Genomic DNA, 72,089 nt, shown 5'->3' with positions numbered 1-72,089 from the left:
GCCCCAAATGCAAATATACCAATATACATTTTCTTTTACTTAGGTTATACATGCAGCCGGACTGTGCTTTTCAGAGTCATCTGACATTGAGTGAGAAGGCGATCTGTCACCTTCTCATCGCCTGTTTTAAAGTGGTTGTAAACCCTGTGAAAAAAAAAACTGTAAGACAAAGGGCATAATAAGCTAGTATGGATCACATACTAGCTCATTATGAAATACATACCTTAGAACCAACCCCCTGCAGCAGCGCCTGGTCACCATGAGGGGGCTGGCATGTTCCCCCGGCATTACTTCCGAGTTTGTGCACTCTGGCGCTGTGAGTGGCCAGAGCCACGATGATACGCAGGATACGCCGGACCTTCAGTGCGCATGCCCGGCTGACGTTAGCGGCTGGATACAGGGTAAATATCTCCTAAACAGTGCAGGTTTAGGAGATATTCATTTTACCTACAGGTAAGCTTTATTATAGGCATACATAAACATAAAGCATGACAGGTCCTCTTTATTGCGAGAACTGAGGTCAAAAACATAAAGACATAAACATAGCAGTCTTTAAATAAACAGTGAAAACACATTTAGTACATAGAAGTGGGATTCCACGTGACATCAATGTTGGGGTGAGCCAAAGACAATAGAACCACCACTAGATAGTGAGGAGGCTTACCGGAGTGAGAGGACTCAAATGGGCATATGATCAGAGAGTCAACAAGGCTTATGGTGCAACCACCAAAATATGGGACCTTCAGGTCTGAGCTCCAGATCAAGTTGTAAGGTAATCCAATTGGTCAAGAGATGTCACCAAGAAGCGGTCTTCAGAAGCAGCCAACTTTGTCAGACCAAATCCTCTCAAGTATTCAAAATAGCTTGACTAAAAAGAAAAAACTTCACCTAGTGTGAATCCGTATAAACGTAAAATTTATTAAAAGAAAATATGAAACACTCACATTTAGAAAGTGGATCAAGCGCTTAAAATTTAAGTTTGTAGGTAATGTAACAACATATATATATTGTAGACATGTCACTGGAGAAGTGATCGAGGGGGTGTACATCTCACCTAGGTTGCTACACAGTGTGAGATGGTAAATCCAGGATGGTTCAATTTCTCAGCAGCGATATGCTGCTGAATTGTTATTTAATTTTGCCGGGCCTGGGTTTATATGGAATGGCAGGTAGGTTTGGTAGAGGGACCTGTCATTCCACATCCCCCGATCCAGTTCTGGGTTTGGGATCAGGTGAGCTTTGATCCTAATTAGCCTGGGAAGCTAAAGGCTCTGCAGAGTCTGCAGGTGTTCGCTCTCAGCCAGGGAATGAACAATCTGTGTGTTGAAGGAAGCTGCAAGCACAGCCACTGCTGGAGCTAAAACTCACCCTGCGATATCCAGGCGAAAGACGCTGTGTTTGTAAGTGTCAGATAGGTGAGCAGAACCTGTTAGTAAGCGCCCAGCCGGGCTAGGACTTTTATTTTTGTTGTACTTAGAAAGCACGGTGTTGCTGTATATTTTGTTTGCTGGACTGTTTGTACCACGAATAAACGCCAAGATCTGCTTTATAAATTCCAAGTCTGCTGTGAACTGTGTCCAAACACACCCTACCCCGGGAAGATCCCTTACAATTGGTGTTCGAATGCGGGCAAAGTCGGTTGCTAGGGGCAACGGTGTGGACAGACTTGGCTACAGCTGCTTATGTCTTGGGTGAAAGCTGCAATGACACTCCAGGAACAGTCCAGCAACATGGAGGAGATGCTGAAGCAGTTTATGCAAGTGAGTTTGCAACAACAGCAACGACATGAACAGTCCATGGCGGCACAACAGCAGATGCATAAGGAAGAGTTGCAAGCTTTGCGCCAAAGCCAACAACAACTTATCGAGCACCTGATAGTAAATCGTGAGGCGCCTGTGGTTACTAATCCACCCATAGTGATGGGAGCCGCTCCAGAGATTTTTTTTGGGAGAAGGACTGTGCAGAAAGCGCTGCAAAAGATGACTGCTGAGGACGATGTTGAGGCCTTTCTAACAGTATTTGAGCGCGTGGCTGAGCGAGAGAAGTTACCAGCCGCTGAGTGGGCAGAGGTAATTGCGCCCTATTTAACAGGTGAACCCCAAAAGGCCTACTATGACCTCAGTGAGCAAGAGGTTAAGGACTATACTCGGCTAAAAGAGGAGATACTTGCCCGACTAAGAGTTACTACTGCAGTCCGTGCCCGGAGGGTACGCAACTGTAGCTACAGTCTGGACAAATCAGCGAGGTCCCAGATGTATGACCTAATCCATTTGGCAAGAAAGTGGTTGGAGCCAGACACTTCTACTCCTGCACAAATCCTAGAGAAGGTCGTGATGGATCGCTACCTCCGAGCGCTTCCTACTGACCTGCAACGCTGGGTGGGACAAGGTGATCCTAAGAACGCAAACGAACTTGTCAACCTTGTGGAGAGGTTCCAGGCGACTGAGGACTACCTCCGTGATGTTCCTGCAGCATCTTCACCTCCCCGGAGCGCCAGATCTGTGCCGTCAGCTGGTAAGAGACTTCCATCTATTGGGGGAGTGTGGAGGGGTGCTGATGGGGGGAAAAGGGCTCAAGTGGTGTCTCAGGGACAAAAGACTGGTGATGGTCCCGGGTGGCTAAGGGGCTCTGAAAAGGACTCCTTGCCAAAGAGACCAGGCCCTATCCAGTGTTGGAGATGCCATGAGGCGGGACACGTGTCGGCCCATTGCCCTCTTACCTCTGAACCCATGGAATGTGACGCTAGCCGGCGTCAGTCGCTATTTGCGGAACCATCTTGTGCTGCAGTTCCTGGACTAGAGACTGAACCGCAAATCTGCGATATTACAATCAATGACTTTCCTGTTAAAGCGTTAATGGACTCAGGAAGCCTTGTAACCTTGGTGCATGCTAGCCTGGTGACTGGGGACTTAGAGTCTAAAAAGCATATGAGCGTTGTGTGTATACATGGTGATACAAAAGTGTACCCTATAGTGCTGGCTAAAGTTGGGACTGAACAAGGCACAGTACAATATGAAGTGGGTGTGGTTAAAAACCTCATGCATAATGTAATATTGGGGCGCGATTTTCCTTTATTCTGGGCTCTCTGGGAAAAAAGAAAAATCCCCAAAAGGAGTGAGGATATCTCTAAGGTGGTTGCTTTGTCCACTGTGAATGATAAAAGTGTACAGGATGAAAATGATTGTTTTCCTTTGCAGGTCCTGGCTGGGGAGGAGGAGGCTCCTCCCACTGAGCAAAATATACTAGACTTAGAGGTGTCTAGCGATAATTTTGGGGCTGCACAATTACAGGACCCCACTCTCAAAAATGCGAGAGAGCAGGTTGCTGTTATGAACGGGGTACCTCAGGAACCAGATGCTGAAAAAAGATTTCCACATTTTTCGGTGACTAATGATCTTTTCTATAGAGTCAATAAGGTTAAGGATGAGATTGTGGAACAGCTTCTGGTACCTAAGCCGTACCGGCGTCAGGTGCTTGACATGGCACATAACCATGTTCTTGGGGGTCACTTGGGGACTGACAAAACGCGAGAGAGGGTTCTCCAGAGGTTTTTTTGGCCGGCCATATATGATGACATTAAAAAATACTGTGAGTCGTGCCCCACATGTCAGGTTAGTGCCCCAGTGTCACATTTTCGCAGTCCTTTGGTTTCGCTCCCTATTATAGAGGTGCCTTTTGAGCGTATTGCCATGGATTTAGTGGGTCCCATTGTAAAGTCAGCTAGAGGACACCAGTATATTTTGGTAGTCCTAGATTATGCGACCCGCTATCCTGAGGCTGTACCCTTAAGAAACACTGCATCTAAAACAATTGCACGTGAGTTGTTTTATATGTTCTCTAGGACTGGGATCCCCAAAGAAATCCTAACTGACCAAGGTACGCCATTTATGTCAAAAGTAATGAAGGAGTTATGCAAACTATTTAAAATCTCACACATCCGTACCTCTGTATACCACCCCCAGACGGACGGATTGGTGGAGAGATTTAATAAAACTTTGAAACATATGTTGAAGAAAGTGGTGGCAAAAGATGGTCGTGACTGGGATTATTTATTACCCTACCTCATGTTTGCTATTAGGGAGGTGCCCCAAGCGTCCACAGGGTTCTCACCATTCGAGTTGGTCTATGGTCGTCACCCTAGGGGTCTACTGGACATTGCAAAAGAGACATGGGAGAATGAGTCCACCCCATACAAAAGTGTTATTGAGCATGTAGCACAAATGCAGGACCGTATAGCCACTGTAATGCCCCTGGTAAGGGAACACCTCCAGAGGGCTCAAGAGGCCCAAAGTAGAATTTACAACCGGTCCGCAAGAATCAGGACATTCAACCCAGGCGATAGGGTCCTTATACTAGTCCCCACTGTTGAGAGTAAATTCTTGGCGAAGTGGCAAGGTCCCTATGAAATTGTTGAAAAGATCAGTGAGGTGAACTACAAGGTGCACCAACCAGGTAGAAGGAAGCCTTTCCAAGTTTATCACATAAACTTGATCAAGCCCTGGAAAGACAGGGAATCCTTGGTGGCGACAAATACTGTTAATAATTTGTCACCACCAATCCCTCCAGTCAAGGTAGGTGATACTCTATCAGTGTCACAGAAACAGGAGGCTCAGGAATTTTTACAGAAAAACAAAAACAAGTTCTCTGACCTCCCAGGGCGTACACACCTCATCCATCATCACATTGAAACTGAGCCTAGAAGCAGAGTAAACCTTAAGCCCTATAGGATACCCGAGGCACGTAGGGAAGCCGTATCTGCCGAGGTAAAACGTATGCTTGCTCTGGGGGTAATTGAGGTGTCACAGAGTGAATGGTCCAGCCCAATTGTGCTAATCCCAAAGCCCAATGGAACTTGGAGGTTCTGTAACGATTTCAGAAAGTTGAATGAGATCTCCAAGTTCGATGCGTATCCTATGCCCAGGGTAGATGAGTTGATTGAGAAGTTGGGTAACGCCAGGTACATAACCACCCTCGATCTCACAAAGGGCTACTGGCAGATTCCACTTTCTGGTGAGGCTAAAGAGAAAACTGCATTCTCCACCCCTGATGGGCTATTCCAGTATGTAGTGATGCCATTCGGGTTACATGGAGCGCCTGCAACTTTCCAGAGGTTGATGGACTTGATTCTGCGACCACATCGTGATTACTCAGCTGCCTACCTCGATGATGTGGTCATTTTTAGCCCTGATTGGGAAAGTCACCTCTATAAGGTACAGGCCGTGTTGGATGCCATAAGTGATGCGGGGTTGACCATAAATGCCGAGAAGTGTGCTCTAGCCCTAGAAGAGGCCAAATATCTAGGCTACATTATTGGGAGAGGGTTGATTAAGCCACAGCTAAATAAAATTGAGGCAATACAGAATTGGCCTAGACCCCTGACAAGGAAACAGGTTAGAGCTTTCCTGGGTATTACGGGGTATTACCGTAGATTTGTGCCGAACTTTGCCTCAGTTGCTGCTCCACTAACTGACTTGACAAAGGGCGGAAAGACAGCAATGGTCACGTGGACCCCAGAGGCCGAGAAGGCTTTCCAAAGCCTTAAGTCTGCCTTGTGCCAACCACCTGTCTTAGTTACCCCCGATTTCAGGCGAGAATTTCTGGTCCAGACAGATGCCTCTAACACAGGCTTAGGTGCAGTACTCTCACAAGTAGTGAATGGTGAGGAGCATCCAGTGACGTACTTGAGTAGAAAACTAACCCCGGCCGAGAAAAATTATGCCATTGTGGAGCGAGAATGTTTGGCAGTAAAGTGGGCCCTAGAATCGTTAAAGTATTACTTGCTAGGCAGGAAATTCAAGTTGGTGACAGACCATGCCCCCCTAACATGGATGAAGTTAAACAAGGAGAGAAATGCAAGAGTGACTAGATGGTTTCTCTCCCTACAAAACTTTAATTTCACTGTGGAACACAGGCCAGGGAAATTACAGGCAAATGCTGACGCATTGTCAAGGGTAAGTTGTCTGTGGGGACAAAAGGCTCAGCCCTCCGGTCTGAAAAAGAGGGGGGGGATATGTAGACATGTCACTGGAGAAGTGATCGAGGGGGTGTACATCTCACCTAGGTTGCTACACAGTGTGAGATGGTAAATCCAGGATGGTTCAATTTCTCAGCAGCGATATGCTGCTGAATTGTTATTTAATTTTGCCGGGCCTGGGTTTATATGGAATGGCAGGTAGGTTTGGTAGAGGGACCTGTCATTCCACATCCCCCGATCCAGTTCTGGGTTTGGGATCAGGTGAGCTTTGATCCTAATTAGCCTGGGAAGCTAAAGGCTCTGCAGAGTCTGCAGGTGTTCGCTCTCAGCCAGGGAATGAACAATCTGTGTGTTGAAGGAAGCTGCAAGCACAGCCACTGCTGGAGCTAAAACTCACCCTGCGATATCCAGGCGAAAGACGCTGTGTTTGTAAGTGTCAGATAGGTGAGCAGAACCTGTTAGTAAGCGCCCAGCCGGGCTAGGACTTTTATTTTTGTTGTACTTAGAAAGCACGGTGTTGCTGTATATTTTGTTTGCTGGACTGTTTGTACCACGAATAAACGCCAAGATCTGCTTTATAAATTCCAAGTCTGCTGTGAACTGTGTCCAAACTCACCCTACCCCGGGAAGATCCCTTACAATATACACAGTGAGCAGTCCAGAAGTGGTGGACCTAGGGTTGCCACCTGTCCGAGACTCACCCAGACGGTCCAGAATTTGAATCATATGTCCGGGTTTAAGTCCACCTACAAGCCAAATTCATTATTCAGACAGGAATGTGGCTCAGAACAGGGTCTGAGAGGTGGGTGAGGGGGCACTATGTGTGTTGCATTACTATTCTCTTTGGAGAGCCCAAAAGTGTCCCAGGACTGTTGCAATCCTATAGGGCAGGGATCTCCAAACTACGGCCCTTCAGCTGTTGTGAAATTTCACATCCCATGAGGCATTGTAAAACGCTGACATTCACAGACTTGACTAGGCATCATGGGAATTGTAGTTGCTGAACAACTGGAGAGCCATAGTTTGGAGACCCTTGCCGGTATAGTGTACTGTGTGCCATGTTTGACTTTGGTTTGAAGAAAAAGTGGCAACCCTAGGGGGACCTGTCATCAGTACTATGTTTTCATGATAGGTGCAGCATGCTGAGTAATGTGTCAGTGTAACATATATAACATATTTATTACCTCCCACAGATCACAGTACTCTCCCTGACAATACCTTCATCTCATTGTTTCTCCAAAATGACAACAGCATCTTTAACGACTTCCCACCCAACAACGTCACATGATGTCGTCAACTTTGGGTGGGGATATCTTTCAGATATCATCATCTTTTAGAGCATGCGATTCCCTGCACTGTAAGAACAATCATAGCAGCTTGATCGATCTTATACCGCATACAGACGATCGGACTTTCCGGCGGACTTGGTCCGGTGGACCAGAGTCCGTCGGACAATACGATCGTGTGTGGGCTGCGGACTTTTTCTTCCCAAAAGTCTGGCGGACCTAGAAATAAGACTGGCTTCAAATTTGTCCGCCGGACTCGGCTTTTAACGGACAATCCGTTCGTCTGTGTGCTAGTCCGTCGGACTAAAACTGACGCTAGGGCAGCTATTGGCTACTGGCCATGAACTTCCTTATTCTACGTCATCACGTTCAAATCCATCAGACTTTTGGAGTGATCGTGTGTGGCCAAGTCCGTTTGTTTGAAAGTCCAGCGGGCCTCAGCTGCAAAGTCGGTCGGATTGTCCGCCAGACCAAGTCGGGCGAAAAGTCTGGTCGTGTGTACACGGTATTACAGGCAGCGGGAGGGGGCGTTGTTCGCCCTCCCGCCACCCTACAGTGCTTCTCCCAGCTCGCCCATACGATCGGTGAGAGGGAGAAGGAATCGGTCCATGCCAGAAGTTGACCATAGAGAATCAGGCAGGCCAGATGGCCCCCCAGACATCCCCAGAGAATCTCTTTCGGTGGCCGGGCGCGATATCATGACGTCACATCCGGCTTCTGCATCTGAAAAAATGCAGCCGCCTTGGCAAGGAAAAGCCAGGATCGTTTTTTTTTTGGGGGGGGGGGGTTTAGGCTTCCCAGCCTGGAGGAGAGATGTGGGGACTTATAGAACCCATATCTCACTGTAAAGAGGACCTGTCACGCGCTATTCCTATTACATTCCTTGTAATAGGAATAAAAGTGATAAAAAAGAAAAAAAAAGTGTCAAAATAGAAAAATAACAAACAAACAATAAAAGAAAAAATGAAAGTGCCCCCAGTTCCCGCACGCAGAAGCGAACGCATACATAGGTTGAGCCCACATATGTAAATGACGTTAAAACCACACATGTGAGCGAACTTTAAAGGGAGAGCAATAATTCTGATGCTAACCCTCCTCTGTAATTCTAAACAGGTAATCTGTAAAAAAAATGAAAGTGTCGCCTATGAGGATACCAAAGTTTGGTGCCATTCCTTGAGTGTGCGCAATTTCAGAAACTTTGAACAATTAATGCGCAAATACCATGCAAGATAAAAAGTTGCTGCCAAACAAACTTATAATATTTGGGGGTTCTGAGTAATTTTCTAGCAAAAAAATGATGATTTTTACATGTAGGAGCGAAGTCTCAGTTTTGGCCTGGGTAGCAAGGGGTTAATCAGACATCATCAAGGGTCACCGTCTGCTTCCTGGACTGAGGTTAGGGTTGCCACCTCAACCCAAACCTAAACACCTACTAATTACGGTGTCTAATTTAGGGGCGCAACAGTGGTCTAGTGGGTACTTTCGCCTAGCAGTAATAAAGGTCGCTGGTTCAAATCCCAACCACGACACTACCTGCCTGGAGTTTGCATGTTCTTCCTGTGCCTGCGTGGGTTTCCTCTGGGTACTCCAGTTTCCTCCCACACTCCAAAGACATGCTGGTAGGTTAATTGAATCCTGTCTAAATTGTCCCTAGTATGTATGAATGTGAGTTAGGGACTTTAGATTGTAAGCTCCTTGAGGGCAGGGACTGATGTGAATGTACAATGTATATGTAATGCGCTGCATAAATTGATGGCGCTATATAAGTAACTGAAATAAAATAATAATAATTGAATGCAGATAAGGCACTAAGTGAGTTTTAGCCCAAGTTCACCCTGAGGGCCGGTTTGAAATTATGGTTTTGGGGAACCAGTGATATTATTACAGTAATCAGTGCTAAAAATATGCATTGTTATTGTACTAATGTCACTGGCAGGGAAAGGGTTAAAATCATGGGCGATCAAAGGGTTAAATGTGTTCCTTGTTTGTGCTTTCTAACTGTATGGGGGACGGTGTGACTGGCGAAACACACAGATTTGTTTGCACAGGCAGACCCCCCGTTCTGTCACCGCGGGGAACAATCGCGGGTGCCCGGCAGACATCGACCCTGCCGGACCCGCTGATTGGTGCCCCCGCTGGCCAACGGGAGTGCGCGCATATCTCCAGCAGCCACAAAATTGAGTTCACGAGCCGACGTACACCTTTTTTTTCGGGAGCGAGCCAACCTGCCGCAGTAGAATGATGGCGGCTGGTCTGCAAGCGGTTAATATGTGTTTGGGTTTTAAAGGGATGAGGTGGCAACCCCAAGAGATGTTGGCTCTGGAATAACACAATCATGTAAATCTGGTGCCTGTCCAGTTTGTGTGTTCACAAATATTTCAAACAGATCAGCCCATGCTGCAGCCTCTTACCTTGTCACTTGCTACAAAGTTACAATGTACAGTCTGATCACTGGGGGAGAGGAAATGCTTTCATCATCGGAGCCTAGGCAAAGTCATGGATTGGAGCTGGAGAATGGCTTTCCGAGGATAAAAAGCTTTTCAGAAAAGTGATAATGTTACTAAATTTTGTTCATTCACACTGACAGGTCCACTTTAAATGTCTCAGTATTACAGGGATTTGATGAGGTCTGGTCCCGGCCTTATGATCTGCTTTGGGGGTTCATTCTTCATATGTGATATAATACTGTACAGGGATCTGAGCATGCAGCATAACGGTGAAGAAATATTCACATTTCTCTGTATTTATACTTTCCTGCCTCAGAGACTTTATCTTCTCCTCCTTGTCCTGGTCTGTACATTCTCCTTCCTCTCTTTAGACCTCATCTCCCCGATGACCCATTACTGTCTTCAGTCTCTCCAGGGTCATTTAATAAGGTGCATGTGTTATTATAGATGTGTTCACTTATCATCAAAACATTTCCAGATTATACAGTCAGTGTGAATTTTTAATCTTTCCTTGACTATGGTAAAACAGATGCAAGCTGGCCTGATACCTTTGCACATACCCTACTATTATGTTTACCATCTTAACTAACCAGACGACACCCTTTTGGAGTAAACTTGGACATTTTATTAACAATAAACCATAAACATATTATTTACAAACAGTACTTTTTCAGATCAATCGTAACCATGTTGTAGATCTTCGAAGGCACTGAAAAGACCCCAAATTTATATTGTATCAGTGTGACACACCAGGTCCCCAGTCACAGCACGCCGACTCGGGGACAATACCAACTCTTCAACTTCCAACTCTGATACCCATATCCAAATGCCCAGTTAAACCTCGGTTAACTGGCATCTTCCCGAGGATCCCATACCAAGACCATAGTGGTCTTAATTTAGAAGGCCTCCAAAGATATCAACTGCCACAGCCCGCAGGTGTGAAACTTACACCTGTGGACGCCCCAAAAAACACAAGGCTCTTTGGATGCCATCCTGCAAACCCAAGCACCAAAAATCAATAACCACTGCGTTAAGGTGTACGCCGTCCCCTCTCAAGTACTGACTGGTCTCAACCTTCAACTCCCGATGCCTAACCACGAATCCACCGTTCCACCTGTCCACCTCCTTATTAACTTTTATGTGAGCCTTGTTAACCTTGTCCACTGACCTAGCCCAGTGCCAAGCAGTGTGGCCTACCATTTCTGACCACATAATGAGGGTATGGGGAATATCTGCGCGAATGCGAAGGACATCAAACTTTATGTCCCATAACATAGCAACTGTAAACCTTTGTGGCTTACACCAAATGGGAGCGTATATAAAGCTTGAACCGGAGTCAGATTCCCACCGCCCAATACGCTTTATCATTGAAGTCTCCAATCCACACTGGGCAGCCTCAGTGGCAGCCCCAATACGGAAGGAATGTGAAGAATATGATCGGGGGTCATGACCCACCTCCCCCAAACATCTGCGAAACACAGAGACAAACTGGAACACAGATAAAGACAATCCATCCTGGTGCACTAAAAAAGATTCCCTAACCATTGGTCGGATGCCCAAATTCTCATGAACCGCAGCTACCAGGCAAATGGCAGACCCAGGGAACATGTGAACATAAACATACTTAACCCTCCCCAACCGGTCCGTCTTGGACCGCAGAAGAAACAGCGCCAACAAAGTACTTCCACAGTGAACATCACCTACCAAAAGTCCCCCTTGAGAGGGGCTAACCAATTCGCCTACCCTAAAAGCCCCATAGAATGCCAGTGTGAACGCCACCTTAAACAAACATGCTTTGTAGCTAGAATCAGATACCAAACTTACCTGAATAATCAACTGCTGTAACATAGAGAAAGAGACAGGGCGCTGACTGTCCTTTTCCTTGTTACCCCTTCTATACCCCTTCAAGGCCTGCCTAACCATAACGGCTTTCGTAAAATTATAACCCCCTCCGTTAGTTTGAACCAAAAAGCTAAACCTGCTATCTTGCGGTCCCATTGCTGAAACAGACTCTCCTTTTGCATAATTCAAGCCGACAAAATACAGCAAGACTGTAACCAACCCTTAGCCCGTAATTTTGCGTACCCGCTCCAGTAGCCCGAACCACTCCTGCCAAACCTTAGCATAGGCCACCCGCTTACAGTTGCACACCAGAATTCGGGATCAACCCTGTGACGACTCCAATGCAATTTGCCACAGCTCCTGGGGACATGGATACCCATGTTGCTCCACTCCAGGTGCCAACTCCCGGAATCTGTCCCACTGAAAGCGAGACAAAGCAGCAGCAGCTACTGTGTTAACCATTCCTGGAATATGCACTACATACATAAAAACATTTAATTATATTTAAAAACATTTATAAACATTAACACCAGGTGCCACAACAGGAGTATCACAGGAGCCGAGGAAGCCACCGCTTGATTAATGACCTGAACCACACCCAGATTGTCACAATGCAGGTGGATCTTCCAGTCTCTAAATAACTCACCCAAGATCTCCACTGCGACAATCACTGGAAATAGTCCCAGCAGGACCAGGTTTTTGAGAAACGCCGCACCCGGCCAATCCTCCGACCAGCTCTCTGCACTCCATCATGCCCCGAAAAAAAAAGGCCTCCTGTCTCAATGACCCAGCTGCATTGGTGTAAAATTCCAGATCTAAATTACTCACTGGCCCATACATCCACAGTGACCAGCCATTAAAGAAATCTAGGAAAACATGCCACACACGCAAGTCCTGTGATCCCTAGTCAGCATAATGAAATGTGTCGGGGAAGAGACATCAGCTGTCGCAACTGATAATCAGCGGCAAAACTCTCCCCATGGGCATGATCCTACACACAAAGTTCAACCTTCCTAACAGGGACTGTAGCTGTCCCAGTTAAATGTTGCGCTTACCCACCACCATGCGGATCTCAGCCTGGAGGGCAAGCAACTTGTCATCCGGCAACTGACATTCCATCGCCTGTGAATCTATAACTATATCTAGAAAGCTAAGCTCGACCACTGGGTCGACAGTCTCGTCAGGTGCCAGTGGTATACCAAAGTGTTCTGAAATATGCTGTAGAGTGGCAAGCAAGATACCACACAACCTAGAGGAAGGAGGGCCCACACATAAAAAATTGTCGAGATAATGGATTATGGAATTGATAGCCAACACGTCCCGCATCACCCATTCCACATTCTATGAACTGAAGGTCTCAAACAGGGAGCATGAGACCGAACAGCCCAAAGGCAGACATCAGTCCGCATAAAAGAAAGACATATTGCCACTGACACCCCAGGAGGTAGAAACTCTGTAGACCGGCAACATCCGAAAAGCCGATTCCACATCAGTTTTTTGCCATGAGCTCACCCTGTCCATAATGTCGAACCCAGAACACCATGGCATCAAAGGATGTATACCTTACAGAACAAGCACCCAGGTCAATCGCGCCATTAACCGTCCCCCCTTTCGGGAAGGACAGGTGATGAATGAAAAGGTCACAAGCAGACAGGAATAGTCGAGAACGTGCCAAGGTCGGTAACAGAGACAAACGTAGAGCACAAGCCAAGCAGGAAACAGGAAGCCAAACACACAGTGAATACACAATGGTTGATCAGCACCGCTGGCTTGCAGTGCACAGGTTAATATAGGGTTCCCTGATAGGGGGGAGGTTATAAAAACCACCAGGTGGAAGTGGCTGGCCTCTTAATCTGAGCACATGAGGAGAGGTAAGCAGACAGAGGAAGATTACTGCATGCCCATGACAGTACCCCCCCCCCCCCCCCCACCTGGGTCCAGGCTTAAAGGGAAATTCCAGATGGAGCCTCCTCAATGGACAAGGAGCAAAGACCTCAGATGCAGTGATCAAAAACCTCTCCTCAGGGCCAAACCCTTTCCAATGTACGAGGTACTGAAGAATACCTTTACAGAGTCGGGAATCCAAAACTTGACTAACATGGTATTTTAGATTATCCTCAGAGACCAGAACCAAGGTAGGGAGAGGACGAGAGGACTTATTGAGGACTAAAGGCTTTTTAGGAATGGGTAAGACCATCAGGAGTCTGAGCAGGGTCCCTCAGACCCTTAAAGATGAGCTAGACATCCAGCACAGGACCATCAGACTGGGCAGAGGTCAGTGGATCCCTGAGGTCAGGTTGGTTAGAAGGTGATGTGTCACAACAGTCAAGCTGGATAGCTGAAGCACAAATAGAATGCAGAGAGCCCTGAGAAAAAGATTAAAAACCCCACCTAGCCGAATGAGGCAGTCTATCCAAAGGATGGGTTTGAACGGACGTAGTAGCAGTAGGGTGAGGCCAGGTTACAGAAGGTCCTGAACAAGAAGCAGGAAGCTCACTGGGCATGGGCTGGCATAACTGGTGCAGAGGCTGACTGAATAGTATCGCCAGGTGTATCGACTATCTCAATCACATCACAGGTCTTATCGACTATGCGTCCAAGGGAGTTTAGGGACAGGCAAAGGTAAATGGTTATGCAAACTGGAGTGAATGATCAGTTCGGTTCAAAGGTGGGCCCCTCATCCCAAGTGCCACATGATCTAGAGAGTGCATCAGTCTGACTATTGCAAGACACATCCCAGAAATCGCTATATACAATAGGAAGAACAGAAGATACTGGGATGGTGGCAACAGGAAGTTTCTCTTTTGGGGTAACCTTGAGTAGACAGGAAGAGAAACAGGAAGAACCCCAAGCCAGGATCTGTCCAGTAGTCCAGTGAACGTGTGGAGAATGGAGCCGTAACCAAGGAAGACCTAATATGAAGCCTTAGGTAAGACAGGGAAGGATATCCACTCTTGGTTTAGTGTCCCTACCGACATCTTCTCCCAGGGGGCCCTATCCATCTGGAAGCGGATAGGGCCCCCTGGGAGAACAGTGCGATCAATCGCCAAGATCACCAATGGCGTTGTAAGGGGCAAAAGGGTAAGTCTCATGGAAAATGCAGTTTCCCAATCCATGAAATTGCCAGCGGGTACGCAATCCCGATGTTCCAAGACCAAAACGAGAGGAAGTGCCAACATAAAGGAACACAGAAAGGAGAAGACGAGAAGGTGAAGGTGATATCTCAGGGTCTAATACTCCACCTTCCAGATGTATTAGCCCCAAGCGGTTTTCTGGACAAAGAGAACAAGTGTCACGAAAAATGACCTTTGACCCCACAGTAGAGGCATAGGCCCAGAGTTCTGCATGTTCTTCGGGAGATAATTTGGTCCGGCCCAGCTGCATAGGTTCCTCAGCAGGCAGGGGGTGCTCCTCGGATCGAAGAGAAGGGACAGGGAGCTCAAGCTGCCTAAAGAACGGCGAATGCTGGCGTCTTTTTTCCAGGGCCCTCTCCTGAAAGCGAACATCGATCTGGTTACACAAGGTGATGACACTGTCCAGATCAGCAGGAAGGGATCTTCCTGCTAATTCATCCTTCACTCTATCAGAGAGGCCATGTAAAAAAGATTCCAACTAGGGCCTCATTATTCCAGCTCAAGTCAGCTGTGAGGATACGGAACTGAAGAGCATACTGTTCCACAGAAGAGGACTCTTGACGGAGCCGTAAAAGAGCGCTGGCCGCTGAGGAGACACGACCCGGTTCCTCGAAGATATTCTGAAAAAGTTTCAAGAAATCAGACAGGCTAGAAACCACTGGATCATTCAATTCCCACAGAAGAGCAGCCCAGGCTAAAGACTCACCGGACAGGAGGGATATAATATAGGCTACCTTTGCCCAATCGGACAGGAAGTTTTGGGGCTGGAGTTCAAAATGAATTGTGCACTGGCTAAGGAACCCCCTGCAGGCTTGGAGTCCCCAGAGAAGAGGCCCAAAACTGGCAATTGTAATGAATGTGTCGATGCGACTGGTGCGACTAATGCGAAAGGTGCAGCAGCAGATAGCTGCGTTGAGTTGAGGTTTTTGAACAGGGGATCCTAATGAGGCCTGAACCTGTTCAAAACGGGAGGCCAAATCCTGAAGGAATCGCATCACCTGGGTCTGATGATATTCCTGGGTCTCAAGTCTGCGAACTAGGCCCTGCAACAGAACATCTGCGGGTAGCGGAACATCAGCCGGGTCCATGGCTGATCAAACTGTCAGGTCACCTGAGACCAGGTGACAGATGCACTCCATAGGAATCGGAAGTGCACCGCTAGGATAGTGGACCCTAGGACTGACAGCTGCGGATTGTACCCAGGGAGGTTCAGGAAGCAGGTCTATTGGATCATTAATAAGGATGAGCCGAACACCCCCCTGTTCGGTTCGCACCAGAACCTGTGAACAGACCTAAACTTCGCGTGAACTTTAGAACCCTATTAAAGTCTATGGGACTCTATCCTCTAGGGACAGATGCACCCAGCTTAGATTTATTCACCGAGCTTACTACTCCCCGGATTGTCTGGCCAGGATTTACCCTAACAGAAATGGTATATGCCCTAAATGTGGTTTGACCTCTGGCACTTTTTTCCATATTGTATGGTCCTGTGTGTACCTACAGGCCTTCTGGGGGGGGTGGAATCGGTGATCAGCTCTATAGGCCGAATTGATGTCCCCTGTGAGCCACTACCCCTTTTATTGGGAATTGTGGACACGCTCCCAACATCGCAGGCTAAAAAACTATTTGTATTCTATTCAGCCTTCTATGCTAGGAAAGCTATCCTACTTAAATGGCAGGACCCTAGTCCCCCAACCGTTTCTCAGTGGAAAGCCCTGATTGATGCGGCCTTGCCGCTCTATAAATTGGCGTACCTAGGAAGGAACTGTCCCAAAAAATGTGATAAGGTATGGGGCCCCTGGACCAAAAAGAGACCACTTCCTTAGCCCATAAGCTTTAGATGGTACAAGCACCTCTAGATAGGAAGGTGGTGGTGGTAGGGAGGGCCGGGGAACTTGTTCTGACATGTACTGTACAAATTTAATAAAAGTTTATGTTAAAAAAAAAAAAAAGTCTATGCTTGGACTTTTGCAACGGTGTGTGTGTCTTTTTTAACATTCTTTTACACTTTCTTTGTGAAATGGTAGGGGTACTTTTGTACCCCCTTACCATTTCAAATGGGGGGGTGGGATCTGGGGGTCCCCTTGTTAAAGGGGTTTAGACATTAGTGGCTGTGTTTTGAGTTATTTTGAGGGGACGGCAAATTTACACTGTTATACAAGCTGTACACTCACTACTTTACATTGTAGACAAGTGTCATTTCTTCAGTGTTGTCACATGAAAAGATAGAAGAAAATATTTACAAAAATGTGATGGGGTACACACTTTTGTGAGATGCTGTATATATACACTATATATATAATATTATATATAATAAATGATCACATATTTTATATTATATGTATATATGTATGAATGTATGTTATACATTCTATTTTCTAATATACTCTGCCACTCTTGAAAAGCCATCTTGACAGCAATTAGTACACACAAGGGACCTGGCAGCTGTATCAGCATTTAACCTTACAGTAGATGAGTTTGTTTCACCAATTTTGACTGCTAGCACAATATTATCATCTCATTAAGGCAATTATAGCCACACTAATCATCTGCTAATTATTCCTGTAAACAGATCAACAACTCCTTTTGTCTTCTGTGCAGGGAGCGCCAAGCTGCAACAAAGGTCACATAGAGATGTCATGTAACTTTCATCACTCACCGAACACTAACAAACCCATGGCATGTCAAATATTGCTGTTTCTTACATGGTGACATGTGTGTGCAATGAACTGTATGCTATAAGTTTATACTAAAAAAAGAAACAGGGCTCTATTTATAATAAAAAAAAATAATAATTGCTGGAAGATTATCACAAGCATTTGCCCAGCCATAACAAATTTTGGCTGTATTTTGATGACTATGTGTGTTTGCTATGATCGGCAACGCCATCTACTGGCCATAATGTGGTATTTTCCCGATTCAGGAAGATATTGCATTACGACCACTAGATGGCGTTAATAATCATAAGAATAATCATATTTGATAAAAAAATAATATGCAGTGCTAAATAAAGTAATCATAAATTCATGTAAAAGTCCATTTAAAAAAGATGTCAAAAGATGCAAATCCCTGCACCAGCTTTAATGGGAAGGACAGATACACACGGCAATACTGTGATGAGGCAATACTCCTTACCAGAGGTTATGGATCCTCAAACTATAGAGTGATCCTAGTGAACATATTATTGTTGCTATATGACGAACCCCTGTCTATGGAAATGTCTCCAACATCAACTGGATGGCTCAGAATACATAGTAGGAAGCAGTACTTTCAATAGGTAACCATACACATTTGCAGTACCTCCGAGTAATTTAACCACTTGCCACCCGCCAGTCGTCATATGACGGTCAGGCGGCACGGCTCTCTTTCTGGGCGGGCGTCATATGACGTCTGTCCTGTACCTTTGGTGGCGGCGTGTCACGGAGACACTGCTCGCCACCAAAAGGGGGCAAACAGCCATTGGGCATGGCTGTTTACCACGTGATCGGCCGTGATGAAGTCACGGCGGATCACAGGTGGCAACGCCCCACTTTGCATGGCGCATGCGCTCAATCACGAGCGCACTGCACATGCACGACGGTGGCGGCATGTTCCTGGGAACACTGCTTGTCACTGACGCTGGTAAACAGCCATTGGCCAGCAGCTGTTTATCCACGTGATCGGCTGTGGTCCTTTCACAACTGATCACTAAATGTCAACAAACCGTGGTAACGAGATGTTATCAGGTTCTCCTCCTCACACACCGATCGTGTGTGAGAAGGTGATTGCGGTAACATCTCGTTACCACTTACAGTGTACACCAATCACACTGATCCCCCAATAAAGAGGACCTGTCACCACCCATCAAAGTACCTGCCACAGTTCATCTGAGTACCCGTCAGTCCATATGAGTACCTGTCACAGTCCATCTGAGTACCCGAGTACCTGTTACAGTCCATCTGATTACCCGAGTACCTGTCACAGTCCATCTGAGTACCTGAATACCTGTTACAGTCCATCTGTGTACCCGAGTACCTGTCACAGTCCATCTGAGTATCCGAGTACCCGAGTACCTGTCACAGTCCATCTGAGTACCCGAGTACCTGTCACAGTCCACCTGAGTATCCGAGTACCCTAGTACCTGTCACAGTCCATCTGAGTACCCGAGTACCTGTCACAGTCCATCTGAGTACCCGAGTACCTGTCACAGTCCATCTGAGTATCCGAGTACCCGAGTACCTGTCACAGTCCATCTGAGTACCCGAGTACCTGTCACAGTCCATCTGAGTACCCGAGTACCTGTCACAGTCCACCTGAGTACCCGAGTACCTGTCACAGTCCATCTGAGTATCCGAGTACCCGAGTACCTGTCACAGTCCATCTGAGTACCCGAGTACCTGTCACAGTCCACCTGAGTACCCGAGTACCTGTCACAGTCCATCTGAGTATCCGAGTACCCGAGTACCTGTCACAGTCCATCTGAGTACCCAGTACCTGTCACAGTCCATCTGAGTATCTGAGTACCCGAGTACCTGTCACAGTCCATCTGAGTACCCCAGTACCTGTCACAATCCATCTGAGTATCCGAGTACCCGAGGACCTGTCAAAGTTCATTTGAGTACCTGAGTACCCAAGTACCTGTCACAGTCCATATGAGTACCTGAGTACCTGTAACAGTCCATATGAGTACTTGAGTACCTGTCACAGTTCATATGAGTACCGAGAACCTGAGTACTTGTCACTGCCCTTCAGAGTACCGAATACCAGTCACCAGCCCATCAGAGTACCCGAGTACCTATCCGTAGCCCATCAGAGTACCCGAGTACCTGTCACCAGGCCATCAGAGTACCCAAGTACCTGTCACCAGCCCATCAGAGTACCCGTGTACCTGTCACCAGCCCATCAGAGTACCCGAGTACCTGTCACCAGCCCATCAGAGTACCCGAGTACCTGTCACCAGCCCATCAGAATACCCGAGTACCTGTCACCAACCCATCAGCGTAAACGAGTTCTTGTCACCAGCCCATCAGAGTAACTGAGTACCTGTCACCAGCCCATCAGAGTACCTGAGTACCTGTCACCAGGCCATCAGAGTACCTGAGTACCTGTCACCAGGCCATCAGAGTACCCGAGTACCTGTCACCAGCCCATCAGCGTAAACGAGTTCTTCTCACCAGCCCATCAGAGTAACCGAGTACCTGTCACCAGCCCATCAGAGTAACCGAGTACCTGTCACCAGCCCATCAGAGTACCCAAGTACCTGTCTGCAGCTCATCAAGTTACCCGAGTACCTGTCTCCAGCCCATCAGAGTAACCAAGTACCTATCTGCAGCCCATTACAGCACCAAGTACCTATTTTCAGCCCATGCCTCATTGAATATACGTTGGGGTGTTTGCTTTCCAAAATGTGGTCATTTTGGGGGTAATTCTATTGTCCTGGTGCTCAAGGACCTTCAAAAGTGTAATAGGTAGGAATGAAATGAGATGTGTAATTTATGCTCCTCCTGGCCACCTACAGAGGCTCCTGTTGGGCCTCTGTAGGTGGCCAGGCTGTGTAAAAGTCTCACACATGTGGTATCGCCATACTCGGGAAGAGGAGCAAAATGTATTTTGGGGTGTAATTTTTGCTATATACATGCTATGTGTTAAAAATTGACAACTTTGTGTAAAAAAACAAAATGAACTGTTCAAAAGACTCATTATGCCTCATAGATTATACATTGGGGTGTTTGCTTTCCAAAATGTGGTCATTTGGTGGGCAATTCCATTGTCCTGGAACTCCAGGGCCTTTAAAGGTGTAATAGGTGGTTGAGAAATGAGATGTGTCATTTTTGCTCGTAGAACGCCTGAAGGTACTACTTCAATGTTGGTCCCTTGTATGTGGCCAGGCTGTGTAAAAGTCTCACACATGTGGTATCGTCATACTCGGGAAGATTAGCAGAATGTATTTTGGGGTATAATTTGTTGTATGCATATGCTCTGTGTGAGAAATAACCTGATAATTTGACAATTTTGTAAAAAAAAAAAAAAAAAAAAATACGAATTTTTCTAATTAAATTTATGGCCTTTTTTTATTTATAGCACAAAAAATAAAAAACCCACTAGTGATTAAATACCACTAAAAGAAATCTCTATTTGTGTGAAATAAAGGACGCAAGTTTCATATGGGTACAGTGTTGCATGACTGAGTAATTGTCATTCAAACTGTGAGATAGCTGAAAGCTGAAAATTGGTCTGGGCAGGAAGGGAGTGCAAGTGCACTGTACTGAGGCGGTTAAAGTAACCGGGACCTTAAACACAATTTTCATCAGATCATAGTGGTGATAACCTCACAAAAGGTATAAAAAAAAAATGCAGTAGGTTCTTTAAAATCACAAGTCACTTTTATTATCATTCATTATCCTTGGGAGAGCATTGCCTCTCTCTTATTTCCTCGTTTTATTCATCACCAGTGATTTGGAGACAACTGTCTGTTTCTGGGAACTGTCCAACCACAAATTTTCTCTATATATTCACATGTCACTTTTAATCAGTATAAAATGCAAACTCACATGTAAACAAACTTCAAAAGTGTCCAAGAACAAAATCCCAAGATGGCCGCGGAGTCCAGCGTACCATGGTCCAGGCTGGCGCGTTTTGTCAAAAATTACCATCATCCGAGGCAAAGAAATAATATCATTGTTCGCTCTATACCGTAGCGGTGTCGTTATCCAGGCCTCGTGATAGCACAGACCCGGCTCCCTATTCCTAAGCTGGTGCAGGGATTCCCATCTTTTTTACATGGACTTTTGCATTAATATATGATTACTTTATTAAGTGCCACATATTATTTGAGTGCGGATATTCTGCTTTTATATTGGGAATCATATTTGACAAAATATGAAAATGAATTAATAAGTGCTGTTGCTATTGCTCTCACCTGGAAAAATGGATTTATTAAGTCATAGGAAGGAAAAACAGGTGTATTCTTAACACAAACGTAACAGTTCTTTCAGCTTCACTACGACTTCTCCTTGTAGCTCTTCAGCCCAATGAGCTCCCGGTCTCTCACTAGACCCGCTGATTCACTGACTCTGAATCCTTTGAGCTCCTCCAATCTTCGCGGTAGTATCTTCCTCAAGCGTACCTGTCACAGTCCACCTGAGTACCCGAGTACCTGTCACAGTCCATCTGAGTACCCAGTACCTGTCACAGTCCATCTGAGTATCTGAGTACCCAGTACCTGTCACAGTCCATCTGAGTATCTGAGTACCCGAGTACCTGTCACAGTCCATCTGAGTACCCCAGTACCTGTCACAGTCCATCTGAGTATCCGAGTACCCGAGGACCTGTCAAAGTTCATTTGAGTACCTGAGTACCCAAGTACCTGTCACAGTCCATATGAGTACCTGAGTACCTGTAACAGTCCATATGAGTACTTGAGTACCTGTCACAGTTCATATGAGTACCGAGAACCTGAGTACTTGTCACTGCCCTTCAGAGTACCGAATACCAGTCACCAGCCCATCAGAGTACCCGAGTACCTATCCGTAGCCCATCAGAGTACCCAAGTACCTGTCACCAGCCCATCAGAGTACCCGTGTACCTGTCACCAGCCCATCAGAGTACCCGTGTACCTGTCACCAGGCCATCGGAGTACCCGAGTACCTGTCACCAGCCCATCAGAGTACCCGAGTACCTGTCACCAACCCATCAGCGTAAACGAGTTCTTGTCACCAGCCCATCAGAGTAACTGAGTACCTGTCACCAGCCCATCAGAGTACCTGAGTACCTGTCACCAGGCCATCAGAGTACCCTAGTACCTGCCACCAGCCCATCAGAGTACCCGAGTACCTGTCACCAACCCATCAGCGTAAACGAGTTCTTCTCACCAGCCCATCAGAGTAACCGAGTACCTGTCACCAGCCCATCAGAGTACCCAAGTACCTGTCTGCAGCTCATCAAGTTACCCGAGTACCTGTCTCCAGCCCATCAGAGTAACCAAGTACCTATCTGCAGCCCATTACAGCACCAAGTACCTATTTTCAGCCCATGCCTCATTGAATATACGTTGGGGTGTTTGCTTTCCAAAATGTGGTCATTTTGGGGGTAATTCTATTGTCCTGGTGCTCAAGGACCTTCAAAAGTGTAATAGGTAGGAATGAAATGAGATGTGTAATTTATGCTCCTCCTGGCCACCTACAGAGGCTCCTGTTGGGCCTCTGTAGGTGGCCAGGCTGTGTAAAAGTCTCACACATGTGGTATCGCCATACTCGGGAAGAGGAGCAAAATGTATTTTGGGGTGTAATTTTTGCTATATACATGCTATGTGTTAAAAATTGACAACTTTGTGTAAAAAAACAAAATGAACTGTTCAAAAGACTCATTATGCCTCATAGATTATACATTGGGGTGTTTGCTTTCCAAAATGTGGTCATTTGGTGGGCAATTCCATTGTCCTGGAACTCCGGGGCCTTTAAAGGTGTAATAGGTGGTTGAGAAATGAGATGTGTCATTTTTGCTCGTAGAACGCCTGAAGGTGCTACTTCAATGTTGGTCCCTTGTATGTGGCCAGGCTGTGTAAAAGTCTCACACATGTGGTATCGTCATACTCGGGAAGATTAGCAGAATGTATTTTGGGGTATAATTTGTTGTATGCATATGCTCTGTGTGAGAAATAACCTGATAATTTGACAATTTTGTAAAAAAAAAAAAAAAAAATACGAATTTTTCTAATTAAATTTATGGCCTTTTTTTATTTATAGCACAAAAAATAAAAAACCCACTAGTGATTAAATACCACTAAAAGAAATCTCTATTTGTGTGAAATAAAGGACGCAAGTTTCATATGGGTACAGTGTTGCATGACTGAGTAATTGTCATTCAAACTGTGAGATAGCTGAAAGCTGAAAATTGGTCTGGGCAGGAAGGGAGTGCAAGTGCACTGTACTGAGGCGGTTAAAGTAACCGGGACCTTAAACACAATTTTCATCAGATCATAGTGGTGATAACCTCACAAAAGGTATAAAAAAAAAGTGCAGTAGGTTCTTTAAAATCACAAGTCACTTTTATTATCATTCATTATCCTTGGGAGAGCATTGCCTCTCTCTTATTTCCTCGATTTATTAATCACCAGTGATTTGGAGACAACTGTCTGTTTCTGGGAACTGTCCAACCACAAATTTTCTCTATATATTCACATGTCACTTTTAATCAGTATAAAATGCAAACTCACATGTAAACAAACTTCAAAAGTGTCCAAGAACAAAATCCCAAGATGGCCGCGGAGTCCAGCGTACCATGGTCCAGGCTGGCGCGTTTTGTCAAAAATTACCATCATCCGAGGCAAAGAAATAATATCATTGTTCGCTCTATACCGTAGCGGTGTCGTTATCCAGGCCTCGTGATAGCACAGACCCGGCTCCCTATTCCTAAGCTGGTGCAGGGATTCCCATCTTTTTTACATGGACTTTTGCATTAATATATGATTACTTTATTAAGTGCCACATATTATTTGAGTGCGGATATTCTGCTTTTATATTGGGAATCATATTTGACAAAATATGAAAATGAATTAATAAGTGCTGTTGCTATTGCTCTCACCTGGAAAAATTGATTTATTAAGTCATAGGAAGGAAAAACAGGTGTATTCTTAACACAAACGTAACAGTTCTTTCAGCTTCACTACGACTTCTCCTTGTAGCTTTTCAGCCCAATGAGCTCCCGGTCTCTCACTAGACCCGCTGATTCACTGACTCTGAATCCTTTGAGCTCCTCCAATCTTCGCGGTAGTATCTTCCTCAAGAGTCACCCTCGCTTCTCTGCTGAGTCCCTACCTTGGCACTCCCGATACTTCTCAAGCTTCACCCCTGCTGGCTTGCTCGGTCCCTGGCTTGACACACAAGGCTATGCTGCAAGCGTCACCTCCGCTGGTTTGGTCCCTGACTTGATCACCGTCAGAAGTTTCCAGATTCTCCAACGTGCTCATTAGATGAGAATAATGCTCCGGTACTTGCTTCAGTTACTCACTGTGGTAATAAGGTGTGTAATAAGGTGTGTAACTGTGTGTAATAAGGTGCTTGGTCCCTTAGTGAGGACAGCTTCCCCTCTACCTCCGACCATGAAAGGTTCTCCGGCCAGCAGAACTGTCACTTTTTGTTTGATTTCAAGCCGCAATACCAACCCTGCGCTGCTTTCTCTTGCTTCTGGATAGGCCCTCAGACAGCCTAGCAGGCCCAATCTCTGGCCTAGCAGCCCGGGCAACACAACACATATCCACCCAGACAGCCGTCCAAGTGGCCCCAAACCTAGATCACCTGACTCCACCCAAATATATAGGTGCTCCCAACAGGCCAAGGGATTCAAGAAAACCCCTACCCACAGGCTGAAATATATACCTATAACCTGACCTTGAGTTGCCCTTCTCAAATCTAGTGCCACCAAGTACCCGGCCACCTAGTGGTAGAACAGAAAAGTGCAACAAGGCCAAGCTTATGGAGAAATCAATAGATCTCTAACAATTGACCAGGATAACTACTCCTGGCAAGTAAATTTGTGAGGAGCTCCCTGTCTAAACTCCCGGGTGCTACAGCCTTATAGCTGCAAAAGGTGTACCAACTCAATATTGAACCCTATGGTCTAAGCCCCTGTACACACGGTCGGAGATTTCGACAACCAAATCCGTTGGATTTTGTCCGTCGGATTTTGCCCATCGGATTTTGCCCATCGGATCTTGTCTGAAACTGTTGCATACACACGGTCGGACTAAGTTGTCGAAAAATCCGATCATTCAGAACGTGATGACGTAATTTCGTTACGATGGGACTACGTTCAGGCTAGTAGCCAATAGCTTTGATGTAGGAATTTGATCTGAGCATGCGTGGTACTTGGTCCGATCAAAATTCTCTACACATGATCGGAGTATGTCCGATCGAACCAGTTGGTCGGAAAATATTTCCAACAAGTTGGAAAATTGGGTCCGACGGATATTCCAACGGAATCAGTCCGATGCATACCACACACAGTCGGATTATCCGACAACACAGTCCGATAGGACACATTCTCTGACCGTGTGTACAAGGGCTAAGACTGGCAAGGCCGCTGTTAGAAATCATGGGGCCCTGTACAGCCCTGCTGATGAGGAATCCCCCAACCCCACCTACAAAGGGGTGCAGTGGAACAGTGGCTCTGACTTTATCCACCAACTACCATAAAATGAATGAAAAAGTACCACCTATGCTCCCACCTTCTGGGCCTCTCTGTTGACCTGATAGGGGGCAGGGGGGTCTAATTTAGGTCCTGGTTAGCAGGTAGAAGTGGGGGTGTGGTCTAGTAAAAATCCATTCATTCTTTTAGGCAGAAATGAACAATACAGCTGCCCTGGACCCTCCCTGTTTAGCTAATGGGGCCTGGACTGTAAAGGCCAGTGCCCCAATACTTTTGGCAATATAGTGTATGTGAGTGTGTAAGCAGAATGCCAGAAAAGTCCTATCTAAACATTAGCTACATAAGGTATATTTAAAAGAAGAGATCAAATCTTAACAACCCACTGAATTAGAATCAAATCAGGAAGGCCCATGTACCACATAGTTGATGGGAGATTAGTAGACAGTACAAATACAATCCACTTTAATACAGTAGGAATCAGAAGGCCTTGCTTACAATCTAAGAGGGAAGGTCAAGAGATACAACCAGTAATAATGGTGGACGATGTGCCGATGGAGAAAATAAATGTACAGTTGTTAGGTGGGAGCCAGATAGGCTTCTCTGAATAGATGAGTTAAGTAGGAGAAAATTGGACAGATTGGGGTAGAGCATTCCACAGAATGGGAGAGGCTCTGGAGAAGTCCTGAAGGCGAGAATGGGATGAGGTGACAAGGGAGTTTGAGAGCAGGAGTTCTTGGAAGGAGTGAAGAGAACAATTAGGTTGGTATTTTGAGACTAGGTTAGTGATGTAGCTGGGGCCAGGTTGTGGATGGCTTTGTAAGATATAGTTAGTATCTTGAATTTAATTGGGTGGTTGAGTGGCAGCCAATGGAGGGATTGGCAGAGGGGTATAGCAGACGCTGAGCGGTTTGTGAGGTGTGTGAGCCTGGCAGCAGCATTCATTATGGGCTGAAGTGGGGATAGCCTATTTCGAGGCAAGCCAATGAAGAGGGAGTTGCAGTAGTCAAGGCAGGAGATGACCAGGGAGTGGATTAGAAGCTTTGTGGTGACATTGGTTAGGAAGGAAAAAGTAGTATTTTAATTATACTACACGTTGGAGGCCCCCTACTCTCTTTCTTCATTATGTAATCCGTTCATATGGGAGTTTGTGCGCTGGCGATTTGAAGATTACTGATTGGAGGAGGTGCGAGACTGCAGTCCATTGCCTATAGAGCGTCAGTCCCTTGGGACCTTGTATAGAGGTTTGAGGCTGCGGGAAACAAGGGGTGCACTCTGAGCACTGAAGGGTGGATTATCCGTGGATTTTCACTTGTTGTTCACATTGCATGGTCATCATTTGAACTTTGGAAGTTATTTGCACCATATGAAGATTGGATTCATTCATATATTATTTTTTGCACTTTGCACTGGTGAACTTTGGAACTGATTTGCACTTTATCAAGATTGGATTTATTCATATATTTAATTATTTTTTTGCACTTTGATTGGATTAACATATCATAAGATATTTTAAGGTTTTTTTTTTTATATATATTTATTTACGGAATTTATCTTACTTTTGTGCATGTTGTTTGCACCACCATATATTTGCACATTTTTTGGAACGCTATTGCATTGTATGCATTATTTATATTTATTTATGTATTTGTTTATTTAATAGCTTTATTCACTATACCATATTATTTATTTTACCCTTATACTTTGGGATATTAATTGGTTTGAGATTAATAAGAATTATAGGATTCACTTATATTTAGGTAGAGCCACATAACCCCCCCTCTTTTTTCTGATTATTTAAGAGTGTAGAGAACACTTTTTTACATGTGAGCGGCTTTCTAGAACTATAAGATTAGTAATTAACTGGCGAGGTTTGTGCGCACCAGTACTGTTAGTTTTACATTGGTTAGGAAGGGGCGTATCTTGGAGATGTTGCGGAGGTTGAGGCAGCACATTTTGGATAGCGATAGCATGTGGCTGAAAGGTTAGTTCGGAGTGCAGGATTACACCTAGGACCTTGGCGCAGGGGGACAATTGATAGTTGAGCCATTGATATTGACAGAGAAATCAGGGGAAGTGGCACCTGAGGGAAGAAATATCATGAGCTCGGTTTTGGATAGGTTGAGTTTGAGGAAGTGATGTGACATCCAGGCTGATATGTCTGCTAGTAAGTTGGTGATGCGTGAGGAGATGGAGAGAGCTGGGGGTTGGAGAGATAGATTTGTGTGTCATCAACGTAGAGATGATATTTAGGGCCGTGGGAGGCAATCAACTGACCAAGGGAGGTGGTGTCGATTAAGAAAAGGAGAAGTCCAAGAACAGAACCTTAGGGGACCCCAACGGAGAAAGGAAGAGGAGAGGAGGAAGTAAAGTTGTAAGTGACACTGAAGGAGCGGTGGGATATGTAGGATGAGAACCAGCGAAGAGTACATTCACGGAGACCAAAGGAGTCGAGTTTGTTGAGGAGGAGGGGGTGGTCCACTGTGCCAAAGGCAGCATAGAGATCCAGGAGAAGTAGTACGGAATAGTGTCCGCTGGTTTTAGCCGTTAGTAGGTAATTTGATAGTTTAAAGAGAGCAGTTTCCGTGGACTGTTGAGGGCGAAATACAGACTGATCTAAAGGAGATCCTACTATCAGATTGTATAGTGTATGTCCAACCTCAGAAAATCATTCCTAATGATTTGTAAGAAATAAAGGCTTGTAGGAGTTAAATACCAATTTAAAAGGAAAGATTAACAATTCACACTGACTGTATAATCTAGAAATGTTTTGATGATAAGTGAACACGTCTATGATAATACATGCTCCTTATTAAATGACCCTGGAGAAACTGAAGACATTAATGGGTCATCAGGGAGACGAGGTCTAAAGAGAGGAAGGAGAATGTACAGACCAGGACAAGGAGGAGAAGATAAAGTCTGGGAGGCAGGAAAGAATAAATACAGATAAATGTGAATATTTCTCTCACCGTTATCCTGCATGCTCGGATCCCTGTACAGTATTATATCAGATATGAAGAATGGACCCCCAAAGCAGATCATAAGGCCGGGACCAGACCTCATCAAATCCCTGTAATACTGAAACATTTAAAGTGGACCTGTCAGTGTGAATGAACAAAATTTAGTAACATTATCACTTTTCTGAAAAGCTTTTTATCCTCGGAAAGCCATTCTCCAGCTCCAATCCATGACTTTGCCTAGGCTCCGATGATGAAAGCATTTCCTCTCCCCCAGTGATCAGACTGTGCATTGTAACTTTGTAGCAAGTCACAAGGTAAGAGGCTGCAGCATGGGCTGATCCTTTTTTCAACATTTGTGAACACACAAATAACTGAACAGGCACCAGATTTACACGAATTGTGTAATATCTGAGCCAACATCTCTTGGGGTTGTCACCTCGTCCCTTTAAAAACTAAACACATATTAACCGCTTGCAGACCAGCGGCCATCATTATACTGCGACAGGTTGGCTCGCTCCCGCGAATCGCTGTAGGTGTACGTCGTCTCGTGAACTCAATTTTGTGCCCGCCGGAGACATGCGCGCAGTTCCATTGCACAGCAGGGGGTGCCAATCAGCGGGTCCGGTAGGGTCGATGTCTGCCGGCCACCCGCGATTGTTCCCCGCGGTGACAGAACGGGAGTCTGCCTGTGAAAACAAGGCAAATCTCCGTTCTGACAGGGGAGATCACACAGATTCTGTCTCTCTGCTATGCAGGAAGACAGATCTGTGTGTTTCCCCAGTCGCACCGTCCCCCATACAGTTATAAAACACAAACAGGGAACACATTTAACCCCTTGATCGCCCCTGATGTTAACCCCTTCCCTGTCAGTGTCATTAGTGCAATAACAGTGCATATTTTTAGCACTGATTACTGTAATAATGTCACTGTTTCCCAAAAAAAGTGTCAAAAATGGCAGTTAGGTGTCCAATCTGCCCACCACAATGTCGCAGTCCCGCTAAAAATCACTGATCGCCGCCATTACTAGTAAAAAATAAATTAAAAAATGCCATAAAGCTATCGATTTTGTAGATGCCATAGCTTTTGCGCAAACCAATCAATATATACTTATTGGGTTTTTTTTAAATCAAAAATATGTAGAAGAATACATACGGGCCTAAACTGATGAATATATTTGTTTTTTCACTTTTTTTTTTTTTGGAAATGCTTTATAGCAAAATGTAAACAATTTTTTTTTTTCCCAAAATTGTCAGTTTTTTTTTTTAAAACCGCAGAGGTGATCAAATACCACCAAAAGAAAGCTCTATTTGTGAGGAAAAAAAGGACATCAATTTTGTTTGGGTGCAACGGCGCACGACCGTGCAATTGTCAGTTAAAGTGACCACAATGCCGTGTCGCAAAAAATGGCCTGTCAGCAAGTGGGTAAATCCTTCTGGGGCTGAAGGGGTTAATTACACAGGTCCTGTGGCTGATCAGGGCGGTAACTAGCCCACGTTCACATTAAGCTGACCTGGCAAAAAATTGTGCTAAATTTTTTTATTTAATGAAAGTGTATTTTTTTCTAAAAAAATTGCATTTGAAAGATCGCTACACAAATACAGTGTAATTTAAAATATTGCAACAACCGACATTTTGTTCTCTAGGGTCTCCGCTAAAAAATATATATAGATCGTGTAGCGGCCATAACCCTCGATGGGTGGCCTTGACTTTTGGGCTTACCGGTTACCTCCGCTTGGCTGGTTTTTCCATGTCTAGGGGTTCCCAGAGTTAGTACCCAATGACTTTGGACGCTGACACCATAAAAGTCCTTTAGAAAAGGTTTTTATTTGCAGGGGTAACATCCAACAAACACAGTCTCCTATGGGAACAGAGGGCAAGGGTGAAGAAACTCAGGCACCTAGAACTGCTAATCATTAGAAAGTCTCTAATGGGCGCTTCAAAGCTGAACAAATCTCTAGCCAGAGATTATGGCAGTCAGCACTTTAATCCGCAACTTGCAAAGTCTCTGACCTTGAATAAGTTTGCAACCAAAAGTGAACAAGAACCTTTCCTCGGTACCTGGAAAAGTTCTCGGTCTCCTTGGCAGTACTGGAAAAGCGTGGATTCGTCAGTGTCCCTGACAACCCAGCAACCAGGCACTTCTCAGGATGCCAGCTTGTTGGCCCTTCTCCGAAGAGTCCTCCCCCGGTCACTTACACAGGCTGCGGTGCCCCTCCAAGCCGAGAGAACACCTGGACAGTTACTGCGCCTTGGACCAGCCGGTTCCCGAGACTCGGGAACAGATGGATTCTTACCCCAGACCATGCGGGTCTAATGGGGCTAGTCAAACTGACCATGTTGCGGCACACGCTCCCGTAACCGGGACCCCTTATGGGGCTACCCCGGTCCAAATTCAGGAACAGCCAGCTCTGGCCTAACGAACCCCGAACACGCGACTTCAGCCTCTTAAGTACCCTTCCCCAGACTCCTCAGCGGGGCCAAACGCACCCACTGATTGGCTCCGGGGAACGCTGATACTCAAAGCGTCCAACCAGGCCTGGTTCTGGTCCTGTCATGTGCACCTAACTGTACGCATGACCAGACAGAACCCTAACACAGCCCAGCCAAACTGAGGCCAAAGTTAAATCTTCACAATCAACCCTCAGAACCCCTTTACTGTTCTGAGGAAAAAACTAAATTTGTACATAGCGGACACCTTGTCAAAAGTGTCGCCACTACAATAATGTTTTTCTAGCAAAAAAATACTAATTTAAACTTGTAGACAACAAATGTCAGCAAAAGGCCCGGTCCTTAACTGGTTGTTTGGCAGCCATCTCATTTACTGCAGGCTGAAACCAATGGGCTTCCAGGTTTTATTGTCAAAGCTTAATTGAACAAGCTGAAGTTAGAAGCTGATTGGTTACTATACACAGCTTCTCCAGACTTAGTAAATCCCTTCCTAGTGATGCTAATGAGATGACTGCCAGCCAGCATTTTTACCTGAAGACCAGAACTTTGTACAAATCCCTTTTACACCTATTCATCAAAATAGAAGATTTAAGATCTTCTAGACTCTAGGGACACACAAAAGGAAATAGGGATGCTATGCACCCCAAAAAAATGTCACAGCGAAAGATTAAAAAAATCCCCAGAGGTTTTTCTAGCAGCAAAGAAAATGTGTCAAGAAATCGTGGATATAAAAGGATATATTTTATTGTACAAATTATTAAAATCACACAAAGATTTTTTTAAATATGAGCTCTGTTTACAAAAGCACACTGTACTTATATACAGGGTAACCATTACAATTCTGAACCTGCCCTAGAAGATGCCCCACCGTGTGTTGACCAGATGAGTCGTGGTCTTCTTCAGGGGGACTATATTGTCTATATTCAAAAACATGGGATTTAGATAATAAGACAGATACAAAGCCCCCTAAGCCCCCTCTCTATCTGGAGATGTCCACGGGTCCCTTGGTTGTCTGGGACTCTCCCTCCTGATTAGTGGAGACACAGTAGCGGGGCCATTGTTTCCCGCTGCTGTCAATCAAAGTCAGTTAGCCAATCAGTAGAGAGAGTGGGTGGGGCTGAACGGCAGCTCCGTGTCAGAATGGACACACGGAGCTACAGCTCGGCTCGGGTGCCCCAATAACAAGCTGCTTGCTGTATGATCAGGAGGGTGGGGCCAAGAGCGCCAGTGTGGGACCCAAGAAGAGGAGGATCCAGGCTGCCCTGTGCAATGTCACTGCACAGAGGAGGTAAGTATAACATGTTTTTTTTTTTTCTTCTTTTAACTAAACTTTACCATCACTTTAAGGTTACAATGAGGGTTAGTACAGAAGTTAGATTTAGGGTTACAAGGAGGGTTAATGATAAAGTTACGAAAGAAGTTAGTTTTAGATTTACAAAACGATTTAGTGTGTGAGTTAGTGTAAGGGTTACAGGAAGGTTTAGCGTTAGTGTTACAGGGAGGGTTAGTGTTAAGGTTACAAGATGGGTTAGTGTGACAGTTAGTGTTAGGGTTGCTGGGTGGGTTCATTTTAGAGTTACAAGGAGGGTTACTGTAATGCCCTGTACACACGGTTGGATTTTCCAACGGAAAAGGTCCGATCGGATTATATTGTTGGAAAATCCGATCGTGTGTAGGCTCTATCAGACTTTTTCTGTCAGAAATTCAGACGGAAAAAATTGGAGAGCAGGATCTCAAATTTTCCGACAAAAAAATCCGATTGGACTTTTTACGATCGTTTGAAGAGAATTCCGATCGGACAAAGTGCCACACATGCTCAGGTCAAATTACCAGACCAAATGTATTGGCTACTAGCCTCAACGTAGTCCCGTCATCACATTCCGAATGATTGGATTTTCCAATAACTTTGTCCGACCGTGTGTATGCAACACCAATTTAGGACAAAATCTGTTCGGAAATAATCCAACGGATTTTGTGGTCGGAATGTGTGTGTACAGGCATAAGAGTTAGAATTAGGGTTACAAGGAGGGTTAATGTTAGTTACAGGGGATTCATTTTAAGTAAGGGTTACAGAGAGGGTTAGTTTTAGGGTTACAAGGAGGGTTGGTGTTGGTGTTACAGGGAAGGTTAGTGTGAGCGTTAGTGTTAGGATTACAAAGAGGGTTCGTTTTAGGGTTACAAAGAGGGTTGGTGTTGGGGTTACAGGGAGGGTTAGTGTGAGCGTTAGTGTTAGGGTTGCTGAGGGGGTTAGATTTAAGGTTACAAGAAGGGTTACTAGGAGAGTTAGCATTAGTATGAAAATTAGTGTTAAGGTTACAAGGAGTTTTAGTGCTGGGGGATGGAGGGTTAGTGTGAGAGTAATAAGGAAGGCTAGGGTTACAAGAAGGGTTAGTGTGAGAGTGAGGGTTAGGTTTGCTGAGTGGGTTAGTTTTAAGGTTACAAGGAGGGTTACTGTGAGAGTTAGCATTAGTGTTACAAGGAGGGTAAGTGTTAGATTTAGAGGAAGGTTTAGTGTTAGAGTTACAAGGAGGGCTAATGTTACGGTTACAACCAGGGTTAGTGTGAGAGTTAGTGTTAGGGTTGCAGGGACAGTTTGTTTTAAGGCTACAAGGAGGGTTACAATGAGAGTTAGAATTAGGGTTAGAAGGAGGGTTAACTTTACAGGTGTGGGGGGTGGTTTAAGAGTTCAAGGGAGGGTTGGTGTGAGAGTAAGGATAACAGAGAGGGTTAGTGTGCAAATTACAAGGAAGGTTAGTGTAAGGGTTAGGGTTACAAAGAGGGTTAGTTTTAGGGTTACAAGGAGGGTTGGTGTTGGGGTTACAGGGAGAGGTACTGTTAAGAATAAATTAAGGGTTAGTGTTAGAGTTGGGCTACATTGCAGTGATTTCTGCTGGATACAGGTAATCGCTGGCTGTGCAAAGAGTCAAGAATAGGTGCGGCTGCCAATGACCTGTCATTATAGTGAAAGGTGGCGGCGGCCGCACACAGCCGCTAAAAGCCACAACAGGAACTGCCGCTACAGTTCACACCAGCCTTAATCACCAGTGTGAATGTAGCCTTACAGGGAGGGTTAGTGTTATGCTTACAAGACGGTTTAGTATCAGGGTTACAGGAAGGGTTTGATTTAGAGTTACATGCGTGTTTCCTAAATGCCACAAAACACACAAAAATATACATTTTGCCATGTGTCTCGGGTGCAGTTGCGGGTTGCATTCGTGGTGGCATTAATTGTTAATGGCACCCCGAGCGCAGCTAGCAGACATGTATTTTGCTGTATGTGTGTGTCCCTTGACATAACACACTACAAATGTGCCAAAACGACAGAGGAAAAATCTTCCAGCGCTCTGTGACCGAAAAGATCTTGGAGCTACTTTGGGGCTTTTGTTGCACATAGGGAAGCCCATTCAAGTGAAAAAACATGCAAAAAATGCGTGTGGGAAATTCGCGTTTCCGCTACGCTCAGGTGTGAATAGGGCCTAAACCCTTGTACACACGGTCGGATATTCCGACAACAAAATCCATCGGATTTTGTCCGACGGATTTTGTCCGAAACTTGTGTTGCATACACACGGTCGGACAAAGTTGTCGGAGAATACGATCGTACGTAACGTGACGACGTTATTTTGTTACGACGGGACTATGTTCAGGCTAGTAGCCAATAGCTTTGATCTACGAATTTGATCTGAGCATGCGTGGCACTTTGTCTGATCAGAACTCTCTACACACAATCGGACAAAGTCCAATCGGATCATGTTGTCGGAAAGTTTTATAGCCCAGCTCTAAGCCCTTGTACACACGGTCGGACATTCCGACAACAAAATCCGTCGGATTTTGTCCGACGAATTTTGTCCGAAGCCGGTGTTGCATACACACGGTCGGACAAAGTTGTCGGAAAATCCGATCGTACGTAACGTGATGACGTTATTTCGTTACGACGGGACTACATTCAGGCTAGTAGCCAATAGTTTTGGTCTAGGAATTTGATCTGAGCATGCGTGGCACTTTGTCCAATCGGAATTCTCTACGGATCATGTTGTCAGAAAGTTTTATAGCCCAGCTCTAAAACTTTGTCCGTCGGATATTCCAACAGAAAACAGTCCGATGGAGCCCACACACAGTCGGATTATCCAACAACACGGTCCGATTGGACATTTTCCGTTGGAATGTCCGACCGTGTGTACAAGGGCTAAGAGTTACAGGTTGTTACGTTGAGGGTTGGTGTTAGGGGTTACAAGCAGGGTTACTGTGAGGGTTTCAGAGAGAGTTATTGTGAGGGACATACAGTAGATCGAGAAAGCCTTTTAAACTTAGATCAGGGGTCTCCAAACTTTCTAAGTCAATTTATTGTCCTTTAGGGGGGCCGGATAGTGGCCAGTGGGAGTCATTTTCCTGGCATCAGTGGGAGTAGACATTCCATTTGGTATTAGGTGGAGGAACAGAGCCCGATCGTTGGTACCATTGGGAGGAATAGTGCCCCATTGTTGGTGTCAATGGGAGAAATGGTGTCCCATTGTTGGTGTCAGTTGGCAGAATAGTGTCTCGTATCTGTGGGAGGAATAGTACCCCAAAGGCCAGATAAAGGCAAGCAAAGGGCGGCATCTGTCCCTTGGGCTGCAGTTTGGAGACCACTGACTTCAGATCTCAGCAAGGACCTTCAGATTCTGAATGGAAGGAGTCTTTCTTGACATCCCCAACAGCCATGTTAGAAAAAATTAACTACCTAATTTGCCTATTATTTGGCTGGGTTAGCAAGAAAACCTTAAAACGGAACTCCAGGAAAACAACCACTTAAAGCCAAATCACGTACCTGTATGTCATTTTGCTGAAGTGGTTGTACCGGAGTGATGCCTGCAGCTGCACGCTTCACCCAGTACCGTTTTTTAGAGCTGAAGGTCGGCTGGCCGGAGACTCCAAAGAAAGCCGAAATCTGCTTTGATCATGTCTCGGATGCAGTAACCCCGAAGCAACGGCACAACATCACTTCCAGTTTACTCCGGAGCCAACGGAGATCAAAAGTATTCAAAAACGCTGATCTTGGCGTTTTGTATACTTTCAAATGCAGAGGAGGGGTTTGGGGTCTTGTAGACCCCGGATCCCTCCATAAAGAGGACCTGTCACTACCTATTACTGTCACAAGGGATGTTTACATTCCTTGTGACAGCAATAAAAGTGATCAGAATTTTTTTTTTAAGGGGCAGTGTAAAAAAATAAAAATAAATAAGGATTTTTTTTTTTGAAGCACCCCATCCCTCTGTGCTCGTGTGCATATGTAAGCCGCGCCCGCATACGTAAGCCGTGTCCGATTGGCCGAAAAGAGATGCATCCCAATTGGCCGTTGAGGAGGGAGGAAACGGAAGCTGCTGCGATGCCCATGAAGAGCAGGGGAAGGGACCGCCGCTGCCGAGCAGGGAAAGCCACCGGCGGAGCCCAGGAGAAGCGTTGCCCACCATGGGGTAAGTGCTCCAGACCCGACCGACTGACCAGGGGAAGTGGGGGTACTGTTTGCAACCCCCCAAAAAAAATGATCACAGGATTCTGGTATAGCTAAAAATAGGGTCCTGCACATTTTTGGTGTGAATGTGGTGTGACTTGATCCATGCAGAATAGTGGCTCAAATCGCCCTGCTGAAGATTTGCACGTGATTTGAACAGGAATGTGGTTCAATTCCTGTTTTAAAGTCACATGCGGTTCCCTGCACCGCATGGTGTGAACCGGGGGGCTAACAGTCTAAAGCAGTGGCAGCCTGTCCGTTAGGAGCGCCGCCCCCCCCCCCCTCGTATCTATGTGTCCAGCCCCCTCTTCTTCATACAGGACGCCAGACCATGGATTCTTATGGGGGGTGTATTTTTTTTGAAGCACGTGATTAAAGCCAGAGGCTCTAATAGGCTTCAAAAAAGGGTGGGCTCGGGGCGCAGAGCCCCGGAAGATTTGGCTGCTGAATTTTTTGCGATTTGCGTTTTTTTGCTAATTTTTTGCAATTCAGCACTACGTCACTTTATCTGACAATTGCGACGCTGCACCCAAACAAAATTAGCGTCCTTTTTTTCACACAAATAGAGCTTTCTTTTGTTGGTATTTGATCATCTCTGCGGTTTTTATTTTTTGCGCTATAAACAAAAAATGAGTGTAAATATTTTAAAAAAACACAATATTTTGTACTTTTTGCTTTAATAAATATGCCCATTTTTTTTTTTTTTTTTAAACGAATTTTTTCTCAGTTTAGGCCAATATGTGTTCTTCTACGTATTTTTGGTAAAAAAAAAATCGCAATATGCATATATTAATTGGTTTGCGCAAAAGTTATAGCGTCTACCAAATAGTGGATAGATTTATAGCATTTTTATTATTTATCTGCGATTTTTATTGGGACTGCGACATTATGGCAGACACATCGGATGCTTTTGACACATTTTGTGACCATTGGCATTTATACAGCGATCAGTGCTATAAACATCCACTGATTACTGTAAAAATTTCACTGACAGGGAAGGGGTTAACCACTAGGGGGCGATCAAGTGGTTTAAAGAATTCGGAAATTCGAAAATCCAAAAAGTCAGAAATTCATAAATCCGAAAATAAGAATGAAAATACGAAAATTCAAAAGAACAAAAACTCAAAAATAAAAACATAAATCTGACAGTTTGAAAACCTTAAAATTTGAAAATCTGAAATAATAACTAACTAATAATAACTTAACTATTACTAAACTATTAAATTATAGGTATTGGAATATCCTTTCAAATGGCTGTTAGTGAACGTAATGAATGCAAATTTATCCGAAGTTACGAATTATCTGAAATAACGAATGGACCATAACAAATTACTTTTTATTATTATTTATTATTAATTCATTTCGTTCCATTTGTTTAGATGCGGTATTCGTTATTTCGGGTTCGTAACTTCAGATAAATTCGTATTCGTTATGTTCACTAACAGCCAAATTTTCGGATTTCAGAATTTCGGAATTTCCAGATTTCAGAATTATCGAATGTCCGAATTATTGGATTTCCGAATTTCCAAATTTCCCAATTAAGAATTTTGAACTGAATTTTCGAATTTCTGAATCTTCGAATTTCCGAATTTTCGAATTTCAAAATTTTTGATTGACGAATTTCTGAATTTACAAATTTTAACATTTACGGAAAAAACGAATGAAACGAATACAAACACATTTTTCTGCAGTGCACATGTCTAGCCAATATGTATTCTTCTACATATTTTTGGTACAAAAATCCCAAAAAACTTAGATTGATTGGTTTGTGCAAAAGTTATAGCATCTACAAATGATGCAATATTTTTATTTTTTTTAACTAGTGATGGCGGCTAGTAAATATGTAGTTTAGAAAGGAAAGGCAATGCTATTAATGAGATCAAAGGCGCTGCACATCCCGAATATACACGGAATGGAAAGGTTTCCATCTTGGGTTTTATTGCTAGCAAAAATTCATTCGAAAAAGTTTTTCTTTCTTTCTTAGAATATATAATTTTTTTTTTTTTTAGTAAAAATACAAAAATACATTAATGTATTAAAACAAGAGCTCTGAACATGAAGCTAAAACATGTACATGATAACACAGCCGTGAGTACACATAGAAAAACATAGCATGGTATATAAAGGATAGTCATACTGTGAACCCCAACCCAACGTGTTTCGACCATATAAATAGAGGTCTTCTTCTGGGGAAATACAAAGGGAGGAACTCTAAAAAGAAATACTGTACATTGTGACAATGAGATAATTTAGAGAAACAATACTATCAAAGACATTATATATATTTATACTTGTACAAACAATCATTATAGTTGAGATATATTTACCACTAGCGGCTCAGCAAAAAAAGCCTCCTAATTACTGTGCCTAGAAGCTGCCAAAGGATCCAACTGGTGCGGCGAGCACTCGTGCTCCACTGCACATGGCAGAAGGGATGCACGTGCTGCAACCAACCCAAAGGCCTACGAGAGGCCGCGTAGATGCCCCCAATAGAGAAGGGGGGGAGAAAAAGAGGGGGGTCCCATGGAGGAAAAAGATGGCCGCGGCAGGATCAACCCTGACCCTCACGGCAAACCACTGCTGGAATATAAAATAATAAAAAAAAATTAAAAATTTTGCTTTATTAAGAGCTATTAATAGATAAACGTATATACTGTATGATCAAGTGAAAGAGATAAAATATCTGATTGTGATAAAAAAAAAAGTGAAAATGTGTGGAAAACACAAAGTGTGTAATCAAGAAAAAAATTAAAAAAGGGGGAAAAAGTGAAGAGCAGGAATATGTTAGATGAGAGTGAAAAGGGTGGCAAAAGGGAGAAGTGGACGCAAGCACATGAAAAACATACAAAGACCCCCCCAAAAAAAACACAAAATGGGGAAAGAAGAAGGAAAAGTGAACATTCCAAAGTGCAGTGTGGGGTTGCCTGTGATTACAACAAAACGTGAGGTGTGAGAAGATGTGCTAAAAAAAGATACATAAAAAGTGAATGAAGTGACTGGAAGAAAAAAACTAGCCCATGGTAATAAAAGTGGAGCAATGTGAAATTGGCCTTAACCCATTCCCGGCGTGTGTACTCGGCTTTAGGAGGTTATACTGGGATGATGCCCGCAGCTGCAGGCATCATCCCGGTACCGTTGTTTAGAGCGGGCGATCAGCTTTCCAGGGATAACAACCAATGCGGCTAAAAGTCGCTCGCTTGTTATCCCCGAGGAGTGGGAGGGCCCCGCCGCTCTTCCCGGGCCTCCCGGTGGCACGGGAGGGCCGATCTACGATCCAGCGCTTCCGGGGCTAGTGACAGACTGGAATGAACCCGAAACAGCTTTGTTCCAGTCTCCTTGATGTAAACACATAAGCAACGTCACTACGTCCCTTCCTGTTTACTCAGCTGCCAATGGCGCCAGATTAAAAAAAATATACAGTATTCAGATACACCGTTTTCAGTGATCTGAATACTTTGAAGTGCAAAGGAGGGATTGGAGGTCTTTTAGACCCTCAATCCCTCCGTAAAGAGTACCTGTCACCACCTATTACTGTCACAATGGATGTTTACATTCCTTGTGACAGCAATAAAAGTGATCACATTTTATTTTTTTTAAAAACACAATTTAATAATATAAAAATAAATAAAATAAATAATAAAAAAAAAAGTTTCAAACCACCCCCCGTGACCGCGAGCTCGCTCAGCAAAGAAACCGCATACGGAAGTCGCACCCGTATATGTAAGCGGTGTTCAAATCACACATGTGAGGTATCGCCATGATCGTCAGAGGGAGAGCAATAATTCTATCACTAGACCTCCTCTGTAACTCTAACTTGGTAACCGTAAAAAAAAAATTGAAAGCGTCGCCTATGATTTGCGTTGCCATATGAGATTTTTAGGTACCAAAGTTTGTCGCCATTCCACGAGTGCGTGCAATTATAAAGTGTGACGTGTTTGGTATCTATTTACTCGGCCTAACATCATCAAAAAAATTGGGATAACTCTACTGTTTTGTTTTAATTCATGAAAGTGTCCCTTTTCCCAAAAAAATTTGTTTAAAACACTGCCATTTTATTCTCTAGATTCTCTGGTAAAAAAAATATATATAATGTCTGGGGGTTCTAAGCAATTTTCTAGCAAAAAATAGGGATTTTAACTTGTAAACATCAAGGTCATAACACCGCCTTATCAGTAGGTCACTGGGTTTGGCTGATTCAAATTAGCTGAGAGGCGGGGTATTGTGTGCTTTGATACGTTATAGAATCTGTTCATTTTTTAAAAGCATATTATAGGACAAGAAAGGAGAAAGACTGTGGAAAACAGTGAACATGTACACTAATATACAATTGGGGGGAACAGAGAACAGGCACACACATGAAATATCACTTAATTCCATATTAAAAACAATTACTATTTTCTATAAAGATATATTATTAGGGATGGCCTTGCGGTTTGCCCGGCGGTCGGTTTGTGGCGAATTTTGCGTGTTCGCGATTCGCCAAACCGGCGGACTTCTGCCGCTGTTCGCACGGCGGACATATGCGTTTACATTGTGAAAGAACTTTGACCCATGATGACACATCCATCATGGGGTGCAGGCCAGCCAATTGAAACATTTCAGCACATGGACAATTGGACATAGCTATTAGGTCCACAAAAGTCCTTTTAAGGACTGGTATATGTGTACAGTATATAGCAGTGATGGCGAACCTATGACACGCGTGTCAGTGCTGACACGCGTAGCCATTTGGGGTGACACGCAAAGCGCTTCATCCTCGGCTCCTGCACGGCCGCCGAGGATGAAAGAATCTCTGCTGGAGGAACGGGGGGCGGGACGTGCGATTTTCCCCGCCCACACTCACTCACTCACTGTATCACCACCCCTTTCTGAGCGCAGGGGCTGCTGGTAAGGCGTGCGTGCCGTGCGCACACACGTCATCAGCACGGCGAGGGAGGACCCGCAGGAGAGGAGCGCGGGAACAGTGCGCGCCTCTCTCCAGTCAGGCCGGCACAGACTCCTGGGACTGCCGGTTACGACCGCACCACAGCAGGGAACAGCGGAGTGCCAAGGGGAACTGTGAGCGCCATCAGCAACTATTGGGGTGCCATGGACTGATTGCCCACAATAACTGAGATAAGTGAGGGGGAGTTTGTGTTAGCCAATTAGGGGTTAACTAGCCTAACAAGCTATCTATAAATCTGCTGTCACTGGCCCACTGATGGAGCACCCAAAAAATAAAAAACAAAGGTTAAGTAAAGGGAGTGGTAGTAGCAGTGGCCGACCCTTTCAAGAGACATGGAGCGAGATGTATGGCATTATAGAAAAAAATGGCAGATCATTTTGCGTTCTATGTACTGAAACGGTAGTAAGCAGAGCGTGGAATATAAATAGACATTTTGAAACTAATCATTCCCAGCTCTTGGAAAAACGTGAGGATGAAAGGAGGGAATACATTTCCAGGAAGCCACACCTTTATAAGAGCCAATCTAACTCCATCCTTAAATTTATAAAAGGCTCTACAAATTTAAACTCAGCAAGTTTGAGCATTGCTCACTCCATAGCTCAGCATGCAAAAGCGCTTAATGAGGGAGAATTTATTAAAGAAACTCTCCTAAGATGTGCGTCACTAGTGCGTCAAAAGTCACTAATAGGCCGGTTAGTTAAAGAATTCGCCCTCCCCCTCACTTATCTCAGTTCACGGCAGGGCTGTGGAGTCTGCTGCTTCCAGCTCCACGTCCTCATCAACATGCCGCTCCGGCCCGCCCCCGCTATGAATATTCATAATCTTCGCCCTCGCGTCACTAGGAATATTCATAGCAGAGGCGGGCTGGAGCGGCATGTTGATGAGGACGTGGAGCTGGAAGCAGCCGACTCCACAGCCCTGGTTCACGGCACCCCAAACAAGTTCAATAATATCAAGGGCAACATACGAAATCGACTGATGAACAAAGAAGTTACTAAGCAGGTATGGTAAATAATTTGTTTTTGGTTTATTAAATACAATTATATATTGCAATTATGCATTTTTGTAGTTTAAACTATAAATTGCGCAAAATTATGTTTTTTTTGTCGAAGTGACACACCACGCGAGTTATGCTCGATTTTTTGCCGATTTTTGACACACCACGCCAAAAAGGTTGCCCATCACTGGTATATAGGGTTCTGGTGCACTGCTGCTGACTGCTGTGCTGCTGATTGTTGAGTGCACTGCTGACCGATTCTGCATCTGTCTTTTGTCAGTGTAGGGACAGGACGCTGTGTGGAGCAGGGACAGTCAGTTTAATCACTAACTATTACTATTAGGTCCACAAAGGTCCTTTTAAGGACTGGTATAGGTGTACAGTATATATGGTTGTACACGTATAATATACTTTCTTTCAAATATAGAAAGCCTATTATACTTGACTGCTGACAGATTCTGCAGCTGTCTTTTATCAGTGTAGGGACTGAGGGACAGTCTGCAAATCACTAGCTACTAGGTCCACAAAGGTCCTTTTAAGGACTGGTATAGGTGTACTATTTGGTGTGCAGTATATAGGGGTGTAATACACGCATAAAATACTTGCACATATAGAAAGCATAGTATAGTGCATTTCCACTGTGCAGCATTGTGACTGCTGAGCGGTTCTGCAGCGATACTACAAAGAGTGACAAACTCAATTAAAAAAAAAGTATTATAACTGGTGTGATAGACCAGTGGCCCCCAAAAACGACAGATTGAAGCGGGGTGTTATATACCTTCTTCCACATACATACTGCACTTCTCTAGAGACTTTTGTCACAGGGTCATTTAAAAAATGACAGGCAGAGGAAGAGGCAGGCCCTTCCGCAGGCGTGGTAGAGGTAGGGCAGGAGCAACAGACTTGAGCCAAAATGGCAAATTGCAGAAGGTGCGTGCGATTACGTCAAAGGACGTGCCAGACTTGGTTGAGTTGCTCACTCAGCCTTACTCTTCTGCACCCTCCTCATCCTCTCGATCTGCACCCTCTTCACTCTCTGCTGTGTGCACCCCCAAAGACACTACTACCAACACCACCACCACCATATACCTTTGCTTGAGTCACAGGAATTATTTTCCGATCCATCACAAGACATTTCCGATGCGCAACCATTTGTGGCATTGGATCAGGAAGAGGAGATAGCAACAACCGCCACTCAGCAGTCTGACGACAGTACCCAGATCAGCCCAAGGAGGTTGGCCCCCGCTGTTGCTGCCTACTCCGAGATCTCTAATTATAGCGGGGGGGAAGGTAACGTTGATGATGACGTGTCTAGTGATGTCACGTGGGTGCCCACAAGAGAGGAAGAGGAGGGGAGTTCAGAGGGAGATATGGACCAGCAGATAGGGAGGAGAAGCAGGCGGAACTTACATTGCACAGGAGGGAGAAAGTAGACTGCTAATGTATCAGGAGCGAGGCATCAACCATGTATGGTCACATCTGGTGCTCCCAGGACGCCGGCACATGGCTCCACAGTGTGGGCTTTTTTAACGTGCCCGCTGCTGACAATAGTGTTGCCATCTGCAATCTTTGCAGTCAACGCATAAGTCGCGGTAAGCCCAACACTCACCTAGGGACGACCGCCTTAAGAAGGCACATGAGCTGCCATCACCGAGCCCAGTGGGAGCAACGGAACCCACAAAGCCACACTCCAGGCTCTCACCGCCCAGCCTCGTCTTCTACTTCTCCTTCTCCTCTCTCCTCACAATTGTCCTCCACTCCACCTTTCATCATGCCGTCCTCACGTTTTTCTGCAAAAAGGCAGGCTTCCGTGGGCTAAATGTTTGAGCATAAAATAATGATGACGCCGGATAACCCTCTTGCCCAACGGTTGACGGCTGGCTTGTTTGAACTGATAGCCCGCCAACTACTGCCATATAAACTGGTGGACTCGGAGGCCTTTCGAAAATTTGTGGCCATTGGAACACCACAATGGAAGGTCCCAGGAAGGAAGTATTTCTCACAGAAGGGCATCCCAGAGCTATATGGCCATGTTCAGTGGCAAGTGAATGTATCTCGGTGCCAAGATATATCCGACCACAGACACGTGGTCTAGCAAACACGGGCAGGGAAGGTATATACAGTAACTTTTACTGCCCACTGGGTGAACCTTCTGACGTCCGTCAAGCATGTAACCCGTGGCACCCGTGTAGGTTTGGTTTTACAGGCCTGCCTCTTCTTCTCCTCCTCCTACTCCATCCTCCTCCCTCTCCTCCTCGGCTGGCTCCTCCTTTTCTGCTGCTAGCGTCTCTTCCTCTGCACCGCCCAAGCTCCCCAGAACCTATTCGACATGCCAGGTGAGACGTTACCATGCTGTGCATGCTGTTGTGCCTGGAAGCCAAGAGCCACACTGGCCCTGCACTCCTTTCAGCTTTGCGTTCACAGGCAGATCAGTGGCTAACACCGCTCAATTTGACAGTTGGTAAAGTGGTGTGTGACAACGCTGCCAATCTGCTTAGCGCATTGAAACAGGGCAAAATTACACACGTGCCATGCATGGTACATGTCTTAAACTTGGTCGTGCAGCGATTCATTGTCCAATACCCTGGGGTCCAGGACATCTTGCGGCAGGCAAGGAAAATCTCGGCCCATTTCAGACGATCTTACACGCCCATGGCTCGCCTTGCTGACATTCAGCGGCGACACAATCTGGCGGTCAAACGTCTTATTTGCGATTGCTCGACGCGATGGAACTCAACCTTCTATATGCTTGATAGGCTGCTCCAGCAGAAACGTGCAGTTAACGACTACCTGTACGAACTCTGTGGCAGAACAGGTTCTGGGGAGCTTGGTTTTTTTTCACCGCGCCAGTGGCTGCTCATGCGCAGACTTCCATTTGATGAGATCACCAAACTGGTCAGTCGGAGCCATGGTGCCATCAGTGACATCGTACCTTATGCCTTCTTTATGGAGCGTGCATTGTGTCGTGTCATTGATCAAGCCGTGGAGGAGCAGGAGCAGGAAGATGAGGAAGTTGCAATGCTGGTTGAATATCCAGGAGCGGCTACTCTATCTGAGACAAGTCAACAACAGGAGTCTGAAGACGAGTCAGAGGAGGATGGTGGCGGGGAGGATGAGGAGGAGCAAGAAGAGCATGCTTTAAACCTTTCTGGGATCCCTGTTGTTGTGCGTGGATGGGGAGAGGAGAATGAGGAGGACGACATTATCCTGGATGATGAGCAGCAGCCAGGCCACCACACCGCTTCCAGTTTAGAGCAAATGGGGGCCTTCATGCTCCAGTGTTTTAACAGGGACCCCCGTATAAAAAGCATAAGGGTCAAGGACCAGTACTGGGTGGCAACGTACTTAGACCCCCGGTACAAACACAAAATGGGGAAATGTTACCACCGTCACAGAGGGCTGTCAGAATGGAGCACTTCCAGGCCTTGCTTTGAGAAATGCTGCATTCTGCTTTTGCGTGCGCTGGCAGAGGAGGAATTACCACTCCCAGAGAAAGAGTTGCGGGTACCAATCCAACAGCGTCTGCAAGAAGAGGGCGGATTGAAGATGTGTTGGTGACTTCTGATATGAGGTCATTCTTTCAGCTGACCCATCAACAGGTGTCATCCGGATCCAGCATCAGGGAACGCCTAGACCGACAGGTGTCCGACTACATCGGGTTAACGGCCGATGTGGATGCTCTGAGGAGTGATGAACCCCTGGACTACTGGGTGGGCAGGCTTGACCTCTGGCCAGAGCTTGCCCAATTTGCAATGGAACTGTTGGCTTGCCCCTCGTCCAGTGTCCTGTCCGAAAGGATGTTCAGCGCGCAGGGGGGATTGTGACAGATAAGCGCACTCGACAGTGTTGACTACTTCACATTTATAAAAATAAATGAGGCATGGATCTAGGAGGAATTCAACCCATGTGACCAGTAGTGTTAGGTTTTTCGGATGGTGAGTCTGACTTGGTGGAAGGAGACCTCTCTTATGACTCTGGTTCAAGTCTCTCTGAAGTGGGAACAGAGGGACAGGAGCACAGCGGGGTAGGAGCGTCTGGCCAGATGCAGCAGCAGGTGCTGGTGAAGGTGAAGATCTTCAGATGCAGGAGCTCTCTACAGCAGAAGGCAGCCGATGATGATTGGCAAACTGGCTGTGGTATCGAGACCGGGTAGTGCACGGGTCTGGAGAGGCAGAAGCAAGCCCGGAAGGATCACTGGGTGGGAGAGCAGCAGAAACAGCAGCAAGCAGGAGCCAGCAGAAGAATCAGGTAACAAGCAGGGGTTCGGCAACAGGTATCAGTCCAAGAAGGGTCAAACAAGCCGGGGTCAGAGCAGGAGAAGGCAGCAGAGTCAAACGGAAGCCGGGTCAGGTGTCAGGTAGGATACAGGCAGAATAACGGGTTGCTTCAGGTACTAGCTGCAGACGAACAGCACAGAACATCTGCAGCTGTACCTTTAAAAAGGGCCACTGGCGCCAATCGCGCTAGCGTGCACACGTGCGTGCGTGTGCCGCGCGCACATACGAACGGCATGCACCCGCGCGCGTTTGGAGACGCGTGTGCCCATGACGACCCGCGGCACGAACGCGCGTGCGCGAACGGAGTCCCGATCGCACAGAACGGACGGATTCCTGACAAGTAGACCATGTATATGCATAACTCTATACACAATTTATTTAATCAAGCACACAGACCTTTTTTCTACCTTTGGCTCACTTCCTTGTACAAAAAAAGCACCATGTACTATATGCCTGTACCCTCCTGTTTGAAGAGGTTGAGTGGTGTTATATTTTTGGGTCCCGCAGCGAGTTGCTGGTATCAGTCCTGCTGTCAGTGCTTTCTATCTCGGTGCTGGTGTCAATGCTCTCTCTCTATCCTGGTGCTGGTGTGGTGTAAGTGCTCTCTATCTCGGTGCTGGTGGGATCTCAGTGCTCTCTATCACCGTGCTGGTGTCAGTGCTCTCTATCACGGTGCTGGTGTCAGTGCTCTCTATCACGGTGCTGGTGTGGTGTCAGTGCTCTCTATCTTGCTGCTGGTGTCAGTGCTCTCTATCTCGGTGCTGGTGTCAGTGCTCTCTCTCTATCTCATTGCTGGTGTGGTGTCAGTGCTCTCTATCTCGGTGCTGGTGTGGTGTCAGTGCTCTCTATCACGGTACTGGTGTCAGTGTTCTCTATCACGGTGCTGATGTGGTATCAGTGCTCTCTATCTCGGTGCTGGTGTGGTCTCAGTGCTCTCTATCATGGTGCTGGTGTGGTGTCAGTGCTCTCTATCTCGCTGCTGGTGTCATTGCTCTCTCTCTATCTCGGTGCTGTTGTCAGTGCTCTCTATCTCGGTGCTGGTGTCAGTGCTCTCTCTCTATCTCGGTGCGGGTGTGGTGTCAGTGCTCTCTATCTGAGTGCTGGTGTGGTCTCAGTGCTCTCTATCACAGTGCTGGTGTCAGTGCTCTCTATCACGGTGCTGGTGTCAGTGCTCTCTCTCTATCCTGGTGCTGGTGTGGTGTCAGTGCTCTCTATCTCGGTGCTGGTGCTGGTGTCAGTGCTCTCTATCTCGGTGCTGGTGTCAGTGCTCTCTATCACGGTGCTGGTGTCAGTGCTCTCTATCACGGTGCTGGTGTGGTGTCAGTGCTCTCTATCTCGGTGCTGGTGTGGTCTCAGTGCTCTCTATCATGGTGCTGGTGTGGTGTCAGTGCCCTCTATCTCGGTGATGGTGTCAGTGCTCTCTATCTCAGTGCTGGTGTCAGTGCTCTCTATCACAGTGCTGGTGTCAATGCTCTCTATCTAAGTGCTGGTGTCAGTGCTCTCTATCACGGTGCTGGTGTCAGTGCTCAGTCTCTATCGCGGTGCTGGTTTCAGACAGCGAGGGAGATAGCAGCGGAGAAGCCAATAAGCAGGCAGTGCCAGCACCATGGCTGAGGATCAGCACTGGACTGGCACCTCCGGACCACCGCAGTGGAGCACAGGTTGGCACACTGGGACAGGACTGCACTGCCCTGACTGTGGCACCGATCATCTCCTGCACCCCCTTCATAGCCTGCCCTGACCTTGCCATGGCCTTCATGCGCTCCTAAATTGTCAAAATTTCACAGATAAAAAAAGAATGCTTGTCATTGTCGATCCCAGATTCACTTAATACTTTTGTTATGTCAGCGTCCATGTGGTGGGACTATGTGTGCACAGGTAGTAAGTATTTTGTGGCTGAAAATATGACCTGTAGGTTTTTAAGGTTCGCCTGCCATTAAAGTCAATGGGGTCCGCCGTGAACTTTTGCGGTTCGCAAATTTTTGGCCGCGTTCGCGGTTCGCGTTCACTGTTCGCGTTCGAAACATCCCGTCGGAAGTTTGTCCATCACTATATATTATCTCCTAACTTTTAACTTTTAAAAGCCTATGGGAAAGGAGCAAGATAAAAGAGTACAATGCTACTCAGACATTCTACCAGCAAAAAGATTATTGTAGATGTTATAGACACAAATACTCACACAAAAAGACACACACACAGGGGATCAGCCCTTGACAGAGAGAGTTATGTGTACACATACATATACATGTGCACACACACACACATAGGGAAACATACAGGGGAGTCCGTGCTAGAATACATATGCACTGATGTGCATATCTAATATATATATAAAATCTAGGGAATGAATCTAAAACATATATAGGTACAATTATATGCATGCAAAGAAAAGCATGCATACAAATGTCTGCAGGCCAGTAAATATACTGACCTTAATCATATGAGAATTATTAATTCCAATCAGACGGGAAGGGAAAAATTAGGAAAAAGAGGGTAAGATGTATCTATCTATTTATTATATGTTATATATGGCACGTACTTAGGCTGTTTCTATATGTGAAATTAAATGCAATTCAGACTATAATAAACCTGTGAAATAATATAAAAAATAAATCAATTAAAAAAAAGGGTGATACTCCTATATTAAAACTCATGATCAATATGTCTAAATATATACATCTGTACACCTATGCAAATTTTATAGGACTGAACTTATTTCCAAATCCTCATTTAGGCCTCCAGGTGCAAGGACCAACTATAGCCCCTTTCTAACAGTCTATCTTGCAGTTTACCTGCTTCCTCCTTAAACAGATTGTCATCAGAACAGTTTCAGCGAAGTCGCAGGTACTGTCCGAAAGGTATGAAATTTTTTTGTGAAGTGGGGTGAAAGCTGTCAGCATGGAGCACAGTGTTCCCGACCATACCTTTCCTGAACAGTGTGCTGTATAATTTACCTTCAGGAGTGGAAAAAACCCAAACATTGAGAAAAGTAATGCTGCTTTTGTCATGTATCATTGTGAATTTTAGATTTAAGTTGTTAATATTGATTAAATTAAAAAATTCCATCAACATAGCCTCTAAACCCTACCAGACGATGAAGGCATCGTCAATGTACCTAAGCCATGTTACAATATGGCTCAGGTCCTCAGCACTGAGAAGAGACCGCTCCCACTCCCCCAGGTACCGGTTTGCATAGGATGGGGCACAACATGTCCCCATCGCAACGCCCCTGCACCTGGAGGTAGTGGGAGTCGTCAAACAAAAAGGAATGTTCAAGAATTAACTCAAGACCAGTCAAAATGAATTCATTTAATGCCTTATCATTTCGAGAGCCCTGTTAAAGGACCCTAAGTATAACAGCCAAACCTTGTTCATTGGGGATAGAGCTATAAAGGGCTTCTATATCTAAGGCGACCAGAATGTAGTCATCTGTGAGGGTCAATTCATAATTTTTTTTTGTAGAAAATGGACTGTGTCTTTGATGAAGGAGGGCATAGCAAGGGCATATGGTTGTAGGAAAGCGTCTATTACTCTACTTAAATTTTCCCAAGATTCTGCCGTTCCCAGAAACTATTGGATGTCCTGTGGGGTCAGTAGAATTTTATGGATCTTTAGGAGGCTGTAGAACGTAGCCATCCTAGGGTGTTTAGTTCTGATAAGCTCCCAAAGATCCCTCAAAATTGTTCGTTTACCATAAGCTTGATCTACCAGCGCATAGAATTCTTTATTAGATTTGTCAATTCGCACAGTAGGGATACGTTTGTACCATGTAGGATTGTTCAAAATTCTCTGGCACATCAGTTTGTAGTGGGTGTTGTCCATTATGACAACATTCCCTCCCTTGTCAGTGTCAGGGCTGGCTTAGCCCTTCCTTCTCTGGGCTGGCAGCTCAGCTGTCGGCTAATTGCCAGCTCTCATCTCTTTCCACAGTTACCAGCTGTTCCTGATCATGCTCGTCTGACCTGCCTACTTAAAGCTGTCCAGCTCACTTCATCTCTGCCTTTGCCTTGGTCACATCACAAGAAACCATCTCCTGCGGTTCTGTTTAAAGACTGGCTTGCTGACATCCCTTCTGGCTCCTTATCCTACTTGCTGTTGCTCTACTTGGATCCGTGACTTCTGGCCTGGCTGATTATGTGATCTGGTTATTGAATTCTGGACTGGCTGGCTACTTGATCCGGTTACTGGACTCTGGCTATGCTTTGAATACGCTTACTCTATTTACCTTTTTATTTAATAAACAAGTGTGATTTAATTGTACTTCTGAATCGGTCTGATTCATGGTTTCTGACAGTCAGAAGCCTTTATTGTGATGGACTTATTTTTACTCAGGCTTGCCAAAGCCTGGTTTTCTTCAACAGTTAAATTGCTAGTACAGTTCTTCAATGGTAGTTTGCAAATATCCCTAATCATTTGTTTAAGAAAAGTCGATACGTTCACGTTGATATTAGGGGAAAGGATTTCGTAGAGGTTTTTTTAAAGAGGGTTATTGGATTTAAAGTGTATTTGTTTATATCCTCAAAAATGTTGTCAAGGTCAATTTGATCAATTAGATTAACCATATTATTTTCTTGGAAAAGAAGTGTAAGGTCCCGTAATGCCCTAAACTCCTTCATATTGTACTTAGACTGATCCGTGGTGTCAGCATCGGTTTAATTTTTGGCGTAGATGCATTTAAATAGCAGTTTACACACAAAAAGTTGTATCTCAGTGATAACCTCAAACATGTCGAAGTTCGCCTGTGGACAAAAGGTCAGGCCACGAGAGAGCACATTTGCTTCCAATTCATTAAGTTGATGTGATGATAAATTAATTATGCTTCGGGATCGGGCAGAATCCGAATCAGGTAAGAGTCCAAGCCTTTGCCTCCCTTGTGCGTTTGGGGGGAGTAGCTGTTGAGTTTAAAGATTTAGTGATTGCTGGTTTAAAACATCCTCTTAGTTGAGCAGTTTTGCCAACACTGCTAGATGTATCCGAAAGGGAGGAATCAGATTCCCCTATTCCAGTATTACAAGTTAGATCAGTCCATATCATAGACAGGAACTGATCGGTCTGTGGAACCTCACCAGCATGATCAGAGTCAATGTCTATGGTTCTTTTCTTGTTATTCTGTTCTAAAGGGCCTCTGTTGTTGCAACTCCTTTTTTATCTCCCTCGGCCCCTCTGGGATACCGAAGGTTCCCGATGATCCAAAGTGGAGGCGTTGTATTTGAACTGGTCAGCATTCAATTTTGAATCTCTCAATTGATGTGATTTACTTTGCTGCGAATTAGTGACATGCCATTTATAAGCTCGCCCCTCTGAAAAAACTGATTGGTCTCTCCAAAATTTAATCTCTTTCTTGTGTAAAATATTTTTTGTTGTAAATGGATAGATTTTCCATCAACTTAGTTTGTAATTTGGATAACAGCTTATGGTCTGTAGATGTCCATTCATATAGGGAGTATTACTTACTTGAGGACAGAGAGAATTACGGTCTATCCGTCATGGCCGCCGCATGGGATCTGGGTATGAGCCCCATGCAGTAGGCCTTTTATGCGTCACCTGTAATTAATTACAAAAATTATTTAATGTTTGGGGTTTCTAATTCATTTTCAAGCAAAAAAAAAACAGTTTTTGACATCAAATCTCAGAAAGGGGCTCGGTCCTTAAGTGGTTAATCTCTATGTTGGCAGCGACAACAGGGGGAACTTCACCTTCCTGCACATCACTCATTTGTTTCTCTTCACTATCACTCCACTTCCCGGTGCAAGACAACGTATCAGAAAAGAGTTCAGATAGACCGTCAGACGGAATGTCTGAATCTGAAATAGCAGAGCCCTCTTCGGCTGGGATGTAGTTGCGCTTGGCACGCTCTTTGACTGGCACAACCATATCATCCCCTTTGACAGCCACAGGCATCACCTCCCCTACAGGCACACTACTTTCGCTCCTTGCTGGCTTACCCGGTTCCGGTACCTTCCTCCTGGGTGGCTCGGACATCAAGGCGAGCAGTTGGGCCTGACCACAGCCTTAAGGAGTGATTGGTGCGCTAGGTTCAGGGGTAGTCACTGAGGCGGGGGTAGCAGCTTCGCGCACGACTCTGGTCATAGCAGGTGAACTCTGGATATCACTCCCAGCCAGGATAGCGATGTTCCTGTCCCAATAATCTTTCAGTATCCGCAGAGGTTGAGTTGGGGATACAACCTCAAACAAGGGCTCAGCGCAGCATCCACAGATGATCCAAGGCCTCAACTGCGTGGTCAGGCTGGAATATTTCCCACAGATCAGCCTCGTAGCCTCCAGCCGTATACAGAGCAAGCTTACCCTTCCATGTATACTGCACTCCGGTGTCAGTGAAGACAAGTTTAACCTCGCTCAGACCAAAACAAACACCCGGAGCATACTTTTTCCAATCCGCCATATCTCCCACAAACTGCGCCATCTTTCTCTCCAACCCACAATCAGATACATGTGGCAGCACTTCCTTATCCTCCTCCGCAGAGTGGGAACTCCTCCCCCTGCCAATGGATTGGTGCAAATGTTCTCTGGGAACTGTGGTGCCTGCCTTTTTCATGCCGTGGCACACCAAAACTGTAATGGAGTCCATTTTGGAGTCTATGTTAACCCTCACAGCGCTGGCGGGAAGTGTCAAAAGACCAGGCTGATTCTCTCCCATGAGCAATGAGACTTGTTGGTTCTTCCCCACATTGCTAATACACACGAGCCAGACGAAATCTCAATGAAGCTGAAGCCGGTTGCTATGAGTGACTGCTGCAAGGATAATGCCTTAGCCCCACTGTGGGCGCCAAATGTAGCAAGGTCCCTGGCCTCCTTTGATCTAATGAGAACCTCCAGGGCCAGAGATAGCGGACGACCTTCTGTATATGGTGGGTTGTGAGGCATAGTGGGTGCAAAGTTGTTAGATTCATTGGGCGCCAGACACTTCTTGAATGCAAAAGAGCTTTTATTCCTTTTAACAAAACATTGGGAGAGAGGGTTAGGTCCAGGACACCCGTCGATAGGTGCAAGATTAATTGGCAGACTCCGAGAATTCAACAGAAGCACAGCCATGCAGGGAAAGGCATCCAGCAAGACACCAGTTCTGCATGTGTAGGAATGCTGTCTCCTATGGCAACAGTCTTTAACAGTTCCTAACTCAAGTTGTAACAGTTCCTTTACTTTCACTACAATCACTTCTTGTAGTTCTTCAGATCACTTAGCTCCTAGTCTCTCTCACTAGACTAGATGATTCTCAGTCACAGAATCCCTTGAGCATCTCCAATCTTCATGGTAGTATCTTCCTCGAGCGTCACCCCGACCTCTCTGCTGGGTACCTAGCTTGGCACTCAAGATACTTCTCAAGCTTCACCCCACTGATTTGCTCGGTCCCTGGCTTGACACACAAGGCTGCTCTGCAAGCATCACGTCTGCTGGCTGGGTCCCTGGCTTGATACCCACTGAAGTTTCCCGATACTTCATTGCCCCTGGTTGGTGAAAATGTTGCTCTGGTACTTGCTTGGTCCCTTAGTGGCGACAGCTTCCCCTCTACCTCCGACAATGACAGGTTCTCCGGTCGGCAGAAAACTTCTGTTTGAACTGCAAGCCAAATATATAGGCTCTCCCAGCAGGCCAAAGGATCCAAGAAAACCCCTGCCCATTGGCTGGGATACCTCATATACCCATAATCTGACCTTGTATTGCCCTTCTCATATCTAACGCCACCAGGTACCCAGCCACCAAAAAAGAGAAGTGCAGCAATCATAGACTGTAGACAGACAGTAAATTTAGGAGCAACACTGCCTAAACACCAGGGTGATGCATCTATATCATAACTGTAGGATCCCTCTAGAAGACAGAAATCACTGGAGCAGATACCACTAATCCAGTGTTCTCCACTTGCTTCTGGATCAATTTCCGAGTGGCTGCTCTCTGAATACAGGAGCTTTACTGTCGCAGTTGACACGCATTACTGCCCCCGAACACAACTCATTTAGTGGGGTTGTGCCACAACCAAACATGCGTTTGCTGTGCAGTGGTGCAGCATTTTCAGGGTTAAAGCGGTTGTATACCCTTTGTGATTTTTACCTACAGGGAGGACTATAATAAAGCTTACCTGTAGGTAAAATGAATATCTCCTAAACCTGCACTGTTTAGGAGATATTTATCCTGCATGTAGCTGCTGATGTCAGCGGTGCATGCACTCTGAAGGTCCGGTGTATCCTGCCGGAACTTCAGAGCTTATTGCTGGAACCGAGGGCTCCTGCGTGGGGGTGACGTCATCGCAGCTCCGGCCACTCACAGTGCCAGAGCGTGCAAACTTGGAAGTAATGCCAGGGGAACATGGCAGTCCCCTCAGCGGTGACTGGGCGCCGCTGCAGGGGCTTCGTTCTAAGGTAAGTATTTCATAATGAGCTAGTATGCAGTGCATACTAACTCAATATGCCCTTTGTCTTACAGGTTTTTTTTTCACAGGGTTTACAACTACTTTAAAACAGGCGATGAGGAGGTGACAGGTCGCCTCCTCACTGAATGTCAAATGACTCTGAAAAGCACAGTCCAGTGAGGCCCGGAACGGAAAAGAGAGAAAAGAAAAAGTAGTGCAGGGCCGGGCATGACCGTGTGTTTAGGGGAGACAATCCATGGGTTAATATGAAGAGATAAGAGGGGAGGGGACAGTGAGTAAAGTCCAAGGGGGAGTGGTAATATATAAGGAGGAGGTGGGACTGGGCTGGGGAACAGAAAGTTGTGGAGAAAGAAAGGAGGAGGCAGTTTTTCCCACCCACCCTCCCTATATGTTGTCTCTGTTTGTTGGTTTATGTGTTTTCTTTCTTTCAGGAGCATGGCAGATGGTCGTCATGGCAGCTGTGGATTGGCGGTGTTTTGTTGGTCTTTGACGGTGGCAGTAAACATATGTGATGGAAAAGGGTGGGGGGCTCATCGGTAGTATGTGCCCCTCCGGTGTATTCCAGCGAAAGGTTAGCTGGAATACTGTAATGGTTGCACTGCGGGAAGGGGGTTGTCTCCGAGCTGATTATCCGCTGGAGGCCTATCGTGTGGAAAAAGATCCCGCAGTGTATTGGTGGAATATGTGTTGGAGTTCGGGGGTGCCGTCAAAGACCAACAGACTGGAGTTGAACAATTTTTTACGGAGGTGATATTTTGGTATATATTTGATATTGGAGTTATTTATATGGTGTGAATAATAAATAGGCTGCTATGGCCATTTATACTCCAAAATTAAGGTGTGGTCTCATCATTTTAGAAGGGTAAAAATGGGAATGTTGGAGTACAAGTGGTATAGCAGTATGAGGCAGGTTGGGTACCTCTGAACTACACTGGTCATGCTGCATGTATAATTGTTACCTAAGTAAAAAAAATGTATATTGGTATATTTGCATGTGGGCCGATAAGAATATTTTACATTAAGCATTCACTAGAAGAAGACATCGGTAGTTGTGTCCTTTATTTGTTCTTCTAATAATAAATCTTTTCTTTTTGCCACAGTTTGAATCTGCCGGCATCTTTTAGGCATGGTGATTTCCAACGGTATTCCACCCAATATTACCAAAGTGTCCGCTTGGGATGGCATAAACATAGAGGTCCTAAGAACGACGATAACAAGTATAATGTTTATCTGCTTCTTCTTCTTCCTGCTCTTAATGGCAGCCATGTTAACCATCTTCTTCACCAATTCAGTTGCCCGAGAAACAACTCGCTACATCCTTTTTATCCATATGCTAATTAATGATGCGGCCTACCTATGCTTCGCCCTTCTTCTTTTTGTCTTTTATTCCTATCAAGTTACTTTCCCTGTCCCCATCTGTTACATTATCGTCACTCTATCCTCAACCACCATGAAGGTCACGCCTTACACTCTGGCAGTGATGTCCTTGGAAAGATATGTTGCCATATGTTTCCCTCTAAGATACGGAGAGTTTTGCACCATTCCAAGAACGTTCCTTGCCATTGCTTTGATATGGACGATATGTCTGATTCCTAATGTTGTTGATTTTATTATTTTGTGCTCCTCTGTTAACAAAAGCTTTTTTTTACCTCATGTGATATGCTCCCGGGCAACTTTTACCATCCTCCCCATGCAGGAAGTAATAAAGATTTTTATCTACATCTTGACGTTTTCCTTTGCGGGGCTGGCAATCCTCTTCTCTTACATCAGAGTCACCCTGACTGCGATGAGGATCTTCTCAAAAAAGGAATCAGCCTCCAAGGCTGCGAAAACCATGATTCTTCATGCTGTTCAGCTTATGTTGTGCATGTCAGCCTTTAACTACAGCACTGTAGAATTATTTACCAAGGAAAATTTAGTTCTTTTACCCACTATTAATTTCTGTTTTTTCATGTGCCTTCCAAGATTCCTCAGTGTATTTATCTACGGTGCACGGGATGAATTGTTCTTTGGCTATATAAAGAGATGTTTCGTCTGCAGTGCTTCCAAACTTGTCCCAAGCTCAGCAACATGAATGATAGTAGACCGACCTGCATGTCTTGGGTTCTGAGATACAGATGAAATGCCTATTGTTCCAAAATAAATATCAAGGCCAGATTTATACTTTCTGTCCAACTAAACCAACAGTCTTGTGCCGCTCCTCCTAATCTTCAATCTAACATTAGCGTTGCATTCATTTTAGACTCCATAGCCCCAGAGCCATACGAAGACTGGTAGTTGAGAAAGCTGAAAGAGAGAGGTCACCATGGCAGTTAGGGATGAGCCGAACACCCCCCGGTTTGGTTCGTACCAGAACCTGCGAACGGACCGAAAGTTCGCACGAACGTTAGAACCCTATTAATTACAATGGACGCGAACGTTCGAAATCTAAAGTGCTAATTATAACGGCCAATATGCATGTTATTGTCCTAAAAAGGGTTTGGGGACCCGGGTCCTGCCCCAGGGGACATGTATCAATGCAAAAAGAAGTTTTAAAATTGAAGTTTTTTCTGGAGCAGTCATTTTAATGATACATAAAGTGAAAAAAAAAGTGAAATATTCCTTTAAATATCATACCTGGGGGGGGTGTCTATAGTATGCCTGTGAAGTGGCATGTGTTTCCCATGTTTAGAATAGTCCCTGCACAAAATTACATTTGTAAAGGAAAAAAAGCTGTTTAAAACTGCTTGCGGCTTTAATGTAATGTCTTGTTCTTGCAATATGGATAAAAATCTTTGAGAAAAATGGCATGGCTACCCCATCAGCCCCCCTACCCCAGCCCATTACCAGCCCCTTTGGGTCTTGTATGGATATTAAGGGGAACCCCGCACCCAAAATATGTTATGTTAATGTTGCACAAATGAACTACACAACACCAGCAAAGAGGGGGTAGATTCAGGGTTATGCTGTGCAGGAGGCACACTACACTGACTGAATATTAGGCAGATGCCTGTGTTGTACACAACACCAGCGATGGGGGGGGGGGGGGGGTAGATTCAGGTGTATGCTGTGCAGGAGGCACACTACACCCACTGTAACAGCGCTAGGTTAGGAAGCAAAGCAAGGCTGACACTGTCCCTGCCTATCCTGCTCTCTCCCTGAACACTACACTCACTGTAACAGTGCTATCTAAAGAAGTAAAGCAAAGCTGACACTGTCCCTGCCTATCCTTCTCTCTATGAACGCCGCAACACACTACACAAGGCCGCCGTGCTGGCAGCCTTATATAGTGTGGGGCATGTACTAAACCCCCTTAGCTATAATTGGCCACAGGCATCCAACCTGTGGCCAATTATGGCTCTCCTCACTGCCGGCGCTGTGATTGGCCAAGCATGCGGGGTCACAGTGCATGCTTGGCCAATCATCAGCCAGCAATGCACTGCGACTGGCGCAGTGCATTGTGGGCCGTTCGTATCACACAAATTTGATGCGAACAGCCCACAAAGTTCTGGTTTCGACGAACGGCCGATGTTCGATTCGAACATGGGTTCGCATCGAACACCGGGCTCATCCCTAATGGCAGTACACCCTGAGCTGATTACTAAAAGGCTAGGAAGGACTGTCCCCCTACTCTGATAACAGTTCGTTTCTAGCCGTATGGACTCATATTAGAGGAACTGTAAGCACACAGTAGACTATCATTATCAAAAACTGAGGCAGCAATGGTGAAAGCTCAGGTGGCTTGTACCTTGGCAGCAGGGTTGCCAGCCATCAGTAAATTTGCTAACTGTGATTTTTAAAGCAGTCAGTAAATGCCTTATGTCAGTAACAACCAGTCCTTTTTTTTCCCAGGCAGGTTAGTGTTGACTCGGCAAGCGTAAGAAAGAAACCGTTGACAGCTTGATGCAGCACCAGCAGCCACTTATCCAGGCAGAATTTGGAGCAGTTCGGATTATTTTTAAATAGAGCAGGGGGGAGCTGGTGGCAGAAGGAGCAGATGGGCGCATTTGTCAATCTTGCTTCTCTAGTTTCGGCTGCAAAGTGATCTCAACTGTGCTCCGCATGCCGCCCCTCTGCATAGATAGGTAGTTGGAACCCGGTGCTTTTCTGGCGGCAACAGCTCCTGAAGCCTGTGCCCACGGCCCACCGTGCCCCGCAGCTACATTAAACTCTTCTCCTGAGTAACCTAGTCCTACTCTTCTGTAGCTGCAGTTATCAAATGCTGTCAAGATGGGGGATTTGGGGGTGAGAGTAGAGCACTATACTATACTATACAAGATGGGGGCAATTTGGGGAAAAAGGGGCATCCCTGAACCTTGCACTCTGTATGCAGTGAACCCTGCATTCTGTACGCAGCGCACCCTTGAACCCTGCTCTCTTTACGCAGTGCAAACCTGAACCCTTCAGTCTGTACGCAGTGCACCTCTGAACCGGGCACTCTGTATACACCAGGGGTGGCCAACCCACAGCTCTCGAGCCGCATGTGGCTCTTTGATCGGTTTCCTGCGGCTCTTCGGGCTGGTTCGGGCTGTTTCATTGTGGTGACAGGCAGCCCGAGTCTCTGCACTCCTCCGCTCCTCCCACACATCAACAGCCAATCAGCGTGTAGTGTCCCCAGCCCGCCACATTTGAATAAATAGGCGCTGGAGTGAGGCTGAAGGGGGGCAGAGGAAGGAGAAACACGCTGTATCTGAAGCCGATGAGATACAAAAAGGTATGGCCACAAGTGTGCAGGTTACTGATCTGTCCTCCCTTCTCCCTCTGTCTTGCTCTGTACTTTTTTTTTTTTTTAATAATGGTTTCACCTGAACACTGATAAGATCTGCTCAGCACATTCTCTGTCTGTTGATAGTGTGACACACTGCTGGCTGTTAACCATTTCAGCTTCTTTTCACTTATTTATCCAGAGCTCTGTGTGTGCTGCATGCTTTCTGTGATGTTTTTTGGAAGAATTTACTGCTAGTTCAGGCTAGAAGACCCATTAACTGTGTATTGTTATCCTGACCAGTTCACTGTTTGTAAGACAATTTGTATTTTGGAAATTAGATGAGCTGCTGTCTTCTGTCACATGGATGTACTTTCAAAGGAAGATTACTGACCTGTGGTCTTTGTAGTGTTAAAACAGTGTGTGACATTTACAATAAATCCAGCTGAGCAAAAGTATGTGTGTATGAGGAAGGGATGGGGTGATGTTCATGTGTGCCCATGCGTATGATGTGGCTCTTTGCGGTAACTCGGTAAAAAATGTGGCTCTTGGTCTTCGTCTGGTTGGCCACCCCTGGTATACACCATACCCCTGTCACCTGCACTCTGTACACAATGCACTCTTGAACCCTGCACTCTGTACATAGCATACACTTGAATCCTGCACTCTGTACGTAGCGCATACTTGAACCTTGCACTCTGTACATAGCACACACCTAAACCCTGCACTCTGTATGTAGCACACACTTGAACCCTGCACTCTGTACATAGTAGACATGTGCAAAAGGAAAAAAATTTGTTTAGTTTTGTTTCGTTTTAATTTGTTAATTCATTAATTTTGTTTAGTTATATTCGTTAACTTCCTTAAATTCGTTTTCGGATTTCATTTAGTTTTCTACCGAATTCGAAAAATCGGCCACATCGAAAATATTTCAACGAAATTCGAAAATATTTCTACCGGATTCAAAATGATTTCAACATGATTCGACATTATTTCAACCACATTCGAAATATTTTGTGACCCTACTTTAGGGCCATGTATCTCGGGGTCACTTGGTGCTAGAAACTCCAAATTTGGATATGTTGTAGTGCTAGTACTATTGTGTTTGCATACCAAATTTGGGGTTTCTAGCTATAAGTGACCCCGAGATATGTGGCCCCAAAATCGGGTCGCAAAATGTTATTAGTTATTAGAGCAGAGAATGACATTTTGCGACCCGAATTTGGGGCCACATATCTCGGGGTTACTTATAGCTAGAAACCCCAAATTTGGTATGCAAACACAATGGTACTAGCACTATAACATATCCAAATTTAAAGTTTCTAGCACCAAGTGACCCCGAGATACATGGCCCTAAAGTCGGGTCACAAAATATTTTCGAATGCGATTGAAATAATGTTGAATCATGTTGAAATAATTTCGAATGCATTCGAAATTATTTCAACATGATTCGACATTATTTCAACTGCATTCGAAATGATTTCAACATGATTCGACATTATTTCAACCGCATTCGAAAATATTTTGTGACCCGACTTTAGGGCCATGTATCTCGGGGTCACTTGGTGCTAGAAACTCCAAATTTGGATATGTTGTAGTGCTAGTACTATTGTGTTTGCATACCAAATTTGGGGTTTCTAGCTATAAGTGACCCCGAGATATGTGGCCCCAAAATCGGGTCGCAAAATGTTATTAGTTATTAGAGCAGAGAATGACATTTTGCGACCCGAATTTGGGGCCACATATCTCGGGGTTACTTATAGCTAGAAACCCCAAATTTGGTATGCAAACACAATGGTACTAGCACTATAACATATCCAAATTTAAAGTTTCTAGCACCAAGTGACCCCGAGATACATGGCCCTAAAGTCGGGTCACAAAATATTTTCGAATGCGATTGAAATAATGTTGAATCATGTTGAAATAATTTCGAATGCATTCGAAATTATTTCAACATGATTCGACATTATTTCAACTGCATTCGAAATGATTTCAACATGATTCGACATTATTTCAACCGCATTCGAAAATATTTTGTGACCCGACTTTAGGGCCATGTATCTCGGGGTCACTTGGTGCTAGACACTTCAAATTTGGATATGTTGTAGAGCTAGTATTTTTGTGTTTGCATACCAAATTTGGGGTTTCTAGCTATAAGTGACCCCGAGATATGTGGCCCCAAAATCGGGTCGCAAAATGTCATTCTCTGCTCTATTAACTAATAACATTTTGCGACCCGATTTTGGGGCCACATATCTCGGGGTCACTTATAGCTAGAAACCCCAAATTTAGTATGCAAGCACAATAATACTAGCACTACAACATATCCAAATTTGAAGTGTCTAGCACCAAGTGACCCCGAGATACATGGCCCTAAAGTCGGGTCACAAAATATTTTCGAATGCGGTTGAAATAATGTCGAATCATGTTGAAATCATTTCGAATGCAGTTGAAATAATGTCGAATCATGTTGAAATAATTTCGAATGCGGTTGAAATAATTTCGAATCATGTCGAATTCATTCGAATTCATTCGTTATTAGGGATGATCCGAACACCCCCGGTTCGGTTCGCACCAGAACTTGCGAACGACCCCCGCGTTCGGCACGAACGTTAGAACCCCATTGAAGTCTATGGGGCTCGAACGTTCGAATTGGAAAGTGCTAATTTTAACGGCTAATATGCAAGATAGTGTGCTAAAAAGGGTTTGGAGACCTGCCTCCTGCCTCAGGGGACATGGGTCACTGCAAGAAAAAGTTTTAAAAACTACCGTTTTGGCGGGAGCACTGATTTTAATGACGATTAAAGTGAAAAAAAAAAAGTGAAATATTCCTTTAAATATGGTTCCTGGGGGGTGTCTATAGTATGCCTGTGAAGTGCCACGTGTTTCCCGTGTTTAGAACAGTCCCTGCACAAAATGACATTAAACGGAAATAACACCATTTAAAACTGCTTGCGGTTTTAATGTTATATCTGGTTCCTGCAATATGGTTGAAAATCATTCAGAAAAATGGCATGGGTAGCCCTCCCTGCCCATTACCAGCCTATTTGGGTCTTGTACGCATATTAAGGGGAACCCCGTACCCATATTAAAAAAAGGAAATGCGTGTGGCCCCCAGGCCCTATATACTCAGAACAGCAGTATACAGGCGGTGCAAACAAGACAGGGACTGTGTAGGTTTGTTGTGTTAAGTTGAATCTGTTTGTCATTTTCAACCGGTACATTTTTAAAGTGTAGCTCCAGTCAAAAAAAATATCTTTAAGCTTTTTGGAAAACATAGGGAAGGGTTATCACCCCTGTATAATTTGTTTTGTCGTCCATCTTTTTTCATCTCACTTGCTGTTGTCTCCTTCCGTTTGCAAGTAGGAGATGTTTGTAAATTGGATGTTTGAAAGTAGGGGCCTGCCCTATATGCTCTGCAGAAATGGCGGAACAAGGTGTTGGTTTTGCAACAACATTGTAAGCCCTCAAAGTGACTCTTGGTGGCCGCTGGAGCGCCCTGCTGTGAACGATTATATCAAGAATTGTAATTACATGCCATTGTTGAACAGTGGTAGAAAAATTGACCTTTGGTGGTTGTGGTGCTGGTGCCACAACACTATAAGTCCTCACAGTTACTCTGGGTGGGCACAGGAAGGGGCCCTCCTGTGAAATATTATATCAAGAATTGTAATTACATGTCCCTGTTAAACAGGGGCAGAAAAATTGGGCCTTAGGCACTGGTGCCATCACACTGCAACCTCTGCCATATACTCTAGTTTTTTTGCAGGAATTTGCCCTGCTGCAAAGCATTGCATCAAAAATTGTACTTAAATGCCCCTGTTAAACAGGGGCAGAAAAATTGGGCCTTAGGCACTGGTGCCATCACACTGCAACCTCTGCCATACACTCTAGTTTTTTTGCAGGAATTAGCCCTGCTGCAAAGCATTGCATCAAAAATTGTACTTAAACGCCCCTGTTAAACAGGGGCAGAAAAATTGGGCCTTAGGCACTGGTGCCATCACACTGCAACCTCTGCCATACACTCTAGTTTTTTTGCAGGAATTAGCCCTGCTGCAAAGCATTGCATCAAAAATTGTACTTAAACGCCCCTGTTAAACAGGGGCAGAAAAATTGGGCCTTAGGCACTGGTGCCATCACACTGCAACCTCTGCCATATACTCTAGTTTTTTTGCAGGAATTTGCCCTGCTGCAAAGCATTGCATCAAAAATTGTACTTAAATGCCCCTGTTAAACAGGGGCAGAAAAATTGGGCTTTAGGCACTGGTGCCATCACACTGCAACCTCTGCCATACACTCTAGTTTTTTTGCAGGAATTAGCCCTGCTGCAAAGCATTGCATCAAAAATTGTACTTAAACGCCCCTGTTAAACAGGGGCAGAAAAATTGGGCCTTAGGCACTGGTGCCATCACACTGCAACCTCTGCCATATACTCTAGTTTTTTTGCAGGAATTAGCCCTGCTGCAAAGCATTGCATCAAAAATTGTACTTAAACGCCCCTGTTAAACAGGGGCAGAAAAATTGGGCTGCTGGCATCACCCAGAACCAAAAATGTTCTTCCAACATATCAGCGGAGGAGGAAGAGGATAGACAATCAACATAACAGGACAGTCACTCAGCATCAGCATAGGCAGTCTTGAAGGGATGTGGTATTTCAAAAAAAATTATTCGGTTACATCAGCTTCAGGTGCTTGGTAGCTGTGGGTGATCCAAGACTGATTCATCTTGATGAAGGTCAGTCGATCAACTGATTCGGTGGACAGGCGCACCCTGTGATCGGTAACGAAGCCACCAGCAGCACTGAAGGTGCGTTCCGAAAGAACGCTGGATGCAGGACAGGCCAGTAGCTCAATTGCATACTGTGCAAGCTCTGGCCAGTGATCCATCCTCAAGACCCAGTAAGCCAGAGGATTTTCAGTGGAAAAGGTGTCCAAGTCTGACCTTGCCCCTAGGTATTCCTGCACCATGTAAATTAGACGCTGGCGATGGGTGCTGGAACCAATCATACCTTGGGGCTGCGGACTAAAAAATTGTCTGAACGCATCAGTCAGACGGCCACCTTCTCCACCGCTCCTTCTGACTGATGCCTCAGCAACACGTTGTCCAGGACCAGGAGTTTGTGACCTCCCAGTCTCTGGGAACGCGTTGCACAGAGCTTTCTGCAAGGCCTCCCGGAGATGTCTCATCCTCTGCTCCCTCTGCGATGGCAAGATAAGGTCGGCAACCTTACCCTTGTACCGTGGATCAAGGAGAGTGGCCAGCCAGTAATGGTCCCTCTCCTTGATCCGAAGAATACGAGGATCCTTCCGCAGGCTTTGCAGGATCAGGGAGGCCATGCAGCGTAGGTTAGCTGAGGCATTCGGTCCGGAGTCCTCTGGGTCACTAAGGACAACATGATCCGCAGCTACCTCCTCCCAGCCACGTACAAGTCCACGTGTTTCTTGGGACTGTAAATCATCCCTATAAGACTGCTGCTGCTGATGCTGAGTGCCAGCCTCCACCTCCATGCTGACACAATCATCCTCCTCCTCCTCTTCCTCACCCTCTTCCTGTGTGATGGGTGGCACAGCAGGAACACTGTCTGGATAAAGGGGGCCTTGAGAGGCAAGGAAGTCCTCCTCTTCCTGCCTCTGTTCTGCCTCAAGTGCCCTGTCCATTATTCCACGCAGCGTATGCTCCAAGAGGTGGACAAGAGGTATAGTGTCACTGATGCATGCACTGTCACTGCTCACCATCCTTGTGGCCTCCTCAAACGGTGACAGGACAGTGCATGCATCCCTGATCATGCCCCACTGGCGTGGTGAGAAAAAACCAAGCTCTCCTGACCCTGTCCTGGTGCCGTAGTCGCACAGGTACTCATTGATGGCCCTCTGCTGCGTGTGCAGCCGCTGCAGCATGGCCAATGTTGAGTTCCATCTGGTGGGCATGTCACATATAAGGCGGTTCTTGGGCAGGTTCAACTCCTTTTGGAGCTCAGCCAGCCGAGCACAGGCATTAAATGATCGGCGGAAATGCACACAGACTCTCCTGGCCTGTTTCAGGACATCCTGTAAGCCGGGGTACCTGCCCAAGAACCGCTGCACCACCAGGTTAAGGACGTGAGCTACACAGGGCACATGGGTCAGTTGTCCCTGTCGGAGGGCGGAGAGGAGGTTGGTGCCATTGTCGCAAACCACCATTCCTGGCTTAAGCTGGCGTGGCGTCAACCACCTCTCGGCCTGCCCCTGCAGAGCTGACAAAACATCCGCCCCAGTGTGGCTCCTGTCCCCCAAACAAACCAGCGCAAGCACGGCATGGCATCGTTTTGCCTGCGTACTTGCGTAGCCCCTGCAACGCCTACGGAGCACCGCTGGTTCTGAGGACAGAGCACTGGAAGAGGCCGTGGAGGAAGAAGAAGAGGAGGGGGTGGAGGAGAGAGGTGTGTCACAACCAATAGTAGCATTTTGGAGGCGTGGTGGCGGAACAACCTCCAATACTACTGCACCTTGTCCTGCATCCTTCCCAGCAGCCAGAAGAGTGACCCAATGGGCCGTGAAAGACAGGTAACGTCCCTGTCCATGCCTGCTGGACCATGAGTCAGCGGTAATATGCACCTTACCGCTGACCGCCCTGTCCAGCGAGGCAAGGACATTGCCTTCCACATGCCGGTAGAGAGCCGGAATTGCCTTCCGTGAGAAAAAGTGGCGTTTGGGGACCTGCCACTGAGGAACCGCACATTGTACAAACTCACGGAAGGGGGCCAAATCTACCAACTGAAAAGGCAGCAGTTGAAGTGCTAGCAATTTAGCCAAGCTAGCATTCAACCGCTGGGCATGTGGATGGCTGGGAGTAAATTTCTTCCGCCGGTCCAGCAGCTGGGGCAGGGACATTTGTCTGCTATAATCGGACGTGGATGTACCACTAGCAGAGTTCCCGGAAGCACTTGGCTGTGACACACCTAATTCTACACCTTCATTCCTCTCAGAGCAGGTTTCAGAGAGGACTGAAGGTCTAGTGGGGTTGGAGATGCCAGCTGATGAGGAGCAAGGAGAGGTCCGCTTTGTTCTTTGGTGTGGGTCTTTGAGGTATGCTTGCCAACGAGCTGCATGGCAGGTCAACATATGTCTGGTCAAGCATGTGGTGCCCAAGCGGCTGATGTTTTGGCCACGTGAGATACGCTTGAGACATATGTTGCAAATAGCAGCGGTGCGATCTGATGCACTCGTCTCAAAAAAGGCCCACACCAAAGAACTTTTAGAATAACGCGCAGAGGAAGCGCTCTGCGCAGGCGGAGCTCTGCGGTGTGATTCAGTCGGTGTGCTGCCCCTAAGCTGGCCCCCGGAGGGCATCCTGCCTCGTTGGACATGTGCCTCCTCCTCCTCATCCTCCTCCTCCTCCCTCCTTCCAGGCACCCACGTGGAGTCAGTGCCCTCATCATCCCCTCCCTCTTCATCGCTGTAGCAAACCTGGCAGTATGCTGCAGCTTGTGGAACATTACTGCCAGATTGCTGTCCTTCTTGAGCATCCCCTCTCTCTGTGCTCACGCTACTGCCTTCCTCTAGCTGAGTGTCATCATCAGAGCCCACCAAACACTGGGCATCCTCCTGGAGCATGTACCCAACACTGTGCTCAAAGAGTTCAGGAGACTCCTCAGGAGGACGTGGTGGGTCTAGGGAAGGAGTCACTGATGATGACATTGAGAGGAGGGACGACGATGTGTTGGCAGCTGCTTTTCTACTACCCTGAGACTGGGTGAGAGAGGATGAGGAGGATGAAGAGGGCTTGGTCATCCACTCTACCAAGTCGTTGGCATGTTGCGGTTCAACATGTCCAGCTGCAGAAAAGAAGGACAAGCATGTCCCATGGCCACGTGCTGATGACAATGCACCGCGTCCCCGACCAGCACTGTTGTCTCTAGACACAGAGCCTGCTTGCCCTCTTTTATCGGCTCGCGCCTGTCTGCCTCTCCTTGCTGGCCTTCCAGACATGGTAATGGCCTGAAGGGAGTTGGGTAAAACAGTAGTTGGGTAGTTTATATTGTGCTGGAGGCACACAACACCCACTAACTCCTGCAGATGCCTTTTTTATAGAACAGCAGAGTTAAAGGGGTATATACAGATGTATACTGTGCTGTGCTGGAAGCACACACAACTTCCAATAACTCCAGCAGATGTCAATCGGGCCCAAATAGAGAACAGCTATGTAGGTGGATAATAGCGGTATGTACTGGGTACAGAGCAGGCACACAGCACGCACTATCTCCTGAGTGACACTGCTGACTGCAAGCTCTATTGTTAAAGATGGACCACTAGCTATATAGGTGAGGTGAATATCACGGTGTATACTGCGGTCAGGGCACGCAGACAATAACCAGAAAACAGCAGAGTTAAAGGGGTATATACAGATGTATACTGTGCTGTGCTGGAAGCACACACAACTTCCAATAACTCCAGCAGATGTCAATCGGGCCCAAATAGAGAACAGCTATGTAGGTGGATAATAGCGGTATGTACTGGGTACAGAGCAGGCACACAGCACGCACTATCTCCTGAGTGACACTGCTGACTGCAAGCTCTATTATTAAAGCTAGATCACTAGCTATATAGGTGAGGTGAATATCACGGTGTATACTGCGGTCAGGGCACGCAGACAATAACCAGAAAACAGCAGAGTTAAAGGGGTATATACAGATGTATACTGTGCTGTGCTGGAAGCACACACAACTTCCAATAACTCCAGCAGATGTCAATCGGGCCCAAATAGAGAACAGCTATGTAGGTGGATAATAGCGGTATGTACTGGGTACAGAGCAGGCACACAGCACGCACTATCTCCTGAGTGACACTGCTGACTGCAAGCTCTATTGTTAAAGATGGACCACTAGCTATATAGGTGAGGTGAATATCACGGTGTATACTGCGGTCAGGGCACGCAGACAATAACAAGAAAACAGCAGAGTTAAAGGGGTATATACAGCTGTATACTGTGCTGTGCTGGAGGCACACACAACTTCCAATAACTCCAGCAAATGACAATCGGGCTCAAATAGAGAACAGCTATGTAGGTGTATATAGTGGTATGTACTGGGTACAGAGCACGCAGACAGCACGCACTAACACTACTGACTGCAAGCTCTATTATTAAAGCTAGATCACTAGCTATATAGGTGAGGTGAATATAGTGGTGTATACTGCGGTCAGGGCACAGACAGTAACCACTACACAAGAGCAAAATAGTAAATCAGCCAAAAACGATTGGTGTGTAACTGTGTTGAAGGTACACAGAACACCCACTGCTTCAGATGCTAACAAACACTACACGAGGCCGCCTGAAAGGCAGCTTTATATAGTGTGGGGCGTGCACTACACTGTCTGAGCTATGATTGGCCACAGGCAGGATGCCTGTGGCCAACCATTGCTCTTCCCGCTACTGGCGCTGCGATTGGCCAAGCATGCGGGGTCACAGTGCATGCTTGGCCAATCGTGAGACAGCAATGCATTGCGCCATCGCAATGCATTGTGGGCCACACGAATTTTGCCGCGAACGGCCCAAACGTTCGGAATTCGGCGAACGCACGAACGACCGATGTTCGAGTCGAACATGTGTTCGACTCGAACACGAAGCTCATCCCTATTCGTTATATTTCTTTGGTATTCGTTGTAATTTGTTATTTTTTTATTCGGACATTCGGATGCTTCCGAATGTCCGAAAGATGCAAAATTCGGCCGAATTTCGATTCGTTACGAAACAAGTTGCACAAGCCTAGTACATAGCTCATGCCTAAACTCTGTATGAAGCACACACCTGAACCATGCACTCTGTATGTAGCGCATACCTGAACTCTGTACGTAGCACACACCTGAACCCTGCACTCTATACCTAATGCAAACAGACCCTCCCACTGTTAGTGCAGGTGATACCGCTGCCTCCTGAATGTGTTTTTTTTCCCCATATGAATGGGAATTTTGCATTTAAATACGGTGTCACAACTGGAGGCAAGCATTTGCCTTGCAGCTGCTGCAAAGCCCCACTGAGCTCAATGGGCAAGTTTGACAGGCGATGATGTCTGTGAAACTTAACATGTTGAGTTAAAATTGCCACACTATGGAGCTAAACAGCAAGACCATGGAAATGTGTACATACTCAAGCAGCTGCTATGTTCATTTAGAGGTAGGTAATCAGGGCGCTGTTCTGTTTAATCCACTTCTTTTAGGCCACTCCCACTATTAGACGCAATCTGATCATGCCCATTGCTCTCTTTGGCATGCATAACAGAACTTGTCTTTCAACTGTATCCCAGCAGGATGGCTGATAATTTGTCATGCTGTATTGACTTTTTAAATGTAAACCAGGACAATTATCTTTTATGAATATTGTCAGCGTTTACAGATTGTGTTTATACTGTTTTAATATCGATTGCTTTCGTTTATAATAGGAGTTCTGTCATTTTTCAGGTTGCCAGTAAAAAAAAGTGCTCTGTCAGTAAATCTTCCATGTTCTGTCAGTAAACAAAAAAGTTGTGGGAGGTTGGCAACCCTGCCAGGCAGGCAGAGCGGTCACCTGGAGCCTTTCATTATATACAAGGGCAGTTTACTGACAGGCAGTAATAAAATGTAGGGCTTTAAGTCACTCTTGACTGACCGAGACCATGGCCTATGTGAATTTCACCCCTAATAACTGAACATGTGTGTTTAGTTTAGTTACATTGGAATTAAAATTTTAATTTATTTCCCAATGGGATGCACTGGCTAATGCCCTTATTTAATATGCTCTTAAAGAAAACCCATCTCTTCTCCGTGTTCTTTGTTCCTAAGATTTTATCGCAATTAATATCTAGCGAGCTTCATAGTTTATGGAAGTTGGCTCTTTTGATATTCAGTTTTATTGTATTGCCCTTATGTTTATTATTTGTGTGAACTGAAGCTAATTGACCTGTGATCACTGTTTCCTAAATTGCCCGGTTTTTCAACATCTATGATCACATCTGTATTGTTGGTAATCAGTAGGTCTAGTAATGCTTTGTTTCCCGTTGGTGTGTCTACCATCTGACCCATGAAATTGTCCTGCAAGACATTTAGGAACTGGCGAGCCTTAGACGAATGTGTGCTTCCTTCCACCCAGTCTATGCCTGGATAATTAAAATCTCCCATTATGATGACACTTCCCATACTTGCCGCTAATCCAAATTGTGATAGGAGGTCCGTTCCCCCTCCTCCCTCAGGTTAAGGGGCCTATAGAATACTCCCAGTATTACTTTGCCCTTAGTTTCATCCCTTTGGATGAAATTTAGCTCCTAAGTCAGTAAAATCTTTCTTTAGGACACTCCATCTTCCTCTGACTTTGTCATTGGTGTCAACGTGCATCATGACAGATGGGTCTTCCCCAGCCCCTCCCAGTAATCTGTCTACCAGATCTGTGATGTGCCGAACCCAAGCGCCCGGTAGACAACATACAGTTCAGCGCTTCAGGTCTTTGTCACAGATTGCTCTCTCTGTCCTTCTAAGAATTGAGTCCCCTACCACCAGAATCTGTCTTTCTTTTTCCTTCCCTCCTCCCCCCCCCCCACTCTCACTGGAGGAGTTCTTCCCCTGGCAGCTAAGGGAGTCCCTCAGCTCCAGCAGTGCTGGTTGCTGACTAGGGATGAGCTGAATAGTGATGGACGAACTTCCGACGGGACGTTTCGCGAACGCGAAACGCGAACGGACACAAACGTTCGCGAAAACGACCGTTCGCCGCGGGCTCCATTGACTTCAATGGGAGGCGAATTTCGCAAACCTTTAGGTCGAATTTGCGGCCACGGGGTAATTATTAGGGGGTAGCACGTAGTCCCACCACCTGGACAATAGCATAATACATGTATGAGGTGAATTTGGGATCGATAACTACAAGCATTTTTTTTTTATTTGGGAAATTGTTCTGACAATTCAGGACTATGGAGCTAATGAAGGCAATGGAGGAGAGGGAAGGTCAGGGACCAGGGTAGGCAAACAAGAGGGTGCAGGAGATACAGAGCACTGACAGCAGCACCGTAATACAGAGCACTGACATCAGCACCGTGACATACAGCGCTGACAGCAGCTCCGTGACATACAGCGCTGACAGCAGCTCCGTGACATAC

At 45.7% G+C, this 72,089-nt stretch overlaps 1 protein-coding gene across 1 annotated transcript; it reads left to right on the top strand.

Annotated features, from left to right (window-relative positions):
- Window positions 1-28,807: 28,807 nt before the first annotated feature.
- On the top strand, window positions 28,808-57,382 carry LOC143926917 (odorant receptor 131-2-like). The gene is made up of 2 exons (XM_077450951.1): window positions 28,808-29,078; window positions 56,409-57,382. The coding sequence occupies exon 2, from the start codon at window positions 56,435-56,437 to the stop codon at window positions 57,380-57,382; it is 948 nt and encodes a 315-aa protein (XP_077307077.1). The 5' UTR covers window positions 28,808-29,078; window positions 56,409-56,434.
- The last annotated feature ends 14,707 nt before the right edge of the window (window positions 57,383-72,089 follow it).

Source organism: Lithobates pipiens, unplaced genomic scaffold (genome assembly GCF_037356315.1).
Source record: "Lithobates pipiens isolate NorthernLeopardFrog02 unplaced genomic scaffold, aLitPip1_a1.2 Scaffold_23, whole genome shotgun sequence".
NCBI lineage: Eukaryota > Metazoa > Chordata > Amphibia > Anura > Ranidae > Lithobates > Lithobates pipiens.
This window is presented reverse-complemented; position numbering and strand designations above follow the sequence as displayed.

Coding starts and splice junctions, on each gene's coding strand:
- LOC143926917 (XM_077450951.1), top strand. CDS start 56,435: ATGGTGATTTCCAACGGTATTCCACCCAATATTACCAAAGTGTCCGCT.